Below are 72,089 nucleotides of genomic sequence, written 5' to 3'. Positions count from 1 at the left end.
TTTATCCCCTTAATAATTTAATTATTAAATTCTTCAATAAAGTATTCAAGGGCCATCAGGGTGAGTTGTCCCTAATTTTAAAGTTATAGTTGTTTTGAATTAAGCACAAAGCTACACAATGGGCTATCTGTACGCTGCCCACCACGGGTATCGAAACCCGGATTTTAGCGTGTAAGTCCGCAGACATACCGCTGAGCGACTGGGGGGCTAAAGTATTAGACTGGAAAGAAAGCAGTTACTTTACACCACCTACCGGAAAATATTTGCCTTATCTTTTAACAATGAAAAGGGAAATTGATTGAAACACCTTCACGAGAGAAAAAACGAGCATGTTCGGTGATACAATTTGCACCTGCTACTTGCATACTAAGAGTAGACTGATCTACTTACCAGATTTATCCGAATAGTGGTACATATAATGAAAACAATCTGATGAACTAACGTTATTATATAACTCATAATAATAATAATAAGTTGTCGTATAATTTTATTAATTGGTATACAGTATCATGTTAGTCTAGTGAATGCTATTATTTGTGATTGTAATTTCTTGTTTATCTTCAAAATTAACATAATTTGTTGTATTTGATTGACGAATAAATGCATTTTAAGTTTAGAATTTTTATTTTATTTTGCAGTCAACTGTTTTAATTTTGTTCGGAATGAAGACGGTGTTATTATTCACGTTGATCGCGTCATCTACTGGGGGGTAAAGCGATGTTTCTAATATGGGTTTCTGTTTTGTACGCCACCTTTCCAATCTGTTTTGTTTGTATCCCAGCTGTTAATGCCGAGGTGTTTGGAATGAAGTACACCGTTGTTATCTATGGAATGATTCTATTTATGGCGGTAAGACCGTGGGAGCTAGAGTGATAGAATAAGTTCTTAACTAAGCCTAAACCACTGCAGAACACGTATATGAGTTGATGTCCTTTTAATAAAAAAAATCTTAAGATATTTGTTCGCTATTTTTAGTCATGACATATTTATCACGAAATCCATTACAAGCTGTTTTTTACAGTGAGTTATCAAAGAGCATTTTATTAGAATAATAATAATAAGTATAATTAATTTAACATTCTAATCACAGAAATGCTGAAGCCCTTTGCTAGTACAGCGGTAAGTCTATGAACTTACAGCGCTAAAATTAAAGGTTCGATTCTCATCGGTGGGCTCCGAAAATAGCCCAATGTGGCTTTGCTGTTCGATAACACATACGCAAATAAAGTTTTTTTCCTTTAATTAATAAGGAAAAACGGGTGGACATTTCTCTATTAAAATATTTTCTCATTTGAATCAAAAGTTTATTGTTATTATCTTTGCTAGATTCAACTGGATTAGTGAACTATCAGGATATGGTAGCTGAAAGAGCGAAATATTAGATTAATAATGTTACGTTCTGGATGTATAGGTCGTGGTTTTATTTACATTAATAAAAGGATCGAAAACTGAATAGGAATCGAGATATTTTATTTCAAGGAACGACTCGTCTAATTTTCTCATTTTACGCGAAATATAAAACATTTATGTTCGACAAATTGTTTTCACTGTTTTACTTTGGTTGATAATAAATGTTGTTGTTTTTTGTGTCTCAAACTAGGGTGCGTCAAGTATCGTGTGGCCTGTCATCTTTACTGAATTAATCCCAATTTTGGATGGTTTGGAATGTTTTGTATAATGGCAGTTTTCACTTCTTTTGGTGGGTAGTTTATTGTTACATACATTATAACTTACTATTCTTCCTTACTGAAATTTTACTACCAGAAGTTAAAAAAAATCATTTGGAATGAAGCTGACACGTGTTGTGCTTTAAATAATATTTAATGGTTAGAAATTTTAATAAAACACGAATTCGGCATATGTTAATCCTGTTTGTTTTATAGTACTTCATAATTTCGGACTTGAGAAGGTGTAGTGAAATATACTTGATGTGGTTTTCGGTTTCCAGGTATCCTTGTTACCATTTTGTTTCCAGAAACTACCCAACAGCAAACGGAAACATCGAAAGCACGAGATAACGAGGAAAGACGTAACTATGGAAGTGCTGCTTTTAAAGAATATTAAACATTTGTTCTGAAATAAATAACGTACCTCCTCCCCAGGGCTGTCTGGAATTTCACTTGTTGTATTCAGCTTTGTTAACTCGACGTTCTTTCATTACACGTTTCATCGCGGATCTTTACGGGTTATATTTTGGCACAGATAGCTTAGTCTCTTTGCACCATTAAACACCGACCCAACGTTCATTACAGTAAATTTTATTGACTGAAATATTCAGAGTGTTAAACGTAATTACCAGCTAGATATATACAACACACGCTGACAAGAATCATCATAATGTCTCAGATATACTGTACCGTCACACAATATAGAATCAAAAATACACATGAAATAACATACTTATCAAATAGCACACCCAGAACAACCTGTTCTGGACAATGAAAGCGATAATTATCAGTTTAGCCTAAAAGAATATAATTATTACTGACCGTAATATTAAATGTCTTGTTCTTCATATCTAACTGGTAGAGATTTTTCTCCTCTACTGATTGATTTTGATTGAAAATTAATAGTGATTGCGACGCTGTTTCACCAATAAACAGCGTTTGTTTAGAGCCATGGAAAATGTGTGACGTCATCGCTTCTACACACTTCAGCGAAAGTTAAGTTTGGATAATATTTTAATCAGGAACACCTGAACAATGACAATGTTTCAAAATAGTTAGACAATGTTACAAGTATAAAACAAATAAAAACACCCATGCATAAAGTCTCTTGTGATTTTTAAATCAATCTGTGCATCATACATACGATTATATTTCTAAATTAAGGCTTTGTCAGACATTACTAAAATCCACAATATCGGGACGATGACGTCACCCTATTTATAGCAATTGTCAAACAACTTTTTACACAAGCAACACCAAACCTAATGCAACGAATCGTGAATTTTGTTATTCAAAATCCACAACACACAAATACGCAGATAGACCATTCTGCAGCTCTTCGATTAACAACGACAGAAAAATATTTAAAGTAGACAGGTTTTTTAACATGATATTTTACATGTGATATGTTTTAAAATTATCATAATTGTTTTATTAAATTTGATTTTCTTCTCGCTGTCGTAAGTGTACTTAAGTATCGTTTAATAATTATTTGTTTTTTCCTAATATTGTTTGATATAATCAAAAATAAAATACCTCCAGATTTTAGCATTGTAAAACCATAAACTCACTGCCATCCCATTCAAGGGACAAATAAACAAATAGACTGACAAACAGATAATTCAGTGAGTTGCAACACAATGTCCACTTTTCATGTCAATTCACGTGGATTCATATGAACATTAATAACTAATTACTTACGATTCTTTGATTTAAATACATTGTTGGATCGTTAAATATTGAATTAAATAAAAATAAAAAAACACAAACCTCTTGTTCTGGAGAGAGATCATCCCAGTTATTGAAACGTGGTACCAGTTTCAGTAATATTTTTCCTTAATGTTAAAACTGTAACTTGTAATAAAGTAATACTTATAATCATTAAGTAAACTCAAAATTAAACAGATAAACGTAACCTAAGTGACTCATAACGGATTTATAAAAAAACAGCAAAATATCGTTTTGAATTTACTTATTTATAAAGTAAAGTTTATTGCAATTTACAGCTTTTACAGTAAGATTGTTTTTTCGGTTCTTTCATGTCTACTTCTTTCTATGTATGTGTTTTGAGTCTCTTTAGTGCTTAGTGTCAGTAATAAGTTTTTTTATCCGGTTCTTTCATGTCTGCTTCTTTCTATGATTGTGTTCCGGGTCTCTGCAGTGCTTAGCGTCAGTAATAAATGTTTTTTCTTGTTGTCCGGACAGACGGATCGGGTTAAGTAAGAAATTCCAGGGTGGCAACTATTTTACTTCTCTGTCCGAGTTACGTGAGCATACGTTTATCAGAGAGAAAAACAAGTAGGAATAAATGAATGATTAAACGTTGTAGCTGACAATATTTACATAAGACAGAACCTAAATAACATGTTAAGCCAGGAATGTTGTCACTAAAGCAAGCGTGGATTTGATACACAATAAAACTCCTATCAGCTGAAGCCATCCATGATTAAAATATTGTACGCACCACGCTAGGTGTCAAGTTGAACTTACTGCAGTAGATGTCGGGAATAAAACATCATCTGAAGACAGAACTTATTTTTTTACAAATTATTTGTTTTACGTATATCACTCTCTCGGTGCTGGTTTCGTTTCCAGAAATACCTGCTTTTAACATGGATAATTATGGTTCTGATTAATAGGAAGAATTAGATGGGTAGTGGTCTAAACGGGTACCTATGTGTGTTCATGCACGTACTATAGAGGGATGGAGATGTATGCTTTTCTAAGATCATGAATGTAAAACCTTGAACTCACCATTTGAAAATGTGCACGAGTTTGATGTCGTAGTGAAACAGAAGGAAACAAGCTAAGCCAATCAAGTTGCCAGTAGGAGTGTCTCTGAATATCGACAGCGCTAAACTTTAATATTTAATTATCAGACACCAAGATAGTCCGGTAATTTTTCAGAGATGGTGAAACTGTACATATTTTGAGCGAAGTAAATAAGCTAAATTTTAGGGAACAAATATATAAGACGGGAGATAAACTTCATGAAATCGTTTAATTTGGTCACTTTAAAATGTATGAATGTTGATTTATATGGTGATGGTTCAAATATCGAAATTAATTTAATTTTGCCAGAATGGCTGTATGTATTGCAAACTAGGTGGGATGTTCCATACCCCCCAGCCTCGTACATCTATAACCATACATTCTCTATGTAATCCAGAACGACTGGTATGGATATTAACACTTTTATTGGTAAGCAGAGAACAACGTTTCGACTTTCCTAGGTCATCTTCACGTTAACTACACTCAATACTAGGAGAGCGAACTAGGTACATATTAGATATACTTTTACAGAGTACCTAAAAGTGTTCTCTTTCAAGAATAAATAAAACCAAAATTAAAAGAAACAAATATTTTTATTATGTTGTAGCCTACGGAGTGTATAATTCTTCTTGCGATTTCTAGCACGCGCTAATATAATGACGTCATGACAGTACAAATTACATGACGTCATTGCAGTATGTTCTGATTGACTGTCAGAAACACACTACAATATAGCGGTGCGAATGATTAAAGCACATGACACTCAAAACAGACTTCGAAGTAAAATATGAAACGGTAGGAACAAAAGATGTGAATATTCTAATAAGTATAATAATATGTTTATCTTGTTAGATAGGTGGATGGTTAGACACGTGGATAGATACAGCTTGGTAAACAGATAAACAGACAAATTGATACAAAACTGATTAACAGAAAGAGACATAGATAACTCGGCATATAGAAAGACAGATAGAATGTTATATAAAGATATACAGACTACTCATATATAGAAAGGAGAAATAGAATGTTATACAGTCATGTGAGAAAATTAGGACACCCTATGAAAGCCTGTGTATTTTTGTAACATGTTTGGATATATAGATATTTAATCTCAATTTCAACAATACTGAGAGATTATAGGAATATAACTAAACAATTAAAACTGAAGAAAAGACTTTTAAAGATCTTCTGTACATATAATTCTACACAAATGCATATTCTAACTGAGGAAAAAGTCAGGACACCTTACCCCTAATAGCTAGTGTTACCCCCTTTGGCTGAAATAACTGCAGTGAGACGCTTCTTGTAGCCATCTACCAGTCTTGACATAGGTCTGAAGAAAGTTTGCCCCACTCTTCAATGCAGAATTCTTTCAGCTGTGAGATGTTTGAAGGGTTTCTTGCATTTACAGCCCGTTTTAAGTCACCCCACAGCATCTCAATGGGATTAAGATCTGGGCTTTGACTCTGTCATTCCAGGACTCTCCATTTCTTAGTTTTCAGCCAGTCCTTGGTAGATTTACTGGTATGTTTTGGGTCATTGTCGTGTTGCAGGGTCCGGTTCCGCTTTGGCTTTAATTTTCTTACAGATGGTCTCACATGATCCTCAAGCACCCTCTGATACAGAGATTTCATGGTGGATTCTATGATTGTGAGCTGTCCAGGTCCTGCTGCAGCAAAGCAGCCCCAAACCATGACACTTCCACCTCCATGCTTCACAGTTGGTATGAGGTTCTTTTCCTAGAATGCTGTATTTGGTTTACGCCAAACATGTCCCCCTGTTCTGGTGTCCAAATAATTCAATTTTGGACTCATCTATCAAAAGAACATTATTTTAGAAGTCCTGGTCTTTGTCTACTTTCTCTCTGGCAAACGTCAGTCTGGCCTTGATGCTTCTCTTAGAGAGCAAAGGTTTCCTCCTTGTACATCTCCCATGCAAGTTAAACTTATGCAGTCTCTTTCTGATTGTAGAGGCATGCACTTTCACATCAACAGTAGCCAGAGCCTGCTGTAGGTCCCGTGATGACATTTTAGGGTTTTTGGAGACCTCTTTTAGCATCTTGCGGTCTGCTCTCGGGGTGAACTTGCTTGGACGACCAGACCTGGGTCAAAACACACAGGTGTCAGCAGGCTCATTGGAACACCAAAGAACCTGCGCCCCGTGCCAACCAAGTATCTCATGAGGTGACACAGAACGACTCTACCGGATCGCCGCAGCAACGTCGGCGTACCAAGAAGGAGGGTCAAAATACATAGGTGTCTGCAGGCCTAAAGGAATTCCAAAGAGCCTGTGCCCCGTGACACACGACCCCGCCCCGCTTCGCAGCAGCGGCCGCCGACATCCGACCACTGCCGCTGCACTACAGGGACATCCGGAGCGAGGTCTGGTTACAAAACGGGGCTGCAAGGCCCCCGCACCTCCCCACTGTCTTCATTCAGTCTGGACAAACAGGGAAGACTGGGGAAGTCCAAGAAACTGGCGAACGAGTTGGGTGATGGCAGCTCGTCCAGCGTCGTGGTCGGCGCCAACATGGCCTCGGTGGAGGGGCCCTGGACATCCACCATCCCCAGAGCCAGTGCCGAGGGACTCTCAGAACATCCAGCCTCAGCGGCACTAGTAGGAGAAGCCAGGGGCTTCTCAGAGTCCCCAATAACCCCCACTGACCAAACCCGAACAGGGTTGCAGGACCCACCCCAACACTGACAGGGGTGACAGGATCCTTCTCAGAGGAACCCTCCCCAACACTTACTGGGGTGGCAGGATCGTGGGTGCCCACACAGCTTCCAACCCCCACACCATCCGACAGGGAGGCCCGAACCTCTTGGAAGACAGGGGACGCCTCAGGGCTACCCGGGCCTTCCTGAACCCCCCCGGGGGCCCGTCCATACCCGGGTACGAAGGGTAGGCCAAAGCCTCCTCAGAGGCCCTCCCCACCCTAACAGCACCCAAAGCGTTACCCACCACCCCAGAGGACGCAGCCATCACTCGAGGCCACAGTGGCGACACAGTCGGCGCATGCCCGGGTAATTACACATTACCCGGAAACCGCTCACTGATACAGAGTTCTGACCGGCATTCTCATGTCCATGCAGGCACGCCAGTTCCCTGTGCACACATTCGGGCGCGACTGTTACGCCTTGTGTTCTATTTTGTACACAGTCTCACACACCACCAACACGTCCTTGATGACGCCGTAGGACATCTCGAAAGGGGCCAACTGGAGAGTGATTCATTTAATGTTTTGGCCGGCTGGTTACACGGGCACACGCTGATCCCCCAAGGGAAAATCCACATGACGCCCGCCGCCAAAATGCTGGAAGCACTCAGTATGGCTACCCCCGACAGCGGTGTTCAAGTTGTCTATTACCACAGAGGGTATCGAGGACGTGAGCACCACAAAGCAGATGGACCACGGCCTAATATAGTGTGCAACCTACACGAGACTTTTCACACACACACACACACACACACGGAACGACTGTTAAACAGCGTGGACACGACACAACACACGGCTAAGATAAACAGATAGAGCTGGACACGATACAGCACACGGCCAAAACAATACAACCACCCGTCACGGGCACAGCAAATAACGGCACCAAACTCCACTCAAAATGCAGAGCTTTTTTGAATTTATTTACAACAATGAAATCATTACAAAAAGGCATGACAGTGATATAAACAAATGGAAAAAAACATGAAATATATACAACATTAATACATACAAAAATAAAAAGCATTAAAAATGTACAGCATAAATACACACAAAAACAAAAAACAGTAAATATATATAACAGTAATATACACAAATGAAACAAAAACAGTAAATATAGAAAAAACCAAAAAACAGCAAATATACACAAAGCGAAAGTGGAGGCAGGGCGGCTCAGAAGCCGACATCCACCCGACCCCCATCACTGCACAAAGGGACGAGACGTCCGGACGCCAGAGATGGTGAAACGTCCCGGAACCCAGGCGCTGGTAGTTCGCCTCAAGGTAGAGTAACAGTCGATACCTACCCTTACCGAGTATCGAAAAGTACGACAACAGAGCCTGCTCGAAGACCAAGTTGTTCCAGTAAAGCCAGATGACGTACTTAAAGATGGTAACTGTGTAATCAAAGGTAAAGGCCAGGAGGCCGGGAACAGGGACCGGTACATGGTACAGGATGGTCTCCGCCGAGAGCGACAGGATCCGAAAAAGGCCCGCAAACCTTTTCCACTTGAAAGCCTAGAGGTAGCGATCAACATGGTGCAGCGCAACGCGGCCCCAAATAACGTCCCACAGCAGAGCAGAGTGGTAGCGCTCGAACCTGTGGGAACATGCAGGGACCAACAGGCAGTAGAGAGAACGGGAGTCCGTCGGGACATCGGCAGACATGGTACGACACTGCCGTATCACAGCAGCAGCGTCGACGTACCAGGAACGAGGGTCAAAACACATAGGTGTCTGCAGGCTCATAGGAACACCAAAGAGCCTGCGCCCCGTGCCAACCAAGACAGACAGTGAAAGGTAACAGACAGAAAAAGGGAAAGACACTGGGTCCGGACACATGGGATGCCCTGACAATCCCTGCGAGGCGGGAGCGTCAAGGAGCACCGAGACACCACCTCAAGCTTGCCACCCCACAAAAAGGCATAGACATGGCACTCGATGGCTCGTGCATTACAGTCATACAGAGGAAGAACAGCCCCCAGGTACCAGACCAAAGGGAGGATCCTCCTCCTCACCACCTCCGCCCTCTGAAACAGATTAAAAGGGCAGTAGCGGTAATCATGCACGTTCGAACCAATATGCTAAACCACCCCTCCCAAGCAGCCCCAGGGCCCGCGAGAAATCGAATCCTGAAGCAGGTGATTGGGAAACCAGTCCAATCCAGACCAAGCGAGGAGTCGGCAGCCGAAGCCCATTTACCAAAGCCTTGAGCACGAGACTTGGGAATATTCACCTGCGCAGCACTGGCCCGAGAGTAACAATGGACGATGGCCAGCATTGAACCTAAGGATGTGAAGTTCTCAAGAAGCAGGCTCACTTCATCTGCATGCGCAACATACGTCACGCACGAACCCCCCGGCATCTGGAGGCCACGCACCGAGACCGAGTGGTACAGATGAGAGAGCAGGCACTTGATAACTAACAGATAAAGTGTTGGAGTCAGCGGGCAGCCCTGACGAACTCCCTGTAGAATTGGAAAGGAAGATGTCAGGTACATGTTAACGAAGAGCCTGCTCGAAGAGGTCGCGTACAAGGCTTGCATGTACCAGACAAAATCTGGAGGGAAGCCAGACCTCTCCAGAACGAACCGCAGAAATCCATGGTGAACTCGATCAAATGCTTTGCTCTAATCGAGGAACACAAAGACGGCAAGAATATCCCGATCCATGATGTAATGGAACAGGTCCCTTAGAAGCAACAGATTTTGTTGGATACTTCTGCCCTGCACACCACAAGTCTGAGTGCAGCAGACCAAGGAAGGCATGACTGCACCTTAGAAATAATCTTTGCATCCACGTTCAGGAGAGAAATGGGGTGCCATAAGAAAAGATATTCAGACCAGCTGGATCCTTTCAGCGAGCCCTCGAAAGGCGCATGCCAGCTTGCCAGAGCAAGGAGGCACAGGCTTCCTTGAGACCTGCCCACCAAGACCCAGTGACAGACTCCATAGAACAGAGCTCCTGAACAAGGGCAAGCAAAGTGTCTCCACCCTCATCCTCGCCAAGGAGGAAGATGTTCAACTGTCACACACCGGGGCTCCGAAAAACGGGGACAAAATCCCGGAACGTGGTGAGAAACGCGCTATGGTCAGACAAGTAAAACGAGACATCCCCAGCCCGTCGAACAGTAGCCCCGCCGATGCTCTGCCAAAGGCATCCCGACCCCATCCCCCTCCTCGCAGCAGCGGCCGCCAACATCCGACCACGGCTGCTGCACACGAGAGACATGTGGACCGAAGTCCAGCAACAAAACGGGGCTGCAATGCCCCCGCACCTCCCCTCTGTCCTCACTCAAGCCAGAGAGGCAGGGAAGACTAGGGAAGTCCTACAAACTCGCGAACGAGCTGGGCGACGGCAGCTTGTCCAACGTCGGGGTCAGCACCAGCACGGCCTCGGGGGAGGGAGCTGGAACGTCCACCATTCCCAGAGCCAGGGCCCCTTGGAATCCCAAGCCGCAGCAGCGCTAGCAGGGAAAGGCAGGGGCGCTTCAGAGTCCCCAAAAACCCCACTAACCCATCCCAAAGAGGGGAGGCAGGAACATTCACAGAGGGACCCACCCCTACACTGACAGCAGGAGCAGGACCCTCCCTAACACTTATAGGGGTGGTTGGAACGTGGGCGCTCACACAGCCCCCAACCTCCACACCACCCGACAGGGATGTCAGAGCCTGTACGGAGACGAGGGTCGCCTCAGGCCCACCCAGGCCGTCCAGAACCCCCACAGGAGCTCCATCCAAACCCGGGCCCGAAGGGTTGACCGAAGTCTCTGCAGAGATCCCCTCCACCCGAACAGCACCCAAAGCGACACCCTCCACCCAAGAAGAAGCAACCTCCACGTCCAGGGTAGCTACCCCCGAAAACGGCGTTCACGTCGTCTATGACCGCCGAGGGTAACGTGGCCGCGGTCACCACAAAACGAAGAAACCGCGTCCGAGAAGAGTACGGTCGGATGGCCGTAGCCATACCGACCTACACAATGTGTACACACACACACAGCCACACACACGGAAAGGCGGCGAAACAGCGCTGAGACGACACAACACACGGCCAAGAGCAACAGATAAAGCCGAACACGACACGTAACACGGTAATAAAAACACAAACACCCGTAATGGGCACAGCAAACACCGGCACGACAAGAATTTGAAATTTATTTACAACAATATACTGTACAAAATGGCATGACATTAAGTAGTTACGACACGCGAAATATATAAAAACATGAAATATAGACAATGAAAAAAAAAGTAAATATTTTCAACATGAAAGATATACAATGAAACAGACATTAAAGATATACAGCATGAAATATATACAAAGAGAGAAAAACAAGAAATATATACAACACTAAATATATACAATAATAAATATATATAATAAAAAAAGAAACACGAAACATATATATACAATGAGAAAAACATGAAATATATACAAAAATCAAGAAATAGATACAAGAGAGAAAAACAAACAAACAAAACATAAAAATACACCCAAACGAACAATGTAATCAACCTCGAGAACTTTGAACTCAGTAACCTGGAAACACAACCTAAATATAAGCGTAAACTACGCAGTAACTCCACTCGCCATCACAGTGTTAAGATTTAAGAATCAGCCCTGAAGATCTCTGCAAGAAAGTAACAATAGAATCAAACTGTAATTTTAATCAACATCAACTTATACCAAGTCAAAGACCACAAGAAGATTCCGCATCTAATTCATCTGAGGACAAAAAACTAATATGAAAATCATTCCAATCAACAAGAGTAATGTAATACGCAATTTCATTGCCAAACCAAAAGCAGGTCCATTAAAAAAAAACTTTGTTGATGAATTTAGTAACGAAACTACAAAAGTACTAAACAATATCAAATCTATAAAACAAAACTTGACATCATCTTAAAGAAAAGGCCTAAAACTTCATAAGAAGAATAAAGACATTGTCATACAAAAAGTCGGTAAAGGAAATTGGATCGTTTGATTCCTTTTTGGTAGATGTATTGAATTATGCGCGTACGTTTACCCAGCGAAATACATACCTCAACCCAGCATAGAACAAACAATTGAGAAAACTACTCAAGATATTGCTAACAGAAAGAATTATTACTAATTTATAATTTTTTGCACACAAACCAACCTAAAACTCGAAAAATATACGATTTAACAAAATTCTTCTAAACCCATTAACCTTACGCCAAATTGTGTTTTCTTGCAAAATACGCATCCACATAAAAATCACTCCATGTTTTGAACAGTACTTACATAATCTAGATAATAACGTCATTATATCTAGCTTTGTCATAATCCTATTCCCTCAAACCCTTTGTCATGTATCATCACAACTTACTGCATAAATTATGTCACATGATACCGACAACAGAATCAAAATAAAACAGGAACACCAGACATAACTGTTATAACTATTCAAATTTATTTGTTTTCAATACAGATCCGTACTTACTTTAGTTACCTCGGTTTTCTATGGGAAATACATTACATTGACCACACTTGTCTTACATCATGTAGAATAAGTAACACGTCAGAGTCACTTCTATATATATAAGCCAACTTTTGGCTTACATATCTTGAAGACGTGTTTTTGTTGTTGTTATTTGTTTTTCATCTTAACATGTTAAAAAGAATAAACAAATTTCATTCAATACATAAAGTCCTACAATTCCTACAAAACGAAAATAATTGCACGTGACGTATTTAAACTTTAACATGGTACTAACCCATTCCCCCAATGCTTCACCACTAATATTCATAAAATAAAAAAACATTCAACGGAACTTACATAAACTGGTTTGCTAATCATATAATCAAATAACCATATAATCATATAACCAAACCAAAAGCAGGTCCATTAAAAAAAAACTTTGTAGATGAATTTAGTAACGAAACTACAAAAGTACTAAACAATATCAAATCTATAAAACAAAACTTGACATCATCTTAAAGAAAAGGCCTAAAACTTCTTATCGTACAAAGAGTCGGTAAAGGAAAGTGGATCGTTTGGTTCATTATTGGTAGATGTATTGAATGATACGTGTAAGTTTACCCACCGACATATTTACCTCAACCCTGCATATAACAAACAATTGAGAAAATTACTAAAGATATTGCTAACAGAAAGAATTATTACTAATTTATAATTTTTTGCACACAAACCAACCTAAAACTCGAAAAATATACGATTTAACAAAATTCTTCTGAACCCATTAACCTTACGCCAAATTGTGTTTTCTTGCAAAATACGCATCCACATAAAAATCACTCCATGTTTTGAACAGTACTTACATAATCTAGATAATAACGTCATTATATCTAGCTTTGTCATAATCCTATTCCCTCAAACCCTTTGTCATGAATCATCACAACGCACTGCATAAATTATGTCACATGATACCGACAACAGAAACAAAATAAAATAAGAACACCTCACAGTACTGTTATAAATATTCATATTTATTTGTTTTCAATACAGATCCGTACTTACTTTAGGTACTTAATTTTCTATGGGAAATACATTATTCTACATCACGTAGAATAAATAACACTTCAAAGTCACTTCTATATATATAAGTCCACTTTTGATTTAGATATCTTGATGACGTGTTTTTGTTGTTGTCGCTTTGTTTTGCATCTTAACTTGTTAAAATGAACAAACAAATATCATTCAATATATAAAGTTCTACAATTCACAGATGAAAATGAAAATAATTGCACGATACATATTTAAACTTTAACATGGTACTAACCCCATCCCCGAATGCTTTACCACTAATATTCGTAAAATAAAAAAAAACATACAACGGAACTTACATCAACTGGTTTCCTAATCGTATAATCCAACACAAACTACGCACTCTGAAAAACGTAACTCAATGTTTTATTGACGTTAACTAGTTCTTTAGTAAAGTAGTTGTTTAATCACCTTAGATTGTTTTTTTCTTTAGCCATTCATGTATTATCTGTAAAATTCACGTGGAGTGGTATTTACATGAATAAGTAACTACTATCAGTTCTAGAATTTAAATTCATTGTAGAATTGTTGATTTAAATACTAAAACGTTCTTTACTGTAAAAAACTTTGTATTTAGTAATTATCATGCCAGTCATAGAAAAGTCGCGCCTGTTCTGAAAAATAATCTTAGTTATTGTAAAAGCTGTAAATGGGAATAAAATATGCTTTCTAAGTAAGTTTGGCTTGTTTCGAATTCCGAGCTAACTATTCATGATTTAGTAGGGAAGGGCTGGATGGAAGGTAGTTAGTCATCACTACCCATCGCCAGTTCTTAAGCTACTTTTTGTATTAACGAATGGTGGAATTGGCCGTCATATTATAACGTCCACACGGTGAACGGGTAAGTATAATCTGGGGGATGTGGATTCGAACCCCTACACCTTGGATTAAACGTCGAGTGCCTTAACTACTGAGCCATCCCGGACCGTAAAAGAAAGTACACTCAAAACGACTTTTTTTTCGCTATTTTTCTTTCGATTCGCAATGAGTCACTAAGGTTACGTTTACATGTTTCATTTCAATAATATATTAATCCCTAAAAATGCATCTGATAAAATAACGCTTTAAATTACCCATAGTTCCATTGTTTACGTACAGCTGAAAAGCCTTAAAAACGACGTTTGCCAGTGGATTCTAATGTCACGTCATCTGAAGAAGGACATTAAGGTGTTGATGAATGTTTTAAAATGTATTTTCTTCATAATCTGGCTTGGTACTTCCAGGTAAGGACTAAACTTGCATACTTTTAAATATTGTATTTTTTTTTTATACATATACATATATAAGAAACGTCTTAACGTCATTTACACATATATCTGTCTGTCTATCTATTGTCCGATACTTCTGTTTGTCGATTTATCTGGATATATAATTTAATTTTAGGTTTACTTAATAATTATAAGTATTACTTTATTACAAGTTACAGTTTTAACTGTAAGGAAAAATATTACTAGAACTGGTAAAACGTTTCAATAACTTGTATCATCTCTCTCCAGAAGAAGTGGTTTGCGTTTTTTTTTATTTAAATCAATATTTAATGATCCAAAAGTGCATTTAAATCAAATAATCACAAGTTTGTTATGTGTGTGTTTGTTTTTGAATTTCGCACAAAGCTACTCGAGGGCTATCTGTGCTAGCCGTCCCTAATTTAGCAGTGTAAGACTAGAGGGAAGGCAGCTAGTCATCACCACCAACCGCCAACCCTTGGGCTACTCCTTCACCATCGAATAGTGGGATTGACCGTAATATTATGACGAATCTACAGCTGAAATGGGGAGCATGTTTGGTGCGACTGAAATTCGAACCCGCGACACTCAGATTAGGAGTCGAGAACCTTAACCCACCTGGTGATGCCGGGTCCGAATCGCTAGTGTTTAGTTATTCATGTTCATATGAACCCACATGAATTTACAGATTATTTATTTATGAAAAAACTGAATAAATGAACAAAATTGAATAAATGTTAAGCTGTGGGATATATTACACAAAAGATGTTCATAACATTAGGTTAGTGTGATGAAATAATGATCAAACACATACAGACATGTACCTAGCTATTCGTTAACTGTAGGATTGTTTGATTTTATTAACAAGACTTCTCTGATGTTTCTTATGTTAATATCAGCTTGTTTTTTTTTTGTATGGTGATATTTTGTTCAGAAAATATAGGGTGTTTTTGTTCATATGTTCATGGACTTGGGAAGAAGGTTCTTGGTGTTCTTTTTACCTGGTGTTCAAATTACGCACTCTCTCATCTGTGTAAAACACTGGACAACTGTCACATTTTATTTCTTAAAGATTTTTTGGTTGAGGGGTTCATTATATAGTTTTCTTAAGGTGTTTAATTTTCATTCCCGGAGCCAAAATGAATCTAGTCTTTATATTAAGGTTATATTTATGTGCTGGTATTTTCCTTATTTCGGATAGAGGTACGTTAATATTTCATGTGTATGGGATAGTGCAAATGTTTTCTTTGATTTGTGAAGTGTTTGCAATGTTTATTGTTCAATGTGTCTTACATGTGCTTGTTAATTTCATTAATAGCTTACATAACTACTTTAGTAAAGGAATAATTAACGTTAATAAAAGATTGAACAAAGCGTTTTACTTTTTTCTGTGGTACAAATATTGTGTTAAATTTAGGTCTTCAAGAGTGCCTAGCTTCTGGTGGATTACATGATCAGAAAACAAGATTATTTAAGGTTCGCTGTGTGTTTTATTATTCTATGAATGTTAGTGGTGAGGCCTTGGGGGAGAGAGTCGTGTCATGTTAACGTTTAAAATTGTATCGTGTAGTTATTTTCGTTTCTAACTATGGATTGTAGAACTTTATGTATTGAATGAATTTTGTTTGTTCATTTTGACAAGTTAAGACGAAAAACAAATCAACAAGAACAAAAATATGTCATAAAAATATCTAAGCCAAAACTGTTAATTTTGGATGCTATGGAATTCGGAACTTGACATGGTGGTGACGGAGATTTTTTTTTCTAATTTCGAGGGCATCATCTGGTTGCAACTCTTTTACAAACGAATAATGGGATTCAACATGCAGGGCCTCTGTGTATAAGATGCAGTCTGTACGTATAAGTTCGGGGGCTGTGTAGTTCTTGGTGTCAATAATAACAGTGTTTTTTCGTTGGTTTTTTTCAATTCTTTCATGTCTGCTTCTTTGTGTATGTTGCGGTACTTATTGTCCTGATTCTGTGAATGTGTGTTCCGTTAAGATTCGACTTGTTGTGTATGTTATAGATTCATGTTTTTTGATGTCCTTATATTTCGTGCATCTTTTGTAGTCTGCTGAATGCTCTGCCACATACTGATCGTTTTATCCCTCAAGCCTACCGTTGAACCACTAGGGGTCAGTTTATACGGCAAGGAAAATATTTACTTTCAAAATAACGGGTATAATTAAACAAATAACTATGATTAACAATTTATTTATAATTGAACCAGAACATCAGAACTTTTCAAAGTCATATTTTTTCTGGAAAAAATAGCGAACTTTATATAATTACTTATATATTTATTATTAAAACAAAATAATTGAAGAGCCTAAATGCTCTGGTTTACAAAAAAGGGGATTCGGGTGTAGTGAAATTGTTCACATGCCCAAAATTTCAATCTATGGTTCCATGTTCGCGCAACGATTGTTTACGATAAAAGTAAAACCATAGTCTCACTGAATGTGTGTGTGTTTTATTTTTGCAAAGCCACATCTTGCTATCTGCTGAGCTTACCTAGATAAATCCAAGCCTGTTGTAAATCCGTAGACTCATCGCTGTACTAGACAAGAATACTGAAACAACTGACGGTGGGTGTTTGAAGTCCTTCTTCCGATTCAGAATTATAGTCGGCTATGCGCAGATATCTCTATTTCTAGCGTTTAGTGTAAAAATATTGAATTTTAATCAATGTCTAGGAATTTTTGCAATTAAAAACTATTAATTAAAACTGTAGTTGTATAGAAAAGAACCTAATATTAACGATATTCATTGTTTTGAAATATCGAGATGCTAAAATTATATAGTAAATTGATTTGTTTTGGAGTTGAGCACAACGCATTACAATTGAGTATCTGTGCTCTGTTAAATAACTTGAATATAAACTTTTTTTCAGTAATTTTCATTCACCGTCTAGCCCTACGCAGAATATGGAAATTCGGCCGTATATTTCTGTATTTGGATACTTTCTGATCCATTTTGGACTTGGTACATTTCCTACCTTCGGTAACTTAAATCCATACTTAACATCGTACCTGAGAAACCGAGTTGACGGAACAGTAACTTATGGAAAAGTCAGCTGGGTATTGTATACGTTTTACGTTGGTGTATCTTTCGTACATTTTGAAGGTTGGTTAGGTCTTCAGGTTGGACGACGTAAAGCCATGATCTTTGGCTTGTCCTGCTTCATGTAAGATACCCAAACTCTTTTGCATTTTACACAAAGAACATTGTAAAACAGAGACTAAATCAATTTTTCTTTTCTTATCTGATGTGGAATATTAACGAGAATATATTATGTTGGAAAATCATTAAGTGTATAATTGGAAGGTTTACTAAAGACACAACATTAAAAGTAAAGTCGCGTTTCAGTTTGATAAACTGTTAAATTCTTATGTTAATAAACTTTATTTTAATACAATTTCGTGCGTTGAATTAAAAATATATATATTTTTGGAAAAATTATAAGAAATAATTGAAATTAACACCTGAATTCGGGAAAAAAAAAGCATAATTTTCTTAAAGAAATATTCGTTTTCTGGATTTAGGTAGCGAAGTAAATTCACAAAAATAAAAATCTACCATCAAATAATTGTAGTGGTCGCCCACAGTACAACCATTTATATGAAGTTCACCTTCGCAAAATTTAGTACTTTTGTATTCTTTGGACTGACAACATATAATCAATATTTTCTCTTTTTAGGAGGTGTTTTATAATTGCAAAGTCACATTGGACTATCTTCTAGGACTACTGAAAGGAACCGAACTCCTGATTTTAACGTTGTAAATCCGCTGTCCCAGTGAGGAACTTTTCAGAAGAAGTGTTGTTCATTTGTATCAGGTTCCCTTCCTCATTGAATGTGATTCACTACAAATGTTTATTGTTTGTTTGTTTATTGACAACTCCATATAGTTGGTCAAAGAGAAATTTTATGTTCATTTGGTGTTTTATCCTTTATTGGGGATAATTTTGAAGGATTGCAAAAACATGTACCCATTGCTCTTGGAACTTGAAATCTGTCCATAACAATTATGGCCAAGTGTGTTAAGGCATTGGACTCGTAATCCTAGGGTCGCGGGTTCGAATCCCGGTGGCGCCAATCGTGGGCGCGCTATAATGTGACGGTCAATCCCACTAATCGTTGGTAAAAGAGTAGCCCAAGAGGTGGCGGTGGGTGGTGATGACTACCTGCCTTTCCTCTAGTCTTACACTGCGAAATTAGGGACGGATAACCCTCGAGTAACTTTGCGCGAAATTCAAAACAAAACAAACAAATCATAACCATTGTAAAATAAGTTCAGTTTTAATCTATAAACCTATAAAGAACAAGAATAATCGTCCTTTTTCAGTACTATCTTACTGTTTTTTATTTAAAGAAATACATATTATTTTTAATTCAGCGCACGAAATTGTGGAAGAATACTGCTAAATATTTAATACTTGTATTTCTGTTATTTAAGTATCGAAAACACACGATAAAGGTATTTAGTCAATTTTCTGAGCTAGGTTTTTGGTATTTGGTTTTTATTTTCGATTTATATTTATATTTATAAATACGCAGATTTGTGTGCAGCTTTTCGGTTAACAATAACATAAAAATAACATTTAAAATAGACAGGTTTTTGAACATGAAATGTTTAAAAACATCACAATTGTTTTATTAAATTTGATTTTCTTCTTCCTGTCGTAAGTGTGCTTAAATATCGTTTACTAATTATTTGTTTTGTGTAATTGTTAGGAGCGAATATTATAAATTTGTTTATACTATTTCAAAACATTTTTTCCTAATATTGTTTGATATACTCAAAAATAAAATCATATACCTCCAGATTTTAGCATTGTAAACTCACCGCCGTCCCATCCAGGGGACGAACAGATAGACAGACAAGCAGATAATTCAGTCAGTACCAACACGATGTCCAGTTTTCATGTCAATTCACGTAGATTAAGAACATTAATAAATAATTACTTACGATTCTTTTATTTAAATATATTGTTGGATCTTAAATAAACTTTTTATTTAAATATATTGTTTAAATATTGGTTTAAATAAAAAACACAAACCTCTTGTTCTGGAGAGAGATCATCTCAGTTATTGAAACGTGGTACCAGTTTCAGTAATATTTTCCTTAATGTTAAAATTGTAACTTGTAATAACGTAATACTTATAATCATTAAGTAAACTCAAAATTAAATTAAATATCTAGATAGATCGACATACAGATGTATCGGACAATAGATAGAGCAGACTGATATGTGAATAACAGACGTTAAAAGAGACAGATAAACAGGCACTTGTATATATATATATATATATATAGAAAACAATACATGCAATGTTTAAAAGTATAAAGTTCAGTTCTTACCTTGAAGCACCAGACCAGATTACGAAGACAATATATTTTAAACTTTCTCCAACACTTTAATGTCCTTCCTCATACAACTTAATGTAATGTAAGTTACAATATTTTCAGCTGTTTTAGAATTCACGGCCAAACGTTGTTTCCAAAAGTTTTCAACTGTACGTAAATAATGAAGCTACGTGTAATTTTTGTGAACCGTTCTTTTATCAGATGTATTTTAGGGTTCAATGTATTCATGAAATGAAACAGATAAACGTAACCTAAGTGACTTATAAGGGATCGACAAAAACAGCAATAACTTCGTTTTGAATTTACTTATTTATAAAGTATAGTTTATAATTTACAGCTTTTACAGTAAGATTGTTTTCTCTTTTCGGTTGTTTCATGTCTGCTTCTATCTATGTATGTGTTCCGAGTCTCTTTAGAGCTTAGTGTCAGTAATAAGTGTTGTTTTTTTTTCCGGTTCTTTCATGTCTGCTTCTTTCTATGTATGTGTTCCGGGTCTTTGTAGTGCTTAGTGTCGGTAATAAGTGTTTTTGGCGTTTTTTCAATTGTTTGATGTCTGCTTCTGTGAATGTGTGTAACGTTAGGATTCGACTTGTTATGTATGTTATGGTTTCATGTTTTAATGTCCTTACATTTATTGCATCTTTTGTAGTTTGCTATGTGATGTGCCACATATCCAGTGTTATTAACCCTCCAGGTTACCGCTTAACAACTAGGGGTCACTTTATATGTCAAAAAAATATTTATTTTCAAAACAAAGCTAACAAAGTTCTGTTTTATGAATAGTAGAATATGTGTAATTATAAAGAATATAACTGCCATTAAAATGTAATATTTAACATAATAAATATTTATAGATTAAAAAAGTTCATATATACACTCTTAAGGCCAATAAATATAAAGAAAAAATATGCATTTTGCGTTGTTAGACTCAATCACTTATTTGAGTAGAGCTTCGAAAGATGAAAATAAGAAAAGGAAAAATAAAAGTGAAAAACTTTTTAGCATTTAATAGGGAAAATGTGAACACTATGAAAATAGCCTAAATATTAGCTGGTCAAAGGTTTAAGACCATACTGAAACGAAGCGTTAATCGGTAAACACGTAACGAAATTTAGTCGTTTCTGTTCAAGCATTATCGTTGTCAACATCTCCTGTGTTACAGTGGGTAAAAACATGGCAAAAGCTGAAACGTTGACACTGTTTGAACATGGCAGAATTGTCGAGTTGCAAAAGCAAGGTCTCTCTCAACGTGACATCGCTGGTGAGATTGGGCGTAGTAAAACTGCATGTTGCAAATTTCTAAAAAGACCCTGATGGATACGAAACGTGAATTTTAAGTGGTCGGCCCAAGAAAATTTCGCCCGTGTTTGGCAGAAAGATTCGACGGGTTGTTCGGCAATACACCAGCCGATCGTCGAACCATATTAAGGTCCTTATGGACGCCGAATGCAGCTCAAGAACAATAAGATGGTATCTACGAGAGAAAAGCGTTAAAACCGTAAACGTCTTCAAAGGCCACGCCTCCTTCCACAACACGAAACAGCTCGGTTAAACTTTGCTGAGAAGCATCAAACATGGGACGTAGAAAAGTGGACGAAGGTTTTGTTCTCTGATGAGAAAAAATTTAACCTGGACTGTCTAGATGGCTTCCAACGTTCCTGGCACGATAAGGATATCCCACCGGAGACATTTTCTACACGACACAGTGGAGGAGGTTCCATCATGTTCTGGGGTGCTTTCTCCTTTCATGGAACATTGAAACTTCAGGTTATACAGGGGCGTCGAACAGCAGGTGGCTACATTGGCATGTTGGAGAGATCATTCTTATTGACTGAAGGCCCTCGCTTGTGTGGAAATGACTGGATCTTTCAGCAGAACAACGCTGCAATCCACAATACCCGCAGGCCAAAGGACGTTTTCATAACGAATAACGTGATTCTTTTGGACCATACCGCGTGTTTGCACGAACTGAACCCCATTGAAAATGTTTGAGGGTGGATGGCAAGGGAAGTCTATAGAAATGAACGTCAACTCCAAACAGTGCATGATCTTCGTAAAGCCATCTTCACCACTTGGAATAACATTCCAGCCAGCCTTCTGCAAACCCTTATATTGACCATGTCAAAGCGAAAGTTTGAAGTTATTCGCAATGACGGCCGTGCAACTCACTACTTAGACCTCTTGTTGGGCATTTCCTACCCTGTTAAGAACTTCTTTTTGGTATGGTCTTAAACTTTTGACCAGCTGGTACTTAGGCTAATTTCATAATGTTCACTTTTTCTTTTAAATGCTAAGAAGTTTTTTTTTTTTATTTTCCCTTTTCTTATTATCATCTTTCGAAGCTCCACTCAAATAAGTGGTTGAGTCTAACAACGCAAAATGTGTATTTTTTCTTTATGTTTATTAGACTTAAGATTCTGGCCAGCAGTGTATATACATGGATCGTGAGGTATAGCGACTACTAATAATGATTATAATTAAACAAATAACGATAATTAACATTTTATCTATAATTGAACCATAGTATCAGAACTTTTTCATAATTCTTCTGGAAAAAATAGCAAACTTTATGTAATTTCTAACATCTTTATTAATGAAACAACATAACTAAAAGAACCTAAATGTTGTGGTTTACATAAAAGTGATTCGAGTGTAGGCTGATTGTTAACGTGCCCAAATTCTCAACCTATGGTTCCAGGTTCGCGCTACGTTGTCTTAATTATGTTAAGATAAAAGTGACGTAATAATCCCATTGAAGGATATTCGTTTAGACAAGGGTACTTGAAAGAACTGGCGGTGGGTGTTGTTGATTTCATGTTCTTCTCCCGGTTCAGAATTATAGTCGACTGTGATGTCGAGAAAACCCACTTGTAGAGAAATATACATGAACATCTACAGAACACACACTTAATTTTTTCAATCACATTAACTCTATTTATCCCAACATTAACTTCACAGGTGAACAGGAAGAAAGCAATCAAATATTTTTTAACCTCAAAATTACAAGAACCGATACACAATTTAAAACAGGAATTCATCGAAAAATCACCCATACAGGACTATACATTCCTTGGGACTCAGCACATGAAACAAAAAAACACCTCAACATACTAAGGAACCAAATAAACACAGCCATAAAACTTGAAACATAGAAAAATTGAAACCAGATTTAAAGAACATAAAAAGTCACCTTCACACGTTTTCGAACACTGCAAGTTAAATAAACACAACATAACCATAGAAAACACTCAAATACTAAATAAAGAAACAAACATAAACAAACGCAAAATTAAAGAAGTTTTACTTATACAACAACTTAAGCCCAAAATAAACCAATACAAAGGAACACCTTTATATCTATATTAAAAATATATATATAATAAATAATAATAATAAAATAATGATATAAAATTATATATTCAAACATCTAAGCCCGCCCTCTACATTCCGACACTCAGTTACACAACCCCTTCCTTCCCTCAGTTACACACCTTTCATGTGGTCAGCTTCCGGTCAGTTACCTCTCTTTTCTTTGTGAACCTGACGATGACCGAAGAAGGTCGTTGTTCACTCCTCTACGTAAAAAATTTTCTCAACCCAAACGAGCCGTTTTTACATATATAGTCGACTGTGTGTAGCATTATGTGTAAAAATATTGAATTTTAAGCAATGTGTGTGAATATTCACAATTAAAAGTATGTAATTACAACTGTACTCTTATTAAATGTATTCATTACTGCAAAAATAATTAAATGATAAAAATTATTTAGTAAATGATTTGTTTTGGAGTTAAGCACAAAGCAATACAATTGGCTATCTGTGCTCTCTTAAATAACTTCAATACATACATATATTTTTTTTTTCAGTAATTTTCATTCAACCTCTAACCCTACGCAGAACACTGAAATTCGACCTCATATATCTGTATTTGGATGCTTTCATGTTTTGGTGGTTGGTTATGTCTTCAGGTTCGATGACGTAAAGCCATAATCTTTGGCTTCTCTTGCATCATGTAAGATACCCATAACTCCCTTGGATTTTAAACTAAGAACATTGTAAAACAGAGACTAAATCTACTTTTCTCTTGTTATCTGACGTGGATTATTAATGAGAATATATTCTGTGGAAAATCAGTTGGAAGGTTTACTAAAGACACAACATTAAAAGTGAAGGCGCTTTTCAGTTTGATAAACTGTTAAATTCTTATGTTAATAAACTTTATTTTAATACAGTTTGTGCGTTGAATTAAAAAATATATATATTTCATTGCATAAATTATAAGAAATAACTGAAATTACAACCTGAATTCGGAAATATAATGTATATTTTCTTAAAGAAATATTCGTTTCTGTATCTATGAAGCCAAAAAATTCACAGAAATAAAATCTACCATCAAATAATTGTTGTGATCCAACATAATACATCCATTTATGTGAAGTTCGTCTTTGCAAAATTTAGTACTTATGTATTCTTTGTACCAACAACATATAAAAATTTTCTTTTTTTTTTTTTTTTTTTGAGAAAGTGTTTTGGTGTGTTTCTCTTACAGCAAAGTCACCTTGGCCCATTTGCTATGTCTACTGAGGGGAACCAAACTCCTGATTTTAGCATTATAAATCCGAAGACTTTCCACTGTCACAGGGTGGGCCTTTTGAGAAGGAGTGTTGTTCAACTTAGTCAAATGCTCTTCCTTATTGAATACGCCCGGCATGGCCAAGCGAATTAAGGCGTTCGACTGGTAATCCGCGGGTCGCTGGTTCGAATCTCAGTAGCACGAAATATGGTCGCTCTTTCAGCCGTGGGGGCATTATAATGTGACGGTCAATCCCACTGTTCGTTGGTAAAAGAGTAGCCCAAGAGTTGGTTGTGAGTGGTGATGACTACCTGCCTACCCTCTAGTCTTACACTGCTAAATTAGGAACGGATAGCGCAGATAACCCTCGAGTAGCTTTGCGCGAAATTCAAAACAAACAAACAAACAATCGTGTATAGCAATATGTAACTATTCTAATTTAGAAATCAAAACCAATGTATGATGTACAGACGTATTTAGAAATCACAAGATTTTATGCATGGGAGTTTTTGTTTCTTTCATACTTGTAACCTCGTGTAACTATTTCGAAAGATTAACGTTGTTTAGGGGTTACTGATTAAAATATTTCAGAAACTTAACTTTCGCTAAAGAGTGCAGAAGCGATGACGTCACACATTTTCCATAGTTCAAAACAAACACCAAGAAGTGGTGAAATAGCGTGGTAATCACTGTTTATTTTGAATCAAAGTCAATCGGTAGGAGAGAAAATTGGTACCAGTTAGATGCGGAAGCTTTTCAGTATGCAGAAAGTATTCTGTGCATGCAGATATGAAGAACAAGAATTTAATATTACGGTCAGTAAGTAATAGGTATATTATTAGATATATCTATAACAACTTGTTCTGGACAACGAACGCGATATTTATCACTTTATTTATATATGAGGAATAATTTTTAATCTTAGAAATATTTTCAAAATTTACGTATTTCATATTTAGTGTTCCTTGAAACAAAAAATGAACCTATTTAACGCGTTACATTTTTTTAATTTGTTCTGAATAAAGTGTTAAACATATTTGTTACTTCATAACTAGCCCTCAGTGGCGCAACGATTTGTCTTTATGACTTATAACGCTAGAAAATGAGTTGCGATACATCTGGCTGGCAGAGTGCACAGAGTGTAGTTCTGTGCATTACTTGAACAAATTTCCTCAATAATTTATTTATAAACCGTAGAAAATGCTATTATATCACCAAAACATGCAGCTGTTTTACATATTCAGGAATGAATAAACACGCTCAAATAAAACCTCTGATGCAACATCAATTCTATTTGTTTGTTATCATTATTACTATATTCGATTCTTCATCAAGAGAGTGAAGGGAAGAAGTGTTTGTTTGTTTTTAAACTTTGCGCAACGCTACACGAGGGCTATCTGCTCTAGCCCATCCTAATTTAGCAGTGTAAGATCAGAGGAAAGGCAGCTAGTCATCACCACCTACCGCCAACTTTTAGACTACTCTTTTACCAATGAATAGTGAGATTGACCGCACATTGTAACGACCCCACGACTGAAAGGGCAAGCATATTTGGTGTGACGGGGATTCGTACTCGCGACCCTCGGATTACGAGTCGAGTGCCTTAACCACCTGGCTATACCGAGGCCTGAGAGACAAATAAATAGAAAGCATATCCTTTCACAGGTTCAGAGAAGCCTGGGTCTCTTGTACGTATGTGGTTATAATAAAACAATGGTGGCACGTGAAAATAATACAAGACAATCACTAGCCCGAAATAAAAGTGAAACATAATTCGAATATTGAATTTGCATATATAATTCTAATATTAAATATGTATATATCATTTCCATCTCTAAACTGAGAGTGTATGTACACACTTTGGTCTCATCGAAAGGTACACAAAAACAAGTTTCGAAACTTAACAAATGGAAAAAACAACTCTAAATTGAAACCCGCCATTAAGATTGAAGCCTGGACTTAATTACCCTCTTCTCTCTAATTAGCTACAGCTAGAAACATACATCTTGATAGATAAGCAAACAGAGGGAGTGAGAAAACTGTTTCACCCATCATCATCATAAATAAAACAAATTAATAGCTTGTGGGAACGTGCGCCACAGACGGTGTCTCAGAGCTCTGGAATATGTTTGTTACATTTTATGCCTTGGTCTGTTTCTTTCTGAGATAAAATTTTCAATTTTGGTTTATTTTTATTGGAACATGCTGAAAAGTAAGGGTGTGCATCTCCTCGCTTCCTTCGCTACTATCTTTTGCATTTTACATATTTCTCGTATTATTGGTTTTAAGCCAATAACAAGAGCTTATTTCAATAGATTACTAACATAATAACAAAAACAACCAAATGTACACCAATATTTTCACGGTTGTCCATACACCATTACCCACATAAGCCAAAGAAAAAGTTTTCCTGTTTTCCGTCCACGTATCATCCCCACAATCTGTTAATCATGTGACGATCTATTAACGACCAAAGTGTGTAGAGGACGCTTTTCGTTTTTTCCATGAAATGTATGAGAAGTAAGACTTGTGCACGAGCAAAGTCGAGCACGTCCCTAACTACTTTAATTGTAGACATCAACAGCAAACTCGCATTGAAAGTTGTTTAAATTTACGTGCCTGTATTTTGTTTTTACCTCTAAGCTCTAACCCTAAGGTTTGTTTGCTTACTTTAAAATTTTATGAAACGAAGATTCATAATGAAAACGTTATATCTGTTTTGTTACAAAACATTGTTCTTAACCCAAAATAAACTATACCTTAACTCGTCCAAATGTAATCACTGAAACAGCCATGAACTTCACTCTTTCATAACTAGTTTAGAATATGTTGGTGTGAGTCAAATATATGATGATATTTTTCGCTTTTATAAACGCCCATGTACATGTTCTGTATCTAGTGTGGCACTGGTTTTAAGCGAATGTCGAAAGTTTGTAAATGTGTACTAATATTCTTAGTGAAGTAAAGAATGCGTCAACATCTAGAAACTCGTAACGCTCTGTGTCTGTCGCTCTCTATACAAATTGATACGAGTTAGAATTTTGTATCTTCTATTATTGTTATTTCGAATAGTGTGTGACCTATGTAGCCATTGGTTCTGTTATACAGTACTTTACAAGATTTGGGCTGTAAATGGGAATTTGTTTTTACCTTTACCTGTACGGGCGTGGAAACAAATAACCCTCATCAACCGTTACAGCTGGTATAGATATATCTCATCATGAAGGTGGTTCATTCTGGTAAATAGACACTGTACAAGTTAACTGTGAATCATGGTAATGTTCATTTGTTCGCCTGTGTTCCTTTTTTATCTGATGAATGTCAATGAAACAAATACCCCACCTATAAAGATGGTTATTGTTTTTAAAAATTTCACATAGACTAAAGAACACAGAACGTTTAAAGAACTGCACTTACGTAATTCCTCATCCTTCCCCCCAAAGAGTAAACCTTCAACAAACACTAAAAACACAAAGCATTAATAAATAATTATTACAATCGCTCAGTAATCATGAGTATCGACATCTGCTCCACATATTTCTTTTAGGATACTTGTTCCTCAACACCACTTCCAGGGGTCGAGTCTCCAGGTTCATCTAGCCCAGTAAGTAGGGTTACTTATTTGTTGTCAGTGATCCTGAATAAACAGTGTGTCTGTGGACTCACTCACACCACTAAAAACCAGGCTTAGATACCCTTGGTGTCCAGAGCACAGATCGCCCATCATGAGGCTTTGTGCTTAATTCCAAACAAGAAACAGATCCAAATTAAGAAAAAACAATTAATCTTTTATGTATTTCTTATTTTATTATCCCATTTTATCTGTTTTCTAAATGTTTTATACTTCTTAAAGAAGACAAACAAATATTAATGCACATGCTGTAAGCAAGCCTTCTCAGAAAAGGCTCAGATTACTTCTATCTTTTTAGACCCCTGTCTATAATAAATTTTTAAAAATGAGACTAACATTAGCTGAAAAGTTTACTTGTTTGAAGTTAAGCACAAAGCTACACAATGGGCTATTATTGCTCTGCCCACCACGGGTATCGGAACCCGGTTTATAGCGTTGTGCGTCTTTACAGTAAATTGAATATTTGTAGTTTGAGGTTAGATAGAAAGTCAGACATCTTTGTGATATGGGTGATTAGTGCATCATAATTTTTTTTTAAATCATTTTTCTAATGTAGTTCCCATAGAGGTCAACGTGTTTTGCTTTTGTTTTTTTAGTTTCTTAATGTAAATCTTCATTTTGGCTTTGGTGAAGAGGTTGTATAATGGTGTCTACGTGTGTATTAAGAGGATTGATGCTTAATGGAAAATTGGGAGTGACTATGTCTTAGATAATTATGGTCTTGGTTGTTATTGGAAATGTTTTTTAGGAGTGGTGAAGACTGTAGAATAGTATTTGAAAAGATTGGTTTAATCTTCGTCTGTGATATTGTAATGTTTTATTGTGAGATATATTTAAGATTTGTCGTTGCAAAAGCGATTTAAATTTTTCAAGAACTTTCCTTGATCATGTTCTGTTGTTTTTTATTGACTGACAGAAGCTTTACCAGTTTCCAATATGGATCCCCCCAACAGAATTGCGGTATGTCAGCAGACTTTTACTGCTAGAAATGGGGTTTCCATTCTTGTGGTGGGTGTAGCACGGATAACCTTTTGTGCCCGGCATGGCCAGGTGGTTAAGAGGCTCGACTCGTATTCCAAGGGTCGCGGATTCGAATCCCGTTACAATAAACATGCTCGCACTTTCAGCCGTGGGGGCGTTATAATGTGACAGTCAATTCCACTGTACGATGATAAAAGAGTAGCCCAAGAGTTGGCGGTGGGTGTTGATGACTAACTGCCTTCCTTCTAGTCTTACACTGATAAATTAGGAATGGTTAACAAAGATAACCCTCGTGTAATTTTGCGCGATATCCAAAAACAAAACAACAAACCAGTTTTCCTTATGCTGGGACACGATTAATTTTTCTTGATGCGGTTGTTTGTGTCTTTTATTAAGGTTTTAGACTTAAGGCTGGTATTTACAGTGAATGAGATTGGGTTTCAGGAGTTGAATTCAGGTTATTTCGAGTTTTATTTTGTGCATGTTTTGACTGATAATGGTTTGAAGTCGGTGGCACTTTGTAAGTGGAAAGTGGTGCTGGTGTTGCGAGATTAGGAATAGGATATTGTAATGTTTCTTTGTTTAAAATTAAGAACAAAGCTACACAATGAGCTATCCATCACGGGTATCGAAACTCGATTTCAAGCGGTGTGAGTCTACTAACATAGCGTTGTACCACTGGGGAGGGTCTACGTAAATTATATCAATTATACGACTTTATCTTTAGATTGGGGAAGGATACGTTAAGAATTTTCTGAGCAAGTAACATAAACGCTTGAGAATTCTGTGATTTGTACCCCACTGGTACAGCAGTAAGTCTACGAACATACAACGCTAAAATTAGAGGTTCGATTCCTCTCGATGGACTCAGCAGATTGCCCAATGTGGCTTTGACATAAGAAAACACACACACACATTCTGTAATTTAGGTATACTTTTTTAGTTATAGCTAGGAAAGGAAAATTATTGTCGAGTGAGAGAAAGATTTCATTGATTGCTATTATGTCTACACTAAAATTTTGGTTAAGGTTAAATAGTTCGTGATAGTTTCTTTGTATCTTTTCAACAACCTTGAATGTTTATATATAAAAATTAGAGTCTTTTAACTTTGACCTAGGATAAGTGAGGTTGATCCTTCCTTCGATTAACGTGTTCAAGTTACGGGGGTCAACATCATGGAGGGCAAAGTACTTGGCTTCAACTGCTGGAGGCCAATTCGATGCAGCTTTGGATAATAGCTATCTGTTCTGCATTTGACAGTAGCTTACTGGAAGATCTAGTACAAGGGCTTACAAGTGGCTCTGGTATAAGGGCTTTCTGGTAGATCTGGTATCCACGCGTATCGAGGTAATCAAAGTTGGTCACCGCTCAGCGGACTGGGGTTTAAGTTCCGAGTGGGGACTGGAACTGAATGTTTTCTTATTTCTTCACCCTATGACGTGGTGGGATATTTGTTGAACTGATGTAGGCCGGGTTATCAGGTAAACAACAAGAAAGTCTCCAACTTGCTTTGCACTAACAAAAAACGAAAAAAAACAAAACACGTCGTAACATGGTTTTGTAGTTGCTAGGAGAAACTGTTTGTTGTGATAGTATTGATTGATCATAGCATTCGTACTCTATTACGAAAACAAACATAAAAAAGCGAATATTGCCTAAAAAGAAAAATTTTTTATGACATGTTCTGCACGGAAAAGTGTTCGCATGGTTCTCTTTAGTGGAAAACAACTCATTACATCAAAACGATTTAATTTTCAGACTTCAAACGTTTTATCCTATAAACCATTTTGTTTTTATAAATTACAAGTGCATATAATTATTGATAAAATATAAATTGTTTTTTTAACAACACCAGTTTCTCAGTACTACATTTAAAAATAACATCAATAAAGATATAATCAAACTCTTATATACCGTCCAAGTGATAGTTGTGTTCTTGTTGTGAGGAGGGTACTTTTAATTAAAACTGTGTTCTGTTACACATACAACAATTATTTTTCTAATTGTATGAATCTTGAATACCCCAAGTAGGTATTTTTTATGGAGTGGTATCTACAACGGCCCCTCGCTAGTACAGCGGTAAGTCTCCGGACTTACAACTCTAAAATCAGGGGTTCGATTCCCCTCGGTGGACTCAGCAGATAGCCCGATGTGGCTTTTCTATAAGAAAAATACACAAACACACTGTTTACGGTGGTAAAATGGAGATGTGTATGTGTTTTAAATGCACATATAAATATACACAAATGTTCTCTTAGTTTAGAGATAGAGGTGAGGAGTATCATATTTTTCAGAAAAAATAACGCAGGTTATTATTTGATTACATTTTTATTTCGATTCAATAAGAATAGCATTGCTTACGTCTTTGACCACGTGAATATTTCAAATCTTAAAAGCGCATGCGGTAAAATAAATGTTTACAACAATTACATGTAGTTCTATTGTTTTCCTCTAGCTAAACAGTGATTGGCTGTAGATTCTCAAGTATATTCAAGACATACCTACCAACATTTAGCCATCTGGCTCATATTCTGAAAGAGTGAAACTTTCTGTTAAAGATCTAAAGTTGCTTCTCTTCATACGATGGCTCGCAGCTTTTAGGTAAGGGTTAAACCCCCTTCAGATAGTTTTAAACGTAATTCCTCTCCACATACGCACACTTTAAACGTTACTGTCGTTGTATAGCTACCTGGACAGTCACACTACTAAGACATTTCAGTTTTAACTCACAAAATATTAGCAAATAACGTCAAAAAAAGAAACTAGCACATAAGACACTTGTTCATCTGTTATGTCTTTCGTAGATCATCCTTTAAATAATCTCCTTCACCAAGTGATTACAAGATCTGGTTTGAATATCAAAATCATACAAAAATGTGTTAAAAACCTGAAGGATATTCTCACTCGGTCAGCCTTTAATAACGACAATGTGTGTAAATATGAAAAAAAGTGTTGGGTAACGAATAATATCTTAGAGACGTCCTGCATGTTTAAAAATTATGGTTTGTTTTGAATTTCAAACAAAGCTACTCGAGGGCTATCTACGCTCCTGCACACTGAAAAACAGTCCATAAACTTACGTGTGTACCGTTTCAAAGAACACATTCGTGCCACAATAAAGATGTTAAACATTACTTAATAGAACTTATATACTCAAAATTGTAGAAATGTGTGACAATTTTCCCGAGAAAAAATATAACTAATCACTTTCGATTCAGTCCAGACGTTCTTCCATTAACAGGTACAATGTCTGATCTCTTTAACATTTTATTATTATTATTAATTTTATAATTTTAATTTTATCTATATTTGTTATTATTATTATTTTCTCTGTTTTAATGATCAACGACTTAACACTGTTCGACGATATTTGTGTCATGTCCGCTTTTCTCGTATTTTGTTGCACACGTATTTTGTTTTCGGTTATTGTCTTTTAAAATCAGTTTGGTAACCTCTGACATTCGTAGACCCTTGATAAAGGTGTAAGCCGAAATGTCAAGTACAATCTATTAATCATTAAACATTTAAAAAAGTAATAGTGATATTATACTTACTTTTATTATTGAGAATTTCTAACAAAATTCAGAAAACAATGTTTACAAATAGTACCACATACGAAACAGAAAATTTACTCTCTAAAATTGTTACACAAAAAAATAATAATTGTTAAAGAACATTTAACAAAATTTGTTATTAAAAGAACAGAAGAAAATTTGTGCAACATTTACAACATGTCAAATATCACCGTATTTATAAAATGTGTCCACCTTAAACGATTTTTTGTTCTGGTTGTTGTTCATGGCAAAGCTAAATAGAAATCTTAACTATACTTTGCCTGAATTTTTAGCATTGTAAATCTTGAAGCTTACGGCTGAACCACCACGAGCTATTTATATTGCAGAGAAAGTATTTAATTTCGAAACAAATAAAAAAAAATCCTGTATTTTATGAATAGCAAAATAGCAAAATCAACAAATAAGAATAATTATTAAAGACATAACTGTTGTTAAAAAGAGTATTTAACACAATAAATATTTGCAGAAAAGTTGACAAATATATACACTGCTGGCCAAAATCGTAAGGTTAATGAATATAACAAAATATGCATTTTGCGTTGTTAGACTCAGACATTTATTTGAGAAGAGCTTCAAAAGATGAAAATAAGAAAAGGGAAAATAAGAATAAGAAACTTTTTAAGCATTTAATACAGAAAGTGTAAACACAATCAAATTAGCCTAAATACTAGTTGGTCAAAAGTTTAGGACTTCCTTTTGGTATAGTCAATATACCAATGCAAAGTATAGCCAATGCATGGACGATACAAGCGTTTACAGAAGGCTGGCTGGAATGTTACTCCAAGTGGTAAAGATGGCTTCTCAAAGACCATGAACTGTTTGGAACTGACGTCCATTTCTATAGACATCTCTTGCCATCCACCCCCAAACAATTTTAATGGGGTTCAGTTCGGGCGAACACGCTAGATGGACCAAAAGGATCGCGTTATTCCCCATGAAAAATTCCTTTTTCTCGCAATCATTGTGGATTGCACCGTTGTCCTGTTGAAAGATCCAGTCAGTTCCACACAAGCGAGGACCTTCAGTCAATAAGGATGCTCTCTCCAAAATGACAATGTAGCCAGCTGCTATTTGACACCCCTGTATAACCTGAAGCTCCAATGTTCCATGGAAGAAGAAAGCATCCCAGATCATGATGGAACCTCCTCTACTGTGTCGTGTAGAAAATGTCTCTGGTGGAATATCCTTATCGTGCCAGTAACGTTGGAAGCCATCTGGACCATCCAGGTTAGATTAATAATTTTTAATACTTTCATTTCTTTTCTTTTATGTCATACTTCCATAAAGTATACACTCTACCTTCAGTTTCTAATTAAGCACAATGCTACAGAGGGAATATCTGTACTTTTCTCACCACCCGTATCGAAACTCATTTTCTAGAGTTGTAAATTCGTAGACATGGCACTGTTCGACGTCTCCTGCTGGGACAGCGGTAAATCTTTGGATTTACAAAGCTAAAATTAGGTGTTCGATTCCCCTCGTTAGATACAGCAGATAGCAGAGGCTTTGCTATAAGAAAGCACCCACCCACTGCGCGACTTGGATGCTATCTAACATTAGAAATTATCGAGCGTCTATCAACTGACATGTAGACTTGTTGACGTGATAAGGTAGATATAGGTATGTAGTAGATAAATATTTAATGTTTTAAATATCATAAATTTGATACGTATGTTATACTGAGTGGAAAATATATTTTATTAAAGTTGATCAATTCATACAGTCTATTCGATTAATATATTTATATATTTGTTGGTTCAACCAGTATTCACATTTTAATATTTTGTCTTCAATATATATAAATATGCGTTTGAGATACTTCGATGATCCTGATATCTTAGACGCAATCCCTTCCGTGTTTTTCTTGTCAGCAGGAGTGCACGGCTGTTTTTTATTTGTGGGTTTTTGAACCAGTAAACACAAGTCTCGGGGAACTGAGATAGGGAACAGTCAGTGTTAGATTGGTTTGTTCTAAAGAACAAAACCACATTGGGCTGTAATGTTTCCTTCAATGTCGGGATTGTAGCTAACTCCTTAAATCCACTGTTGTCTCACCGAAGAACTCAGTGGTTATTACAAATAAATAAACAACTTATTGTTCGTGTGTTTGTTTTCATTCAGTGTGTAGAAACCCACAGTTCGTTTTGACTCTGTTTTACAAGTTCATCAGTAGCTGATGAAATGAAATAAACTTGTTGTTGGTGTTAACAATTAGTAAAACGAAAATAATTTATAATTTAACGTCCATAAGTTAACAGTTAAAACCTTGTTCAAGGGAGTTTACTCTACATACCAGTTGTTGGTGTTAGAAATTAGCACTTTGTTTAGGAGAGTGTACTCTACATACCAGTTGTTAGTGTTACCGGTTAAAACCTTATTCAGGAGAGTTTACTTTAAATATCAGTTGTTGGTGATAACAATTAACACCTTGTCCGAGATAGTTTACTTTCGATATCCGTCGTTGTTTATAAGTTTATTGTCAATGTTGTCACAGGTGTTTGTGCATATTACTCTATGTTGAGTTTGTTGCGGTAAATAATCGATCGAAATACCAGATCTATTTTCAATCGAACAAAAGTTTGGTAAATGAATATAACATGTACAAATTAAAAACTATTAAAATTCAAACATTCAATAGAATATAAAAGTAATACGATTCATGTTCAAGAAGAGGCAAGTATAGATGGACAGACGGATCGGGTGAAATAAAAAATTCCAGGGTGTCAACTGACCCTTATTTTACCTCTCTGTCCGAGTTACGTGAGCATACGTTTATCAGACACTGAAACGAGTAGGAATAAATGAACGATAAACAACATGTTAATTCAGGAAATTTGTCACTAAACCTAGCGTGGATTTCATGCACAATAAAACACCTGAAACCATCAATGATTAAAATATTGTACGCACCACGCTAGAGGTCACATTTAACTTACTGCAGTGGATGTCAGGAATAAAACATCATCTGAAGACAGAACTTATTTGCTTACAAATTATTTGTAAAAGAACAAAAGAAAGAACTGTCCGAATAATTCTATAAATGAGCACTTATCTATCAAAAATAAATTAAACGATTTCATGACGAGGAACACATTTATTAAAAAATAATAGCATAAATAATGATAAAGTAGAAACTGAACTTCCCACAATGTGGGTCGAATAAAATAATAACAACTCCGCCAGATGGCACTCTCTCAGAAAGATAGGCGAACGTTTTCGATGAATCGAGTTTAGTTTTGTCATAGCAGTTGCATTCAGGTGGAGAACGACGAACACAATAACAAGAAATGTTTAAGAGTTAACTAATCCACTGTAATTGTTTTACGTATGTCACTCTCTCGGTGCTGGTTTCGTTTTTAGAAATATCTGCTTTTAACATCGATAATTATTGTTCTGGTTAATAGGAAGAATTACATGGGTACCTATGTGTGTTCATGCGCGTACTTTAGAGGGATAGACACGTCTGTGTGTGTCCATGCATGTATTCTAAAAGTGGAAGATATTTGTATGTGTTCATACGTGCATTATAAAGGGAGGGAACAGATGTGTGTGTTTTCTTAAAGCAAATTCATATCGGGCTGTCAGCCGAGTCCGCCGAGGGGAATCGAGCTCCTGATTTTAGCGTTGTAAATCCGTAGAGTTACTGCTGTACCAAAATAGGACAAGTGAACACGTACGTGCGTCTCCATGCATGTACTCTAGAGGTAGGGAACACGTCTATGGGTGTGTCTACTCTAGAGGGTTACATGTATATATCCATGGAACTGGAGTAATAGAAACTGTCTGATCTTTAAAGTTCCAGACAAACTTTTACACTTTTTAACATTTACTTTAGATTTGAAATACCTCAGGCTAATTTCAGTTTTACCAAAATTAAAACAGAACCAAGAATCAATAGGCAAGTCAGTCCCCTCAAGAATTTTTCTCGCTCTCATTTTTCATTTATTGTCTTAATCCGCTTCTTATATTAAAGCCCGAAATATAATATTCTACGGTATCAAATACCAGCAGAAGCACGTGATACCGGTGACGTAGGAAAGTCCACAGTAAACACTTCCCGCTGTTGACCAAGTTCATACAGTTACCTTAACTTCTCCCTCCTCGTTTCTTATGTCTAATTATCTTTATATTAGCTCGATTACATAAACGGGTGTTGTTATAACCATTGTAATTTTGGACCCATATCTTGTCTACTAACCTTCTGACCGAGTAAAACTTTTAATCTTCCCCTTTATCTTCCCCTCGTACTTGTAGAGTTTGCCCCTGAAAAAGAATAAAGCTCCACCTTTCGGAAGGGCTCCAGTAATATGGTTTTTATTTATTTCTATCAAGTCTTCTTGGACCTATATGTTTTTCTAAGATCATGAATGTAAAACTTTCAACTCACCGTTTGAAAATGTGCAAGAGTTGATGTCATCGTGAAACAGAAAGAAACGAGCTAAGCCAATCAGGTTGCCAGTAGGAGTGTCTCTGAATATCGACAGCACTAAACTTCAATATTTAATTATCAGACACCCAGGTGGTCCGGAAATTTTTTCAGAGAAGATGGTGAAACTGTACAAATTTTGAGCGAAGTAAAAAAGCTAAAGTTTAGAAAACAAATATATAAGACGTGAGATAATACCTAGGAAACCTATTAATATGGTCACTTTAAAATGTATGAATGTTGATTTATATGGTGATGGTTCAAATATCGATATTAATCTAATTTTGCCCGAATGACTATCATAGATATACTTCTACAGAGTACCTGATATTGTTCTGTTTCAAGAGTAAATAAAACCAAAATTAACAGAAACAATATTTTTGTTGTGTTGTAGCCTAAGGAGTGTATAATTCTTTTTGTTATTAATGGCATTTGCTTATATAATGACGTCATGACAGTACAAATTACATGACATCATTGTAGTATTTGCTGATTGACTCTCAGAAACACACTACATACAGTACAGTGGTGAAAATGGTTAAAAGAGATGACCCTCGAAACGGTCTTCGGAGTAAGATAAGAAACGGTAGAAACAAAAGATAAGAATATTGTGACAAGTGTAGTAACATGTTTATCTTGATAGACAGGTAGATGGTTAGACATGTGGAAAGATGCACTTGTTAGACAGATAAACAGACAAATGGATGGAAGATTGATTAACAGAAAGATACACAGACAACTCAACATATAGAAAAATATAATATTATATACAGAAAGACAGAGACACCTCGATATTTTGAAAGAGACATACAATGTTATATAAAGAAAGATACACAAAGAACTTGATACCCAGAAAGACAGACAGAACGTTATATACAGAAAGATACACACACAACTCGACATACCATAGAAAGACAGATATTCCCTCAAACCCTTTGTCATGAATCATCACAACGTACTGCATAAATTATGTCACATGATACCGACAACAGAAACAAAATAAAATAAGAACACCTCACTGTACTGTTATAAATATTCATATTTATTTGTTTTCAATACAGATCCGTACTTACTTTAGGTACTTCAATTTTCTATGGGAAATACATTATTCTACATCACGTAGAATAAATAACACTTCAAAGTCACTTTTATATATATAAGTCCACTTTTGGTTTAGATATCTTGATGACGTGTTTTTGTTGTTGTCGCTTTGTTTTGCATCTTAACTTGTTAAAATGAACAAACAAATATCATTCAATATATAAAGTTCTACAATTCACAGATGAAAATGAAAATAATTGCACGATACATATTTAAACTTTAACATGGTACTAACCCCATCCCCGAATGCTTCACCACTAATATTCGTAAAAAAAAAAACAAAAACGTACAACGGAACTTACATCAACTGGTTTCCTAATCGTATAATCCAACACAAACTACGCACTCTAAAAAACGTAACTCAATGTTTTATTGACATTAACTAGTTGTTTAGTAAAGTAGTTGTTTAATCATCTTTAGATTGTTTTTTTCTTTAGCCATTCATGTATAATCTGTAAAATTCACGTGGAGTGGTATTTACATGAATAAGTAACTACTATCAGTTCTAGAATTTAAATTCATTGTAGAATTGTTGATTTAAATGCTAAAACGTTCTTTACTGTAAAAACTTTGTATTTAGTAATTATCATGCCAGTCATAGAAAAGTCGCGCCTGTTCTGAAAAATAATCTTAGTTATTGTAAAAGCTGTAAATGGGAATAAAATATGCTTTCTAAGTAAGTTTGGCTTGTTTCGAATTCCGAGCTAACCATTCATGATTAAGTAAGGTAGGGCTGGATGGAAGGTAGTTAGTTATCACTACCCATCGCCAATTCTTAGGCTACTTTTTGTATTAACGAATGGTGGAATTGGCCGTCATATTACAACGTCCACACGGTGAACGGGTAAGTATAATCTGGGGGATGTGGATTCGAACCCCTACACCTTGGATTAAACGTCGAGTGCCTTAACTACTGAGCCATCCCGGACCGTAAAAGAAAGTACACTCAAAACGACTTTTTTTTCGCTATTTTTCTTTCGATTCGCAATGAGTCACTAAGGTTACGTTTACATGTTTCATTTCAATAATATATTAATCCCTAAAAATGCATCTGATAAAATAACGCTTTAAATTACCCATAGTTCCATTGTTTACGTACAGCTGAAAAGCCTTAAAAACGACGTTTGCCAGTGGATTCTAATGTCACGTCATCTGAAGAAGGACATTAAGGTGTTGATGAATGTTTTAAAATGTATTTTCTTCATAATCTGGCTTGGTACTTCCAGGTAAGGACTAAACTTGCATACTTTTAAATATTGTATTTTTTTTATACATATACATATATAAGAAACGTCTTAATGTCATTTACACATATATCTGTCTGTCTATCTATTGTCCGATACTTCTGTTTGTCGATTTATCTGGATATATAATTTAATTTTAGGTTTACTTAATAATTATAAGTATTACTTTATTACAAGTTACAGTTTTAACTGTAAGGAAAAATATTACTAGAACTGGTAAAACGTTTCAATAACTTGTATCATCTCTCTCCAGAAGAAGTGGTTTGCGTTTTTTTTTATTTAAATCAATATTTAATGATCCAAAAGTGCATTTAAATCAAATAATCACAAGTTTGTTTTGTGTGTGTTTGTTTTTGAATTTCGCACAAAGCTACTCGAGGGCTATCTGTGCTAGCCGTCCCTAATTTAGCAGTGTAAGGCTAGAGGGAAGGCAGCTAGTCATCACCACCAACCGCCAACCCTTGAGCTACTCCTTCACCATCGAATAGTGGGATTGACCGTGATATTATGACTAATCTACAGCTGAAATCGGGAGCATGTTTGGTGCGACTGGGATTCGAACCCGCGACACTCAGATTAGGAGTCAAGAACCTTAACCCACCTGGTGATGCCGGGTCCGAATCGCTAGTGTTTAGTTATTCATGTTCATATGAACCCACATGAATTTACAGATTATTTATTTATGAAAAAACTGAATAAATGAACGAAATTGAATAAATGTTAAGCTGTGGGATATATTACACATAAGATGTTCATAACATTAGGTTAGTGTGATGAAATAACGACCAAACACATACAGACATGTACCTAGCTATTCGTTAACTGTAGGATTGTTTGATTTTATTAACAAGACTTCTCTGATGTTTCTTATGTTAATATCAGTTTGTTTTTTTTTGTATGGTGATATTTTGTTCAGAAAATATAGGGTGTTTTTGTTCATATGTTCATGGACTTGGGAAGAAGGTTCTTGGTGTTTTTTTTACCTGGTGTTCAAATTACGCACTCTCTCATCTGTGTAAAACACTGGACAACTGTCACATTTTATTTCTTAAAGATTTCCTGGTTGAGGGGCTTCATTATATAGTTTTCTTAAGGTGTTTAATTTTCATTCCAGAGCCAAAATGAATCTAGTCTTTATATTAAGGTTATATTTATGTGCTGGTATTTTCCTTATTTCGGATAGAGGTACGTAAATATTTCATGTGTATGGGATAGTGCAAATGTTTTCTTTGATTTGTGAAGTGTTTGCAATGTTTTTTGTTCAATGTGTCTTACATGTGCTGATTAATTTCATTAATAGCTTACATAACTACTTTAGTAAAGGAATAATTAACGTTGATAAAACATTGAGCTAAGCGTGTAACTTTTTTCTGTGGTACAAATATTGTGTTAAATTTAGGTCTTCAAGAGTGCCTAGCTTCTGGTGGATTATATGATCAGAAAACAAGATTATTTAAGGTTCGCTGTGTGTTTTATTATTCTATGAATGTTAGTGGTGAGGCCTTGGGGGAGAGAGTCGTGTCATGTTAACGTTTAAAATTGTATCGTGTTGTTATTTCCGTTTTTAACTATGGATTGTAGAACTTTATGTATTGAATGAATTTTGTTTGTTCATTTTGACAAGTTAAGACGAAAAACAAATCAACAAGAACAAAAACATGTCATAAAGATATCTAAGCCAAAACGTAGGCTTATATATATATGGAAGTGTCTTTGACGTGCTATTCTATATGATGTATGACAAGAGTGGTCAAAATACCTAATGTATTTTCCGTCGCACGTCTAGGTAACTGAAGTAAGTACGGATCTGTATTGAAAGCAGATAAATAAGAATAGTTATGAGTTTTATCAGGTGTCTGCTGTTTTATTTGATTATATTGTTGGTGTCTTGTGAAATAATTTATAATAATAAGTTGTGTTCCCCAATGGCAAAGGGTTTAAGGGAAATAAGTTTACGAAATAGGTTTTATTTTTGAGTACATCAAACAATATCAGAATAGAATGTTTTCAAATAGTATGATCAAATTTATATTCGCCCCTAACCATTACACAAAAACAAACAAATAATTAGTAAACGATACTTAAGCACACTTACGACAGCAAGAAGAAAAGCAACTTTAATTAAACAATTATGATAACTTTTAAACATTTCAAGTGTGAAATATCATGTTAAAAACCTGTCAACTTCAAGTGATATATTTCTGTCGTTGTTAATCGAAGAGCTACACAATGGTTTATCTGCACTTTGTCTGGAGGGTCAGGTTTCATGTCAGGCCTCTTGCTCCCTCCTGACTACTGTTAATTTTGGATGCTATGGAATTCGGAACTTGACATGGTGATGACGAAGATTTTTTTTTTCTAATTTCGAGAGCATCATCTGGTTGCAACTCTTTTACAAACGAATAATGGGATTGAACATGCAGAGCCTTTGTGTATAAGATGCAGTCTGTACGTATAAGTTCGGGGGCTGTGTAGTTCTTGGTGTCAATAATAACAGTGTTTTTTCGTTGGTTTTTTTTTCAATTCTTTCATCTCTGCTTCTTTGTGTATGTTGCGGTACTTATTGTCGGTAATAAGTATGTATTGGTTTTTCTTCCAATTGTTTCATGTCTAATTCTGTGAATGTGTGTTCCGTTAAGATTCGACTTGTTTTGTATGTTATAGAATCATGTTTTTGATGTCCTTATATTTCGTGCATCTTTTGTAGTCTGCTGAATGCTCTGCCACATACTGATCGTTTTATCCCTCAAGCCTACCGTTGAACCACTAGGGGTCAGTTTATACGGCAAGGAAAATATTTACTTTCAAAATAACGGGTATAATTAAACAAATAACTATGATTAACAATTTATTTATAATTGAACCAGAACATCAGAACTTTTCAAAGTCATATTTTTTCTGAAAAAAATAGCGAACTTTATATGATTACTTATATATTTATTATTAAAACAAAATAATTGAAGAGCCTAAATGCTCTGGTTTACAAAAAAGGGGATTCGGGTGTAGTGAGATTGTTCACATGCCCAAAATTTCAATCTATGGTTCCATGTTCGCGCCACGATTGTCGCAGTTGTATTACGATAAAAGTAAAACCATAGTCTCACTGAATGTGTGTGTGTTTTATTTTTGCAAAGCCACATCTTGCTATCTGCTGAGCTTACCTAGATAAATCCAAGCCTGTTGTAAATCCGTAGACTCATCGCTGTATTAGACAAGAATACTGAAACAACTGGCGGTGGGTGTTGTTAATTTGAAGTCCTTCTTCCGGTTCAGAATTATAGTCGGCTATGCGCAGATATCTCTATTTCTAGCGTTTAGTGTAAAAATATTGAATTTTAATCAATGTTTAGGAATTTTTGCAATTAAAAGCTATTAATTAAAACTGTAGTTGTATAGAAAAGAACCTAATATTAACGATATTCATTGTTTTGAAATATCGAGATGCTAAAATTATTTAGTAAATTGATTTGTTTTGGAGTTGAGCACAACGCATTACAATTGGGCATCTGTGCTCTGTTAAATAACTTGAATATAAACTTTTTTTCAGTAATTTTCATTCACCGTCTAGCCCTATGCAGAACATGGAAATTCGGCCGTATATTTCTGTATTTGGATGCTTTCTGATCCATTTTGGACTTGGTACATTTCCTACCTTTGGTAACTTAAATCCATACTTGACATCGTACCTGAAAACCAAGTTGACTGAACAGTAACTTATGAAAAGTCAGCTGGGTATTGTATACGTTTGACGTTGGTGTATCTTTCATAAATTTTGAAGATTGTTTAAGTCATGAGGTTGGACGACGTAAAGCCATGAACTTTGGCTTGTCCTGCTTCATGTAAGATACCCAAACTCTTTTGCATTTTACACGAAGAACATTGTAAAACAGAGACTAAATCAATTTTTCTTTTCTTATCTGATGTGGAATATTAACGAGAATATATTATGTTGGAAAATCATTAAGTGTATAATTGGAAGGTTTACTAAAGACACAATATTAAAAGTAAAGTCGCGTTTCAGTTTGATAAACTGTTAAATTCTTATGTTAATAAACTTTATTTTAATACAATTTCGTGCGTTGAATTAAAAATATATATAATTTTTGGAGAAATTATAAGAAATAATTGAAACTAACACCTGAATTCGGGAAAAAAAAGCATAATTTTCTTAAAGAAATATTCGTTTTCTGAATTCACAAAAAATAAAAAATCTACCATCAAATAATTGTAGTGGTCACCCACAGTTCAACCATTTATATGAAGTTCACCTTCGCAAAATTTAGTACTTTTGTATTCTTTGGACTGACAACATATAATCAATATTTTCTCTTTTTAGGAGGTGTTTTATAATTGCCAAGTCACATTGGACTATCTTCTAGGACTACTGAAAGGAACCGAACTCCTGATTTTAACGTTGTAAATCCGCTGTCCCAGTGAGGAACTTTTCAGAAGAAGTGTTGTTCATTTGTATCAGGTTCCCTTCCTCATTGAATGTGATTCACTACAAATGTTTATTGTTTGTTTGTTTATTGACAACTCCATATAGTTGGTCAAAGAGAAATTTTATGTTCATTTGGTGTTTTATCCTTTATTGGGGATAATTTTGAAGGATTGCAAAAAACATGTACCCATTGCTCTTGGAACTTGAAATCTGTCCATAACAATTATGGCCAAGTGTGTTAAGGCATTGGACTCGTAATCCTAGGGTCGCGGGTTCGAATCCCGGTGGCGCCAATCGTGGGCGCGCTATAATGTGACGGTCAATCCCACTAATCGTTGGTAAAAGAGTAGCCCAAGAGGTGGCGGTGGGTGGTGATGACTACCTGCCTTTCCTCTAGTCTTACACTGCGAAATTAGGGACGGATAACCCTCGAGTAACTTTGCGCGAAATTCAAAACAAATCATAACCATTGTAAAATAAGTTCAGTTTTAATCTATAAACCTATAAAGAACAAGAATAATCGTCCTTTTTCAGTACTATCTTACTGTTTTTTATTTAAAGAAATACATATTATTTTTAATTCAGCGCACGAAATTATGGAAGAATAGCGCTAAATATTTAATACTTGTATTTCTGTTATTTAAGTATCGAAAACACACGATAAAGGTATTTAGTCAATTTTCTGAGCTAGGTTTTTGGTATTTGGTTTTTATTTTCGATTTATATTTATATTTATAAATACGCAGATTTGTGTGCAGCTTTTCGGTTAACAATAACATAAAAATAACATTTAAAATAGACAGGTTTTTGAACATGAAATGTTTAAAAAACATCACAATTGTTTTATTAAATTTGATTTTCTTCTTCCTGTCGTAAGTGTGCTTAAATATCGTTTACTAATTATTTGTTTTTGTGTAATTGTTAGGAGCGAATATTATAAATTTGTTTATACTATTTCAAAACATTTTTTCCTAATATTGTTTGATATACTCAAAAATAAAATCATATACCTCCAGATTTTAGCAAACTCACCGCCGTCCCATCCAGGGGACGAACAGATAGACAGACAAGCAGATAATTCAGTCAGTACCAACACGATGTCCAGTTTTCATGTCAATTCACGTAGATTAAGAACATTAATAAATAATTACTTACGATTCTTTTATTTAAATATATTGTTGGATCTTAAATAAACTTTTTATTTAAATATATTGTTTAAATATTGGTTTAAATAAAAAACACAAACCTCTTGTTCTGGAGAGAGATCATCTCAGTTATTGAAACGTGGTACCAGTTTCAGTAATATTTTCCTTAATGTTAAAATTGTAACTTGTAATAACGTAATACTTATAATCATTAAGTAAACTCAAAATTAAATTAAATATCTAGATAGATCGACATACAGATGTATCGGACAATAGATAGAGCAGACTGATATGTGAATAACAGACGTTAAAAGAGACAGATAAACAGGCACTTGTATATATATATATATATAGAAAACAATACATGCAATGTTTAAAAGTATAAAGTTCAGTTCTTACCTTGAAGCACCAGACCAGATTACGAAGACAATATATTCTTAAACTTTCTCCAACACTTTAATGTCCTTCCTCATACAACTTAATGTAGTGTAAGTTACAATATTTTCAGCTGTTTTAGAATTCACGGCCAAACGTTGTTTCCAAAAGTTTTCAACTGTACGTAAATAATGAAGCTACGTGTAATTTTTGTGAACCGTTCTTTTATCAGATGTATTTTTAGGGTTCAATGTATTCATGAAATGAAACAGATAAACGTAACCTAAGTGACTTATAAGGGATCGACAAAAAACAGCAATAACTTCGTTTTGAATTTACTTATTTATAAAGTACAGTTTATAATTTACAGCTTTTACATTAAGATTGTTTTCTCTTTTCGGTTGTTTCGTGTCTGCTTCTATCTATGTATGTGTTCCGAGTCTCTTTGGAGCTTAGTGTCAGTAATAAGTGTTGTTTTTTTTCCGGTTCTTTCATGTCTGCTTCTTTCTATGTATGTGTTCCGGGTCTTTGTAGTGCTTAGTGTCGGTAATAAGTGTTTTTGGCGTTTTTTCAATTGTTTGATGTCTGCTTCTGTGAATGTGTGTAACGTTAGGATTCGACTTGTTATGTATGTTATGGTTTCATGTTTTAATGTCCTTACATTTATTGCATCTTTTGTAGTTTGCTATGTGCTGTGCCACATATCCAGTGTTATTAACCCTCCAGGTTACCGCTTAACAACTAGGGGTCACTTTATATGGCAAAAAAAAATATTTATTTTCGAAACAAAGCTAACAAAGTTCTGTTTTATGAATAGTAGAATATGTGTAATTATAAAGAATATAACTGCCATTAAAATGTAATATTTAACATAATAAATATTTATAGATTAAAAAGTTCATATATACACTCTTAAGGCCAATGAATATAAAGAAAAAATATGCATTTTGCGTTGTTAGACTCAATCACTTATTTGAGTAGAGCTTCGAAAGATGAAAATAAGAAAAGGAAAAATAAAAGTGAAAAACTTTTTAGCATTTAATAGGGAACACTATGAAATTAGCCTAAATATTAGCTGGTCAAAGGTTTAAGACCATAATGAAACGAAGCGTTAATCGGTAAACACGTAACGAAATTTAGTCGTTTTTGTTCAAGCATTATCGTTGTCAACATCTCCTGTGTTACAGTGGGTAAAAACATGGCAAAAGCTGAAACGTTGACAGTGTTTGAACATGGCAGAATAGTCGAGTGCAAAAGCAAGTTCTCTCTCAACGTGACATCGCTGGTGAGATTGGGCGTAGTAAAACTGCATGTTGCAAATTTCTAAAAAGACCCTGATGGATACGAAACGTGAATTTTAAGTGGTCGGCCCAAGAAAATTTCGCCCGTGTTTGGCAGAAAGATTCGACGGGTTGTTCGGCAATACACCAGCCGATCGTCGAACCATATTAAGGTCCTTATGGACGCCGAATGCAGCTCAAGAACAATAAGTTGGTATCTACACAGAAAAGCTGTGTAAAACAAGCTCGGTTAAACTTTGCTGAGAAGCATCAAACATGAGACGTAGAAAAGTGGACGAAGGTTTTGTTCTCTGATTGTTTGTGTGTTTGTTTTTGAATTTCGCACAAAGCTACTCGAGGGCTATCTGTGCTAGCCGTCCCTAATTTAGCAGTGTAAGGCTAGAGGGAAGGCAGCTAGTCATCACCACCAACCGCCAACCCTTGAGCTACTCCTTCACCATCGAATAGTGGGATTGACCGTGATATTATGACTAATCTACAGCTGAAATCGGGAGCATGTTTGGTGCGACTGGGATTCGAACCCGCGACACTCAGATTAGGAGTCAAGAACCTTAACCCACCTGGTGATGCCGGGTCCGAATCGCTAGTGTTTAGTTATTCATGTTCATATGAACCCACATGAATTTACAGATTATTTATTTATGAAAAAACTGAATAAATGAACGAAATTGAATAAATGTTAAGCTGTGGGATATATTACACATAAGATGTTCATAACATTAGGTTAGTGTGATGAAATAACGACCAAACACATACAGACATGTACCTAGCTATTCGTTAACTGTAGGATTGTTTGATTTTATTAACAAGACTTCTCTGATGTTTCTTATGTTAATATCAGTTTGTTTGTTTTTTGTATGGTGATATTTTGTTCAGAAAATATAGGGTGTTTTTGTTCATATGTTCATGGACTTGGGAAGAAGGTTCTTGGTGTTCTTTTTACCTGGTGTTCAAATTACGCACTCTCTCATCTGTGTAAAACACTGGACAACTGTCACATTTTATTTCTTAAAGATTTCCTGGTTGAGGGGCTTCATTATATAGTTTTCTTAAGGTGTTTAATTTTCATTCCCGGAGCCAAAATGAATCTAGTCTTTATATTAAGGTTATATTTATGTGCTGGTATTTTCCTTATTTCGGATAGAGGTACGTAAATATTTCATGTGTATGGGATAGTGCAAATGTTTTCTTTGATTTGTGAAGTGTTTGCAATGTTTTTTGTTCAATGTGTCTTACATGTGCTGATTAATTTCATTAATAGCTTACATAACTACTTTAGTAAAGGAATAATTAACGTTGATAAAACATTGAGCTAAGCGTGTAACTTTTTCTGTGGTACAAATATTGTGTTAAATTTAGGTCTTCAAGAGTGCCTAGCTTCTGGTGGATTATATGATCAGAAAACAAGATTATTTAAGGTTCGCTGTGTGTTTTATTATTCTATGAATGTTAGTGGTGAGGCCTTGGGGGAGAGAGTCGTGTCATGTTAACGTTTAAAATTGTATCGTGTTGTTATTTCCGTTTTTAACTATGGATTGTAGAACTTTATGTATTGAATGAATTTTGTTTGTTCATTTTGACAAGTTAAGACGAAAAACAAATCAACAAGAACAAAAACATGTCATAAAGATATCTAAGCCAAAACGTAGGCTTATATATATATGGAAGTGTCTTTGACGTGCTATTCTATATGATGTATGACAAGAGTGGTCAAAATACCTAATGTATTTTCCGTCGCACGTCTAGGTAACTGAAGTAAGTACGGATCTGTATTGAAAGCAGATAAATAAGAATAGTTATGAGTTTTATCAGGTGTCTGCTGTTTTATTTGATTATATTGTTGGTGTCTTGTGAAATAATTTATAATAATAAGTTGTGTTCCCCAATGGCAAAGGGTTTAAGGGAAATAAGTTTACGAAATAGGTTTTATTTTTGAGTACATCAAACAATATCAGAATAGAATGTTTTCAAATAGTATGATCAAATTTATATTCGCCCCTAACCATTACACAAAAACAAACAAATAATTAGTAAACGATACTTAAGCACACTTACGACAGCAAGAAGAAAAGCAACTTTAATTAAACAATTATGATAATTTTTAAACATTTCAAGTGTGAAATATCATGTTAAAAACCTGTCAACTTCAAGTGATATATTTCTGTCGTTGTTAATCGAAGAGCTACACAATGGTTTATCTGCACTTTGTCTGGAGGGTCAGGTTTCATGTCAGGCCTCTTGCTCCCTCCTGACTACTGTTAATTTTGGATGCTATGGAATTCGAAACTTGACATGGTGATGACGAAGATTTTTTTTTTCTAATTTCGAGAGCATCATCTGGTTGCAACTCTTTTACAAACGAATAATGGGATTGAACATGCAGAGCCTTTGTGTATAAGATGCAGTCTGTACGTATAAGTTCGGGGGCTGTGTAGTTCTTGGTGTCAATAATAACAGTGTTTTTTCGTTGGTTTTTTTTTCAATTCTTTCATCTCTGCTTCTTTGTGTATGTTGCGGTACTTATTGTCGGTAATAAGTATGTATTGGTTTTTCTTCCAATTGTTTCATGTCTAATTCTGTGAATGTGTGTTCCGTTAAGATTCGACTTGTTTTGTATGTTATAGAATCATGTTTTTGATGTCCTTATATTTCGTGCATCTTTTGTAGTCTGCTGAATGCTCTGCCACATACTGATCGTTTTATCCCTCAAGCCTACCGTTGAACCACTAGGGGTCAGTTTATACGGCAAGGAAAATATTTACTTTCAAAATAACGGGTATAATTAAACAAATAACTATGATTAACAATTTATTTATAATTGAACCAGAACATCAGAACTTTTCAAAGTCATATTTTTCTGAAAAAATAGCGAACTTTATATGATTACTTATATATTTATTATTAAAACAAAATAATTGAAGAGCCTAAATGCTCTGGTTTACAAAAAAAGGGGATTCGGGTGTAGTGAGATTGTTCACATGCCCAAAATTTCAATCTATGGTTCCATGTTCGCGCCACGATTGTCGCAGTTGTATTACGATAAAAGTAAAACCATAGTCTCACTGAATGTGTGTGTGTTTTATTTTTGCAAAGCCACATCTTGCTATCTGCTGAGCTTACCTAGATAAATCCAAGCCTGTTGTAAATCCGTAGACTCATCGCTGTATTAGACAAGAATACTGAAACAACTGGCGGTGGGTGTTGTTAATTTGAAGTCCTTCTTCCGGTTCAGAATTATAGTCGGCTATGCGCAGATATCTCTATTTCTAGCGTTTAGTGTAAAAATATTGAATTTTAATCAATGTTTAGGAATTTTTGCAATTAAAAGCTATTAATTAAAACTGTAGTTGTATAGAAAAGAACCTAATATTAACGATATTCATTGTTTTGAAATATCGAGATGCTAAAATTATTTAGTAAATTGATTTGTTTTGGAGTTGAGCACAACGCATTACAATTGGGCATCTGTGCTCTGTTAAATAACTTGAATATAAACTTTTTTCAGTAATTTTCATTCACCGTCTAGCCCTATGCAGAACATGGAAATTCGGCCGTATATTTCTGTATTTGGATGCTTTCTGATCCATTTTGGACTTGGTACATTTCCTACCTTTGGTAACTTAAATCCATACTTGACATCGTACCTGAAAAACCAAGTTGACTGAACAGTAACTTATGAAAAAGTCAGCTGGGTATTGTATACGTTTGACGTTGGTGTATCTTTCATAAATTTTGAAGATTGTTTAAGTCATGAGGTTGGACGACGTAAAGCCATGAACTTTGGCTTGTCCTGCTTCATGTAAGATACCCAAACTCTTTTGCATTTTACACGAAGAACATTGTAAAACAGAGACTAAATCAATTTTTCTTTTCTTATCTGATGTGGAATATTAACGAGAATATATTATGTTGGAAAATCATTAAGTGTATAATTGGAAGGTTTACTAAAGACACAATATTAAAAGTAAAGTCGCGTTTCAGTTTGATAAACTGTTAAATTCTTATGTTAATAAACTTTATTTTAATACAATTTCGTGCGTTGAATTAAAAATATATATAATTTTTGGAGAAATTATAAGAAATAATTGAAACTAACACCTGAATTCGGGAAAAAAAAGCATAATTTTCTTAAAGAAATATTCGTTTTCTGAATTCACAAAAATAAAAATCTACCATCAAATAATTGTAGTGGTCACCCACAGTTCAACCATTTATATGAAGTTCACCTTCGCAAAATTTAGTACTTTTGTATTCTTTGGACTGACAACATATAATCAATATTTTCTCTTTTTAGGAGGTGTTTTATAATTGCCAAGTCACATTGGACTATCTTCTAGGACTACTGAAAGGAACCGAACTCCTGATTTTAACGTTGTAAATCCGCTGTCCCAGTGAGGAACTTTTCAGAAGAAGTGTTGTTCATTTGTATCAGGTTCCCTTCCTCATTGAATGTGATTCACTACAAATGTTTATTGTTTGTTTGTTTATTGACAACTCCATATAGTTGGTCAAAGAGAAATTTTATGTTCATTTGGTGTTTTATCCTTTATTGGGGATAATTTTGAAGGATTGCAAAAACATGTACCCATTGCTCTTGGAACTTGAAATCTGTCCATAACAATTATGGCCAAGTGTGTTAAGGCATTGGACTCGTAATCCTAGGGTCGCGGGTTCGAATCCCGGTGGCGCCAATCGTGGGCGCGCTATAATGTGACGGTCAATCCCACTAATCGTTGGTAAAAGAGTAGCCCAAGAGGTGGCGGTGGGTGGTGATGACTACCTGCCTTTCCTCTAGTCTTACACTGCGAAATTAGGGACGGATAACCCTCGAGTAACTTTGCGCGAAATTCAAAACAAATCATAACCATTGTAAAATAAGTTCAGTTTTAATCTATAAACCTATAAAGAACAAGAATAATCGTCCTTTTTCAGTACTATCTTACTGTTTTTTATTTAAAGAAATACATATTATTTTTAATTCAGCGCACGAAATTATGGAAGAATAGCGCTAAATATTTAATACTTGTATTTCTGTTATTTAAGTATCGAAAACACACGATAAAGGTATTTAGTCAATTTTCTGAGCTAGGTTTTTGGTATTTGGTTTTTATTTTCGATTTATATTTATATTTATAAATACGCAGAGTTGTGTGCAGCTTTTCGGTTAACAATAACATAAAATAACATTTAAAATAGACAGGTTTTTGAACATGAAATGTTTAAAAAACATCACAATTGTTTTATTAAATTTGATTTTCTTCTTCCTGTCGTAAGTGTGCTTAAATATCGTTTACTAATTATTTGTTTTTGTGTAATTGTTAGGAGCGAATATTATAAATTTGTTTATACTATTTCAAAACATTTTTTCCTAATATTGTTTGATATACTCAAAAATAAAATCATATACCTCCAGATTTTAGCAAACTCACCGCCGTCCCATCCAGGGGACGAACAGATAGACAGACAAGCAGATAATTCAGTCAGTACCAACACGATGTCCAGTTTTCATGTCAATTCACGTAGATTAAGAACATTAATAAATAATTACTTACGATTCTTTTATTTAAATATATTGTTGATCTTAAATAAACTTTTATTTAAATATATTGTTTAAATATTGGTTTAAATAAAAAACACAAACCTCTTGTTCGGGAGAGAGATCATCTCAGTTATTGAAACGTGGTACCAGTTTCAGTAATATTTTCCTTAATGTTAAAATTGTAACTTGTAATAACGTAATACTTATAATCATTAAGTAAACTCAAAATTAAATTAAATATCTAGATAGATCGACATACAGATGTATCGGACAATAGATAGAGCAGACTGATATGTGAATAACAGACGTTAAAAGAGACAGATAAACAGGCACTTGTATATATATATATATATAGAAAACAATACATGCAATGTTTAAAAGTATAAAGTTCAGTTCTTACCTTGAAGCACCAGACCAGATTACGAAGACAATATATTCTTAAACTTTCTCCAACACTTTAATGTCCTTCCTCATACAACTTAATGTAGTGTAAGTTACAATATTTTCAGCTGTTTTAGAATTCACGGCCAAACGTTGTTTCCAAAAGTTTTCAACTGTACGTAAATAATGAAGCTACGTGTAATTTTTGTGAACCGTTCTTTTATCAGATGTATTTTTAGGGTTCAATGTATTCATGAAATGAAACAGATAAACGTAACCTAAGTGACTTATAAGGGATCGACAAAAAACAGCAATAACTTCGTTTTGAATTTACTTATTTATAAAGTACAGTTTATAATTTACAGCTTTACATTAAGATTGTTTTCTCTTTCGGTTGTTTCGTGTCTGCTTCTATCTATGTATGTGTTCCGAGTCTCTTTAGAGCTTAGTGTCAGTAATAAGTGTTGTTTTTTTTCCGGTTCTTTCATGTCTGCTTCTTTCTATGTATGTGTTCCGGGTCTTTGTAGTGCTTAGTGTCGGTAATAAGTGTTTTTGGCGTTTTTTCAATTGTTTGATGTCTGCTTCTGTGAATGTGTGTAACGTTAGGATTCGACTTGTTATGTATGTTATGGTTTCATGTTTTAATGTCCTTACATTTATTGCATCTTTTGTAGTTTGCTATGTGCTGTGCCACATATCCAGTGTTATTAACCCTCCAGGTTACCGCTTAACAACTAGGGGTCACTTTATATGGCAAAAAAAATATTTATTTTCGAAACAAAGCTAACAAAGTTCTGTTTTATGAATAGTAGAATATGTGTAATTATAAAGAATATAACTGCCATTAAAATGTAATATTTAACATAATAAATATTTATAGATTAAAAAGTTCATATATACACTCTTAAGGCCAATGAATATAAAGAAAAAATATGCATTTTGCGTTGTTAGACTCAATCACTTATTTGAGTAGAGCTTCGAAAGATGAAAATAAGAAAAGGAAAAATAAAAGTGAAAAACTTTTTAGCATTTAATAGGGAACACTATGAAATTAGCCTAAATATTAGCTGGTCAAAGGTTTAAGACCATAATGAAACGAAGCGTTAATCGGTAAACACGTAACGAAATTTAGTCGTTTTTGTTCAAGCATTATCGTTGTCAACATCTCCTGTGTTACAGTGGGTAAAAACATGGCAAAAGCTGAAACGTTGACAGTGTTTGAACATGGCAGAATAGTCGAGTGCAAAAGCAAGTTCTCTCTCAACGTGACATCGCTGGTGAGATTGGGCGTAGTAAAACTGCATGTTGCAAATTTCTAAAAAAGACCCTGATGGATACGAAACGTGAATTTTAAGTGGTCGGCCCAAGAAAATTTCGCCCGTGTTTGGCAGAAAGATTCGACGGGTTGTTCGGCAATACACCAGCCGATCGTCGAACCATATTAAGGTCCTTATGGACGCCGAATGCAGCTCAAGAACAATAAGTTGGTATCTACGAGAGAAAAGCGTTAAAACCGTAAACGTCTTCAAAGGCCACGCCTCCTTCCACACCACGAAACAGCTCGGTTAAACTTTGCTGAGAAGCATCAAACATGAGACGTAGAAAAGTGGACGAAGGTTTTGTTCTCTGATTGTTTGTGTGTTTGTTTTTGAATTTCGCACAAAGCTACTCGAGGGCTATCTGTGCTAGCCGTCCCTAATTTAGCAGTGTAAGGCTAGAGGGAAGGCAGCTAGTCATCACCACCAACCGCCAACCCTTGAGCTACTCCTTCACCATCGAATAGTGGGATTGACCGTGATATTATGACTAATCTACAGCTGAAATCGGGAGCATGTTTGGTGCGACTGGGATTCGAACCCGCGACACTCAGATTAGGGGAGTCAAGAACCTTAACCCACCTGGTGATGCCGGGTCCGAATCGCTAGTGTTTAGTTATTCATGTTCATATGAACCCACATGAATTTACAGATTATTTATTTATGAAAAAACTGAATAAATGAACGAAATTGAATAAATGTTAAGCTGTGGGATATATTACACATAAGATGTTCATAACATTAGGTTAGTGTGATGAAATAACGACCAAACACATACAGACATGTACCTAGCTATTCGTTAACTGTAGGATTGTTTGATTTTATTAACAAGACTTCTCTGATGTTTCTTATGTTAATATCAGTTTGTTTTTTTTTTGTATGGTGATATTTTGTTCAGAAAATATAGGGTGTTTTTGTTCATATGTTCATGGACTTGGGAAGAAGGTTCTTGGTGTTCTTTTTTACCTGGTGTTCAAATTACGCACTCTCTCATCTGTGTAAAACACTGGACAACTGTCACATTTTATTTCTTAAAGATTTCCTGGTTGAGGGGCTTCATTATATAGTTTTCTTAAGGTGTTTAATTTTCATTCCCGGAGCCAAAATGAATCTAGTCTTTATATTAAGGTTATATTTATGTGCTGGTATTTTCCTTATTTCGGATAGAGGTACGTAAATATTTCATGTGTATGGGATAGTGCAAATGTTTTCTTTGATTTGTGAAGTGTTTGCAATGTTTTTGTTCAATGTGTCTTACATGTGCTGATTAATTTCATTAATAGCTTACATAACTACTTTAGTAAAGGAATAATTAACGTTGATAAAACATTGAGCTAAGCGTGTAACTTTTTTCTGTGGTACAAATATTGTGTTAAATTTAGGTCTTCAAGAGTGCCTAGCTTCTGGTGGATTATATGATCAGAAAACAAGATTATTTAAGGTTCGCTGTGTGTTTTATTATTCTATGAATGTTAGTGGTGAGGCCTTGGGGGAGAGAGTCGTGTCATGTTAACGTTTAAAATTGTATCGTGTTGTTATTTCCGTTTTTAACTATGGATTGTAGAACTTTATGTATTGAATGAATTTTGTTTGTTCATTTTGACAAGTTAAGACGAAAAACAAATCAACAAGAACAAAAACATGTCATAAAGATATCTAAGCCAAAACGTAGGCTTATATATATATGGAAGTGTCTTTGACGTGCTATTCTATATGATGTATGACAAGAGTGGTCAAAATACCTAATGTATTTTCCGTCGCACGTCTAGGTAACTGAAGTAAGTACGGATCTGTATTGAAAGCAGATAAATAAGAATAGTTATGAGTTTTATCAGGTGTCTGCTGTTTTATTTGATTATATTGTTGGTGTCTTGTGAAATAATTTATAATAATAAGTTGTGTTCCCCAATGGCAAAGGGTTTAAGGGAAATAAGTTTACGAAATAGGTTTTATTTTTGAGTACATCAAACAATATCAGAATAGAATGTTTTCAAATAGTATGATCAAATTTATATTCGCCCCTAACCATTACACAAAAAAAAACAAACAAATAATTAGTAAACGATACTTAAGCACACTTACGACAGCAAGAAGAAAAGCAACTTTAATTAAACAATTATGATAATTTTAAACATTTCAAGTGTGAAATATCATGTTAAAACCTGTCAACTTCAAGTGATATATTTCTGTCGTTGTTAATCGAAGAGCTACACAATGGTTTATCTGCACTTTGTCTGAGGGTCAGGTTTCATGTCAGGCCTCTTGCTCCCTCCTGACTACTGTTAATTTTGGATGCTATGGAATTCGAAACTTGACATGGTGATGACGAAGATTTTTTTTTTCTAATTTCGAGAGCATCATCTGGTTGCAACTCTTTTACAAACGAATAATGGGATTGAACATGCAGAGCCTTTGTGTATAAGATGCAGTCTGTACGTATAAGTTCGGGGGCTGTGTAGTTCTTGGTGTCAATAATAACAGTGTTTTTTCGTTGGTTTTTTTTCAATTCTTTCATCTCTGCTTCTTTGTGTATGTTGCGGTACTTATTGTCGGTAATAAGTATGTATTGGTTTTTCTTCCAATTGTTTCATGTCTAATTCTGTGAATGTGTGTTCCGTTAAGATTCGACTTGTTTTGTATGTTATAGAATCATGTTTTTGATGTCCTTATATTTCGTGCATCTTTTGTAGTCTGCTGAATGCTCTGCCACATACTGATCGTTTTATCCCTCAAGCCTACCGTTGAACCACTAGGGGTCAGTTTATACGGCAAGGAAAATATTTACTTTCAAAATAACGGGTATAATTAAACAAATAACTATGATTAACAATTTATTTATAATTGAACCAGAACATCAGAACTTTTCAAAGTCATATTTTTCTGAAAAAATAGCGAACTTTATATGATTACTTATATATTTATTATTAAAACAAAATAATTGAAGAGCCTAAATGCTCTGGTTTACAAAAAAGGGGATTCGGGTGTAGTGAGATTGTTCACATGCCCAAAATTTCAATCTATGGTTCCATGTTCGCGCCACGATTGTCGCAGTTGTATTACGATAAAAGTAAAACCATAGTCTCACTGAATGTGTGTGTGTTTTATTTTGCAAAGCCACATCTTGCTATCTGCTGAGCTTACCTAGATAAATCCAAGCCTGTTGTAAATCCGTAGACTCATCGCTGTACTAGACAAGAATACTGAAACAACTGGCGGTGGGTGTTGTTAATTTGAAGTCCTTCTTCCGGTTCAGAATTATAGTCGGCTATGCGCAGATATCTCTATTTCTAGCGTTTAGTGTAAAATATTGAATTTTAATCAATGTTTAGGAATTTTGCAATTAAAAGCTATTAATTAAAACTGTAGTTGTATAGAAAAGAACCTAATATTAACGATATTCATTGTTTTGAAATATCGAGATGCTAAAATTATTTAGTAAATTGATTTGTTTTGGAGTTGAGCACAACGCATTACAATTGGGCATCTGTGCTCTGTTAAATAACTTGAATATAAACTTTTTTTCAGTAATTTTCATTCACCGTCTAGCCCTATGCAGAACATGGAAATTCGGCCGTATATTTCTGTATTTGGATGCTTTCTGATCCATTTTGGACTTGGTACATTTCCTACCTTTGGTAACTTAAATCCATACTTGACATCGTACCTGAAAAACCAAGTTGACTGAACAGTAACTTATGAAAAAGTCAGCTGGGTATTGTATACGTTTTACGTTGGTGTATCTTTCATAAATTTTGAAGATTGTTTAAGTCATGAGGTTGGACGACGTAAAGCCATGAACTTTGGCTTGTCCTGCTTCATGTAAGATACCCAAACTCTTTTGCATTTTACACGAAGAACATTGTAAAACAGAGACTAAATCAATTTTTCTTTTCTTATCTGATGTGGAATATTAACGAGAATATATTATGTTGGAAAATCATTAAGTGTATAATTGGAAGGTTTACTAAAGACACAATATTAAAAGTAAAGTCGCGTTTCAGTTTGATAAACTGTTAAATTCTTATGTTAATAAACTTTATTTTAATACAATTTCGTGCGTTGAATTAAAAATATATATATTTTTTGGAGAAATTATAAGAAATAATTGAAATTAACACCTGAATTCGGGAAAAAAAAGCATAATTTTCTTAAAGAAATATTCGTTTTCTGAATTCACAAAAATAAAAATCTACCATCAAATAATTGTAGTGGTCACCCACAGTACAACCATTTATATGAAGTTCACCTTCGCAAAATTTAGTACTTTTGTATTCTTTGGACTGACAACATATAATCAATATTTTCTCTTTTTTAGGAGGTGTTTTATAATTGCAAAGTCACATTGGACTATCTTCTAGGACTACTGAAAGGAACCGAACTCCTGATTTTAACGTTGTAAATCCGCTGTCCCAGTGAGGAACTTTTCAGAAGAAGTGTTGTTCATTTGTATCAGGTTCCCTTCCTCATTGAATGTGATTCACTACAAATGTTTATTGTTTGTTTGTTTATTGACAACTCCATATAGTTGGTCAAAGAGAAATTTTATGTTCATTTGGTGTTTTATCCTTTATTGGGGATAATTTTGAAGGATTGCAAAAACATGTACCCATTGCTCTTGGAACTTGAAATCTGTCCATAACAATTATGGCCAAGTGTGTTAAGGCATTGGACTCGTAATCCTAGGGTCGCGGGTTCGAATCCCGGTGGCGCCAATCGTGGGCGCGCTATAATGTGACGGTCAATCCCACTAATCGTTGGTAAAAGAGTAGCCCAAGAGGTGGCGGTGGGTGGTGATGACTACCTGCCTTTCCTCTAGTCTTACACTGCGAAATTAGGGACGGATAACCCTCGAGTAACTTTGCGCGAAATTCAAAACAAAACAAACAAATCATAACCATTGTAAAATAAGTTCAGTTTTAATCTATAAACCTATAAAGAACAAGAATAATCGTCCTTTTTTCAGTACTATCTTACTGTTTTTTATTTAAAGAAATACATATTATTTTTAATTCAGCGCACGAAATTATGGAAGAATAGCGCTAAATATTTAATACTTGTATTTCTGTTATTTAAGTATCGAAAACACACGATAAAGGTATTTAGTCAATTTTCTGAGCTAGGTTTTTGGTATTTGGTTTTTATTTTCGATTTATATTTATATTTATAAATACGCAGATTTGTGTGCAGCTTTTCGGTTAACAATAACATAAAAATAACATTTAAAATAGACAGGTTTTTGAACATGAAATGTTTAAAAAACATCACAATTGTTTTATTAAATTTGATTTTCTTCTTCCTGTCGTAAGTGTGCTTAAATATCGTTTACTAATTATTTGTTTTTGTGTAATTGTTAGGAGCGAATATTATAAATTTGTTTATACTATTTCAAAACATTTTTTCCTAATATTGTTTGATATACTCAAAAATAAAATCATATACCTCCAGATTTTAGCATTGTAAACTCACCGCCGTCCCATCCAGGGGACGAACAGATAGACAGACTAGCAGATAATTCAGTCAGTACCAACACGATGTCCATTTTTCATGTCAATTCACGTAGATTAAGAACATTAATAAATAATTACTTACGATTCTTTTATTTAAATATATTGTTGGATCTTAAATAAACTTTTTATTTAAATATATTGTTTAAATATTGGTTTAAATAAAAAACACAAACCTCTTGTTCTGGAGAGAGATCATCTCAGTTATTGAAACGTGGTACCAGTTTCAGTAATATTTTCCTTAATGTTAAAATTGTAACTTGTAATAACGTAATACTTATAATCATTAAGTAAACTCAAAATTAAATTAAATATCTAGATAGATCGACATACAGATGTATCGGACAATAGATAGAGCAGACTGATATGTGAATAACAGACGTTAAAAGAGACAGATAAACAGGCACTTGTATATATATATATATATAGAAAACAATACATGCAATGTTTAAAAGTATAAAGTTCAGTTCTTACCTTGAAGCACCAGACCAGATTACGAAGACAATATATTTTTAAACTTTCTCCAACACTTTAATGTCCTTCCTCATACAACTTAATGTAATGTAAGTTACAATATTTTCAGCTGTTTTAGAATTCACGGCCAAACGTTGTTTCCAAAAGTTTTCAACTGTACGTAAATAATGAAGCTACGTGTAATTTTTGTGAACCGTTCTTTTATCAGATGTATTTTTAGGGTTCAATGTATTCATGAAATGAAACAGATAAACGTAACCTAAGTGACTTATAAGGGATCGACAAAAAACAGCAATAACTTCGTTTTGAATTTACTTATTTATAAAGTATAGTTTATAATTTACAGCTTTTACAGTAAGATTGTTTTCTCTTTTCGGTTGTTTCATGTCTGCTTCTATCTATGTATGTGTTCCGAGTCTCTTTAGAGCTTAGTGTCAGTAATAAGTGTTGTTTTTTTTCCGGTTCTTTCATGTCTGCTTCTTTCTATGTATGTGTTCCGGGTCTTTGTAGTGCTTAGTGTCGGTAATAAGTGTTTTTGGCGTTTTTTCAATTGTTTGATGTCTGCTTCTGTGAATGTGTGTAACGTTAGGATTCGACTTGTTATGTATGTTATGGTTTCATGTTTTAATGTCCTTACATTTATTGCATCTTTTGTAGTTTGCTATGTGATGTGCCACATATCCAGTGTTATTAACCCTCCAGGTTACCGCTTAACAACTAGGGGTCACTTTATATGTCAAAAAAATATTTATTTTCAAAACAAAGCTAACAAAGTTCTATTTTATGAATAGTAGAATATGTGTAATTATAAAGAATATAACTGCCATTAAAATGTAATATTTAACATAATAAATATTTATAGATTAAAAAGTTCATATATACACTCTTAAGGCCAATGAATATAAAGAAAAATATGCATTTTGCGTTGTTAGACTCAATCACTTATTTGAGTAGAGCTTCGAAAGATGAAAATAAGAAAAGGAAAAATAAAAGTGAAAAACTTTTTAGCATTTAATAGGGAACACTATGAAAATAGCCTAAATATTAGCTGGTCAAAGGTTTAAGACCATACTGAAACGAAGCGTTAATCGGTAAACACGTAACGAAATTTAGTCGTTTCTGTTCAAGCATTATCGTTGTCAACATCTCCTGTGTTACAGTGGGTAAAAACATGGCAAAAGCTGAAACGTTGACAGTGTTTGAACATGGCAGAATTGTCGAGTTGCAAAAGCAAGGTCTCTCTCAACGTGACATCGCTGGTGAGATTGGGCGTAGTAAAACTGCATGTTGCAAATTTCTAAAAAGACCCTGATGGATACGAAACGTGAATTTTAAGTGGTCGGCCCAAGAAAATTTCGCCCGTGTTTGGCAGAAAGATTCGACGGGTTGTTCGGCAATACACCAGCCGATCGTCGAACCATATTAAGGTCCTTATGGACGCCGAATGCAGCTCAAGAACAATAAGATGGTATCTACGAGAGAAAAGCGTTAAAACCGTAAACGTCTTCAAAGGCCACGCCTCCTTCCACACCACGAAACAGCTCGGTTAAACTTTGCTGAGAAGCATCAAACATGGGACGTAGAAAAGTGGACGAAGGTTTTGTTCTCTGATGAGTGCTAAAAATTTAACCTGGACTGTCTAGATGGCTTCCAACGTTCCTGGCACGATAAGGATATCCCACCGGAGACATTTTCTACACGACACAGTGGAGGAGGTTCCATCATGTTCTGGGGTGCTTTCTCCTTTCATGGAACATTGAAACTTCAGGTTATACAGGGGCGTCGAACAGCAGGTGGCTACATTGGCATGTTGGAGAGATCATTCTTATTGACTGAAGGCCCTCGCTTGTGTGGAAATGACTGGATCTTTCAGCAGAACAACGCTGCAATCCACAATACCCGCAGGCCAAAGGACGTTTTCATAACGAATAACGTGATTCTTTTGGACCATACCGCGTGTTTGCACGAACTGAACCCCATTGAAAATGTTTGAGGGTGGATGGCAAGGGAAGTCTATAGAAATGAACGTCAACTCCAAACAGTGCATGATCTTCGTAAAGCCATCTTCACCACTTGGAATAACATTCCAGCCAGCCTTCTGCAAACCCTTATATTGACCATGTCAAAGCGAAAGTTTGAAGTTATTCGCAATGACGGCCGTGCAACTCACTACTTAGACCTCTTGTTGGGCATTTCCTACCCTGTTAAGAACTTCTTTTTGGTATGGTCTTAAACTTTTGACCAGCTGGTACTTAGGCTAATTTCATAATGTTCACTTTTTCTTTTAAATGCTAAGAAGTTTTTTTTTTTTATTTTCCCTTTTCTTATTATCATCTTTCGAAGCTCCACTCAAATAAGTGGTTGAGTCTAACAACGCAAAATGTGTATTTTTTCTTTATGTTTATTAGCCTTAAGATTCTGGCCAACATTAACTCTATTTATCCCAACATTAACTTCTACATGTGAACAGAAGAAAGCAATCAAATATCATTTCTTAACCTCAAAATTACAAGAACCGATACAGAATTTAAAACAGAAATCCACCGAAAAATAATCCATATTGGACTATACATTTCTAAGACTCAGCACATGAAACAAAATAACTAAAAGAACAACATACTAAGAAACCAAATAAACACAGCCATAAAACTATGCTCACCAGATAAAATTAACGATGAATTAGACAAAATAAGACAATAATTCATTGAAGGATCAATAAGGGTCCTCCACAAACCGTGGAAAACATCACACCTAGACAGAAAGCAAAATCAACCAACTAAATGTAAATATATCTCACGAATCAAAACATGAACATCACGAAACCATATACTGCTGTACACATTATATATTCTCGACATCAACAGAACAAATAACCAACAAATTGGCAAAAACCTAGTAATTAAAGAATGACATTTCAGTTAATACAGGAATTTATTCAAAAATCAGGCACAAACTGAGGACTATACATTCCTTGGGACTACACTGACAAACAAAAAAACACCTCAACATTATTTATAAAATACAAATGATAACAGCCACGACTAAAATATTGAGAAACATAGAAAAATTGAAACCAGATTTAAAGAACATAAAAGTCACCTTCACACGTTTTCGAACACTGCAAGTTAAATAAACACAACATAACCATAGAAAACACTCAAATACTAAATAAAGAAACAAACATAAACAAACGCAAAATTAAAGAAGTTTTACTTATACAACAACTTAAGCCCAAAATAAACCAATACAAAGGAACACCTTTATATCTATATTAAAAAATATATATAATAAATAATAATAATAAAATAATGATATAAAATTATATATTCAAACATCTAAGCCCGCCCTCTACATTCCGACACTCAGTTACACAACCCCTATCTTCCCTCATCGTCAGGTTCATGTGGTCAGCTTCCGGTAACTGACCGAAAGCTGACCACATGAACCTGGTGACGAAACGTTGTTCACTCCTCTACGTAAAAAATTTTCACAACCCAAACGAGCCGTTTTACATATATAGTCGACTGTGTGTAGCATTATGTGTAAAAAATATTGAATTTTAAGCAATGTGTGTGAATATTCACAATTAAAAGTATGTAATTACAACTGTACTCTTATTAAATGTATTCATTACTGCAAAAATAATTAAATGATAAAAATTATTTTGTAAATGATTTGTTTTGGAGTTAAGCACAAAGCAATACAATTGGCTATCTGTGCTCTCTTAAATAACTTCAATACATACATATATTTTTTTTTCAGTAATTTTCATTCAACCTCTAACCCTACGCAGAACACTGAAATTCGACCTCATATATCTGTATTTGGATGCTTCATGTTTTGGTGGTTGGTTATGTCTTCAGGTTGGATGACGTAAAGCCATAATCTTTGGCTTCTCTTGCATCATGTAAGATACCCATAACTCCCTTGGATTTTAAACTAAGAACATTGTAAAACAGAGACTAAATCTACTTTTCTCTTGTTATCTGACGTGGATTATTAATGAGAATATATTCTGTGGAAAATCAGTTGGAAGGTTTACTAAAGACACAACATTAAAAGTGAAGGCGCTTTTCAGTTTGATAAACTGTTAAATTCTTATGTTAATAAACTTTATTTTAATACAGTTTGTGCGTTGAATTAAAAAATATATATATTTCATTGCATAAATTATAAGAAATAACTGAAATTACAACCTGAATTCGGAAATATAATGTATATTTTCTTAAAGAAATATTCGTTTCTGTATCTATGAAGCCAAAAAAATTCACAGAAATAAAAATCTACCATCAAATAATTGTTGTGATCCAACATAATACATCCATTTATGTGAAGTTCGTCTTTGCAAAATTTAGTACTTATGTATTCTTTGTACCAACAACATATAAAAATTTTCTTTTTTTTTTTTTTTTTTTGAGAAAGTGTTTTGGTGTGTTTCTCTTACAGCAAAGTCACCTTGGCCCATTTGCTATGTCTACTGAGGGGAACCAAACTCCTGATTTTAGCATTATAAATCCGAAGACTTTCCACTGTCACAGGGTGGGCCTTTTCAGAAGGAGTGTTGTTCAACTTAGTCAAATGCTCTTCCTTATTGAATACGCCCGGCATTGCCAAGCGAATTAAGGCGTTCGACTGGTAATCCGCGGGTCGCTGGTTCGAATCTCAGTAGCACGAAATATGGTCGCTCTTTCAGCCGTGGGGGCATTATAATGTGACGGTCAATCCCACTGTTCGTTGGTAAAAGAGTAGCCCAAGAGTTGGTTGTGAGTGGTGATGACTACCTGCCTACCCTCTAGTCTTACACTGCTAAATTAGGGACGGATAGCGCAGATAACCCTCGAGTAGCTTTGCGCGAAATTCAAAACAAACAAACAAACAATCGTGTATAGCAATATGTAACTATTCTAATTTAGAAATCAAAACCAATGTATGATGTACAGACGTATTTAGAAATCACAAGATTTTATGCATGGGAGTTTTTGTTTCTTTCATACTTGTAACCTCGTGTAACTATTTCGAAAGATTAACGTTGTTTAGGGGTTACTGATTAAAATATTTCAGAAACTTAACTTTCGCTAAAGAGTGCAGAAGCGATGACGTCACACATTTTCCATAGTTCAAAACAAACACCAAGAAGTGGTGAAATAGCGTGGTAATCACTGTTTATTTTGAATCAAAGTCAATCGGTAGGAGAGAAAATTGGTACCAGTTAGATGCGGAAGCTTTTCAGTATGCAGAAAGTATTCTGTGCATGCAGATATGAAGAACAAGAATTTAATATTACGGTCAGTAAGTAATAGGTATATTATTAGATATATCTATAACAACTTGTTCTGGACAACGAACGCGATATTTATCACTTTATTTATATATGAGGAATAATTTTTTAATCTTAGAAATATTTTCAAAATTTACGTATTTCATATTTAGTGTTCCTTGAAACAAAAAATGAACCTATTTAACGCGTTACATTTTTTTAATTTGTTCTGAATAAAGTGTTAAACATATTTGTTACTTCATAAATAGCCCTCAGTGGCGCAACGATTTGTCTTTATGACTTATAACGCTAGAAAATGAGTTGCGATACATCTGGCTGGCAGAGTGCACAGAGTGTAGTTCTGTGCATTACTTGAACAAATTTCCTCAATAATTTATTTATAAACCGTAGAAAATGCTATTATATCACCAAAACATGCAGCTGTTTTACATATTCAGGAATGAATAAACACGCTCAAATAAAACCTCTGATGCAACATCAATTCTATTTGTTTGTTATCATTATTACTATATTCGATTCTTCATCAAGAGAGTGAAGGGAAGAAGTGTTTGTTTGTTTTTTAAACTTTGCGCAACGCTACACGAGGGCTATCTGCTCTAGCCCATCCTAATTTAGCAGTGTAAGATCAGAGGAAAGGCAGCTAGTCATCACCACCTACCGCCAACTTTTAGACTACTCTTTTACCAATGAATAGTGAGATTGACCGCACATTGTAACGACCCCACGACTGAAAGGGCAAGCATATTTGGTGTGACGGGGATTCGTACTCGCGACCCTCGGATTACGAGTCGAGTGCCTTAACCACCTGGCTATACCGAGGCCTGAGAGACAAATAAATAGAAAGCATATCCTTTCACAGGTTCAGAGAAGCCTGGGTCTCTTGTACGTATGTGGTTATAATAAAACAATGGTGGCACGTGAAAATAATACAAGACAATCACTAGCCCGAAATAAAAGTGAAACATAATTCGAATATTGAATTTGCATATATAATTCTAATATTAAATATGTATATATCATTTCCATCTCTAAACTGAGAGTGTATGTACACACTTTGGTCTCATCGAAAGGTACACAAAAAACAAGTTTCGAAACTTAACAAATGAAAAAAACAACTCTAAATTGAAACCCGCCATTAAGATTGAAGCCTGGACTTAATTACCCTCTTCTCTCTAATTAGCTACAGCTAGAAACATACATCTTGATAGATAAGCAAACAGAGGGAGTGAGAAAACTGTTTCACCCATCATCATCATAAATAAAACAAATTAATAGCTTGTGGGAACGTGCGCCACAGACGGTGTCTTAGAGCTCTGGAATATGTTTGTTACATTTTATGCCTTCGTCTGTTTCTTTCTGAGATAAAATTTTCAATTTTGGTTTATTTTTATTGGAACATACTGAAAAGTAAGGGTGTGCATCTCCTCGCTTCCTTCGCTACTATCTTTTGCATTTTACATATTTCTCGTATTATTGGTTTTAAGCCAATAACAAGAGCTTATTTCAATAGATTAATAACAAAAACAACCAAATGTACACCAATATTTTCACGGTTGTCCATACACCATTACCCACATAAGCCAAAGAAAAAGTTTTCCTGTTTTCCGTCCACGTATCATCCCCACAATCTGTTAATCATGTGACGATCTATTAACGACCAAAGTGTGTAGAGGACGCTTTTCGTTTTTTCCATGAAATGTATGAGAAGTAAGACTTGTGCACGAGCAAAGTCGAGCACGTCCCTAACTACTTTAATTGTAGACATCAACAGCAAACTCGCATTGAAAGTTGTTTAAATTTACGTGCCTGTATTTTGTTTTTACCTCTAAGCTCTAACCCTAAGGTTTGTTTGCTTACTTTAAAATTTTATGAAACGAAGATTCATAATGAAAACGTCATATCTGTTTTGTTACAAAACATTGTTCTTAACCCAAAATAAACTATACCTTAACTCGTCCAAATGTAATCACTGAAACAGCCATGAACTTCACTCTTTCATAACTAGTTTAGAATATGTTGGTGTGAGTCAAATATATGATGATATTTTTCGCTTTTATAAACGCCCATGTACATGTTCTGTATCTAGTGTGGCACTGGTTTTAAGCGAATGTCGAAAGTTTGTAAATGTGTACTAATATTCTTAGTGAAGTAAAGAATGCGTCAACATCTAGAAACTCGTAACGCTCTGTGTCTGTCGCTCTCTATACAAATTGATACGAGTTAGAATTTTGTATCTTCTATTATTGTTATTTCGAATAGTGTGTGACCTATGTAGCCATTGGTTCTGTTATACAGTACTTTACAAGATTTGGGCTGTAAATGGGAATTTGTTTTTACCTTTACCTGTACGGGCGTGGAAACAAATAACCCTCATCAACCGTTACAGCTGGTATAGATATATCTCATCATGAAGGTGGTTCATTCTGGTAAATAGACACTGTACAAGTTAACTGTGAATCATGGTAATGTTCATTTGTTCGCCTGTGTTCCTTTTTTATCTGATGAATGTCAATGAAACAAATACCCCACCTATAAAGATGGTTATTGTTTTTAAAAATTTCACATAGACTAAAGAACACAGAACGTTTAAAGAACTGCACTTACGTAATTCCTCATCCTTCCCCCAAAGAGTAAAGCTTCAACAAACACTAAAAACACAAAGCATTAATAAATAATTATTACAATCGCTCAGTAATCATGAGTATCGACATCTGCTCCACATATTTCTTTTAGGATACTTGTTCCTCAACACCACTTCCAGGGGTCGAGTCTCCAGGTTCATCTAGCCCAGTAAGTAGGGTTAAACTTCATTTGTTGTCAGTGATCCTGAATAAACAGTGTGTGTGTCTGTGGACTCACTCACACCACTAAAAACCAGGCTTAGATACCCTTGGTGTCCAGAGCACAGATCGCCCATCATGAGGCTTTGTGCTTAATTCCAAACAAGAAACAGATCCAAATTAAGAAAAAACAATTAATCTTTTATGTATTTATTATTTTATTATCCCATTTTATCTGTTTTCTAAATGTTTTATACTTCTTAAAGAAGACAAACAAATATTAATGCACATGCTGTAAGCAAGCCTTCTCAGAAAAGGCTCAGATTACTTCTATCTTTTTAGACCCCTGTCTATAATAAATTTTTAAAAATGAGACTAACATTAGCTGAAAAGTTTACTTGTTTGAAGTTAAGCACAAAGCTACACAATGGGCTATTATTGCTCTGCCCACCACGGGTATCGGAACCCGGTTTATAGCGTTGTGCGTCTTTACAGTAAATTGAATATTTGTAGTTTGAGGTTAGATAGAAAGTCAGACATCTTTGTGATATGGGTGATTAGTGCATCATAATTTTTTTTAAATCATTTTTCTAATGTAGTTCCCATAGAGGTCAACGTGTTTTGTTTTTGTTTTTTAGTTTCTTAATGTAAATCTTCATTTTGGCTTTGGTGAAGAGGTTGTATAATGGTGTCTACGTGTGTATTAAGAGGATTGATGCTTAATGGAAAATTGGGAGTGACTATGTCTTATATAATTATGGTCTTGGTTGTTATTGGAAATGTTTTTAGGAGTGGTGAAGACTGTAGAATAGTATTTGAAAAGATTGGTTTAATCTTCGTCTGTGATATTGTAATGTTTTATTGTGAGATATATTTAAGATTTGTCGTTGCAAAAGCGATTTAAATTTTTCAAGAACTTTCCTTGATCATGTTCTGTTGTTTTTTATTGACTGACAGAAGCTTTACCAGTTTCCAATATGGATCCCCCCAACAGAATTGCGGTATGTCTGCAGACTTTACTGCTAAAAATGGGGTTTCCATTCTTGTGGTGGGTGTAGCACGGATAACCTTTTGTGCCCGGCATGGCCAGGTGGTTAAGGGGCTCGACTCGTATTCCAAGGGTCGCGGATTCGAATCCCGTTACACTAAACATGCTCGCACTTTCAGCCGTGGGGCCGTTATAATGTGACAGTCAATTCCACTGTACGATGATAAAAGAGTAGCCCAAGAGTTGGCGGTGGGTGTTGATGACTAACTGCCTTCCTTCTAGTCTTACACTGATAAATTAGGAATGGTTAACAAAGATAACCCTCGTGTACTTTTGCGCGATATCCAAACACAAAACAACAAACCAGTTTTCCTTATGCTGGGACACGATTAATTTTTCTTGATGCGGTTGTTTGTGCCTTTTATTAAGGTTTTAGACTTAAGGCTGGTATTTACAGTGAATGAGATTGGGTTTCAGGAGTTGAATTCAGGTTATTTCGAGTTTTATTTTGTGCATGTTTTGACTGATAATGGTTTGAAGTCGGTGGCACTTTGTAAGTGGAAAGTGGTGCTGGTGTTGCGTGATTAGGAATAGGATATTGTAATGTTTCTTTGTTTAAAATTAAGAACAAAGCTACACAATGAGCTATCCATCACGGGTATCGAAACTCGATTTCAAGCGGTGTGAGTCTACTAACATAGCGTTGTACCACTGGGGGGAGGGTCTACGTAAATTATATCAATTATACGACTTTATCTTTAGATTGGGGAAGGATACGTTAAGAATTTTCTGAGCAAGTAACATAAACGCTTGAGAATTCTGTGATTTGTACCCCACTGGTACAGCAGTAAGTCTACGGACATACAACGCTAAAATTAGAGGTTCGATTCCTCTCGATGGACTCAGCAGATTGCCCAATGTGGCTTTGACATAAGAAAACACACACACACATTCTGTAATTTAGGTATACTTTTTTAGTTATAGCTAGGAAAGGAAAATTATTGTCGAGTGAGAGAAAGATTTCATTGATTGCTATTATGTCTACACTAAAATTTTGGTTAAGGTTAAATAGTTCGTGATAGTTTCTTTGTATCTTTTCAACAACCTTGAATGTTTATATATAAAATTAGAGTCTTTTAACTTTGACCTAGGATAAGTGAGGTTGATCCTTCCTTCGATTAACGTGTTCAAGTTACGGGGGTCAACATCATGGAGGGCAAAGTACTTGGCTTCAACTGCTGGAGGCCAATTCGATGCAGCTTTGGATAATAGCTATCTGTTCTGCATTTGACAGTAGCTTACTGGAAGATCTAGTACAAGGGCTTACAAGTGGCTCTGGTATAAGGGCTTTCTGGTAGATCTGGTATCCACGCGTATCGAGGTAATCAAAGTTGGTCACCGCTCAGCGGACTGGGGTTTAAGTTCCGAGTGGGGACTGGAACTGAATGTTTTCTTATTTCTTCACCCTATGACGTGGTGGGATATTTGTTGAACTGATGTAGGCCGGGTTATCAGGTAAACAACAAGAAAGTCTCCAACTTGCTTTGCACTAACAAAAACGAAAAAAACAAAACACGTCGTAACATGGTTTTGTAGTTGCTAGGAGAAACTGTTTGTTGTGATAGTATTGATTGATCATAGCATTCGTACTCTATTACGAAAACAAACATAAAAAAAGCGAATATTGCCTAAAAAGAAAAAATTTTTATGACATGTTCTGCACGGAAAAGTGTTCGCATGGTTCTCTTTAGTGGAAAACAACTCATTACATCAAAACGATTTAATTTTCAGACTTCAAACGTTTTATCCTATAAACCATTTTGTTTTTATAAATTACAAGTGCATATAATTATTGATAAAATATAAATTGTTTTTTTAACAACACCAGTTTCTCAGTACTACATTTAAAAATAACATCAATAAAGATATAATCAAACTCTTATATACCGTCCAAGTGATAGTTGTGTTCTTGTTGTGAGGAGGGTACTTTTAATTAAAACTGTGTTCTGTTACACATACAACAATTATTTTTCTAATTGTATGAATCTTGAATACCCCAAGTAGGTATTTTTTATGGAGTGGTGTCTACAACGGCCCCTCGCTAGTACAGCGGTAAGTCTCCGGATTTACAACTCTAAAATCAGGGGTTCGATTCCCCTCGGTGGGCTCAGCAGATAGCCCGATGTGGCTTTGCTATAAGAAAAATACACAAACACACTGTTTACGGTGGTAAAATGGAGATGTGTATGTGTTTTACATGCACATATAAATATACACAAATGTTCTCTTAGTTTAGAGATAGAGGTGAGGAGTATCATATTTTTCAGAAAAAATAACGCAGGTTATTATTTGATTACATTTTTATTTCGATTCAATAAGAATAGCATTGCTTACGTCTTTGACCACGTGAATATTTCAAATCTTAAAAGCGCATGCGGTAAAATAAATGTTTACAACAACTACATGTAGTTCTATTGTTTTCCTCTAGCTAAACAGTGATTGGCTGTAGATTCTCAAGTATATTCAAGACATACCTACCAACATTTAGCCATCTGGCTCATATTCTGAAAGAGTGAAACTTTCTGTTAAAGATCTAAAGTTGCTTCTCTTCATACGATGGCTCGCAGCTTTTAGGTAAGGGTTAAACCTTTTCAGATAGTTTTAAACGTAATTCCTCTCCACACACGCACACTTTAAACGTTACTGTCGTTGTATAGCTACCTGGACAGTCACACTACTAAGACATTTCAGTTTTAACTCA

At 35.2% G+C, this 72,089-nt stretch overlaps 1 long non-coding RNA gene across 4 annotated transcripts in view; it reads left to right on the top strand.

Annotated features, from left to right (window-relative positions):
• The window catches only part of LOC143239558 (uncharacterized), a 6,773-nt gene extending 4,678 nt beyond the window's left edge, over window positions 1-2,095 (top strand). For 3 of the 4 annotated variants that reach the window (XR_013021240.1, XR_013021239.1, XR_013021237.1), the window contains exon 6: window positions 639-709. This is a non-coding gene — a long non-coding RNA (uncharacterized LOC143239558). Of the gene's footprint in view, window positions 1-638; window positions 710-1,600; window positions 1,700-1,948 lie in introns of those variants that run through there. The other variant, XR_013021238.1, reaches the window with a different exon arrangement.
• Window positions 2,096-72,089: the final 69,994 nt, after the last annotated feature.

Source organism: Tachypleus tridentatus, chromosome 13, assembly GCF_004210375.1.
Source record: "Tachypleus tridentatus isolate NWPU-2018 chromosome 13, ASM421037v1, whole genome shotgun sequence".
NCBI classification, from domain to species: Eukaryota; Metazoa; Arthropoda; class Merostomata; order Xiphosura; family Limulidae; genus Tachypleus; species Tachypleus tridentatus.
The sequence above is the reverse complement of the archived record's forward strand: the minus strand, read 5'-3'. Positions and strand labels throughout refer to the sequence as shown.